Source organism: Rhyacophila brunnea, unplaced genomic scaffold (assembly GCF_057557595.1).
Source record: "Rhyacophila brunnea isolate RB1 unplaced genomic scaffold, BYU_Rbru_1.0 scaffold_2, whole genome shotgun sequence".
Taxonomy (NCBI): Eukaryota; Metazoa; Arthropoda; class Insecta; order Trichoptera; family Rhyacophilidae; genus Rhyacophila; species Rhyacophila brunnea.
The window spans coordinates 57,284,128-57,346,461 of NW_028232859.1; the positions used below are offsets into that span (position 1 = coordinate 57,284,128).

Sequence of the window (62,334 nt, forward strand, 5' to 3'; positions counted from 1 at the left end):
TAATAATATGCTCAAAATAATATTATAATATTTACTGATGCATAAAATAATTACTATATATTTATAATAATGCACATGTATTTATATTATTATTGTGTGATAATTTATTAATAAATTCTAGTCGATTAGCTGATTTACATTATTATAAATGGGAATCTAATTCCGAGACAAAATTTTGAACCCGGAATTTCGAGATTACAATTTGACGATCCCGGGATTGGCGTTTTTTTTCGATAGTAAATATTATTTTTTTTATTTATACAAATATTGATAAAATATACAAGCTTTGATAAAATCAGTCAAAAATCTCTACTATAATTTATACTATTTAAGACATTTAATGTTAATATTGTGTACGTTCAATCTTGGAAATACATGGGTTTAATGGAGTAAATAAAATTGTAATGTAGATAATAATGTGAAAGTAAAACAGTTTTTTATTATTTATTTAAGAAAAGATAACATTCATAAAATTCAGCATAGAAACAAGTGCCTGCCTGCACGTCCGTGGCACTGGCGGTTAGACGCCGTTCGCGTGCCATAACATCTAGCTGGTTAAATGAACGAATGTATTATTTTTCTGATGTTCTTACGATTGCGTGTGACAACAAAAAATAGTTACTTATTATCCGTGTGCATCCGGCGATTCCCCTTGTGACATGTGCAGGTACATACACTCCACTAACATAATTTTGTACACATACTAATAATTGATTGTAATTGATAAAAAAATCCCGAAGGTTTCGGGATTATGTTTACTAATCCCGGGATTCATATGTATCGTAAATTATCTGGGATTTGATTCCCTAATTATAACTATCTGCTTTACATTTTAATTTGATTAATAGTTTTTCGCAGCAATAATCGATACTTCAGAGTTTTACACGTTGTCAGGAACTGTCTTTGTTTCGATAATTTCTTTATAATACTGGGCTGATTTTTTCGGTGTTCGCGTCCTATTGGGTGAAGTATAATCAACATAATATAGTCCAAAGCGTTCTCTGAAAAAAAAAAACATAGACGTCTTATAATTATTACTTCATTACATAGGTACTGTGATGACTTAATCCCTTACCAATATCTCACATCAAAATTGTCGTAAAAAATATATTTTTAAATTACATTTTAGAAATTCCTTCGAAACCCTTCTTATTAGCTTGGTACTAATACCAATGTTCCATTCAGAAGTCTAGCAATTTCAATTTCAATTTATTTATTTTTAGCATATTGTGGACATTACAAATTTATAATCACGTGTAGTTATAGTATTACATGAAATGGGCAAAATTTTGACTAATTCATCAAATAGTCAAGCCCGTTGCCTTATTCATGAATTAGGTAAATTATCTGCCGAGTGCGTGAATTCGCCAGGGTATGGAATTCTTAAACTGTCAACGTGACAGTAGAAAAAGTAAATTTAATACGGATGATTTTATTGGTTATAATTGGATATAATATAATATTATTATTATTATTAGGTTAGGTTAGGTTTTGTAATTCTGAATTCAACTGAATGTCTATTTTGAGGTTAGCTAACAAGTGTCAACAAACTATCAAATCATACTATCAGAAACATACAATCGACCATTGCACGATTGATACCCAAGCACGAATCAAATCGCGAAAATACATTTTAATAAAATTCTTCTGTTATCATATTATAAATCTAGATTTTTTTTGGGCATAGTAAATGGATATGAACGTCATTGTAGTTATTGATTGGTATATTTTTATTTAATCAATGACATTTTTGACACATTTGGTTAGTTTGATTAGTTGAAAAAAAACACCACCGGAGCGCGACCATGTATTTTGACCAATGCATGAACATTTGACACATTTGGTTTAGTTGCAAAAAACACCAACGTAGCGCTACTATCTAATTTACCCAATGCATGAACTAGGCATAAAAATACTGCCGAATTCACGCACTCGGCAGAAATTTTGTCTAATTCATTAATAAGGCAACGGGCTTGCATTTTTCATGATTTAGGCAAAAATTTTCCCTTTTCATGTAATAGTCAATTTCGCACATTCAGCGTAACATACACATTGAGTAAAGTTAATTTATTAAAAAATACGTTTTTGGTAAGAAATAACTGGCAATAGATATAGGACGTCCAAAACTAGCGTTCTGATAAAATTACCCTTTCGCCGATAATATAGAACGGATGAGGAAAAAAAACGATTCATCTCGATTATTAAATAAAAAATAGCAAATAAATATTTTATCTTTTTCATAAAAGCTCACGGGAATTTGGTGTCTTACGTTAAGGCGAATCCTCTACCTACAAGAGGCACCGAGTGGAAAAATACGAAGCTTGCAATTTGAGATATTTTTTTGATAATTTACAATTTAAACTTAAACTGTATTAGTACTTTTTATTCAAAAATAAAAAGAATTTTAAGTTATACCTACACATTTATAATTTTATAAAAATCGATGTTTTTTTTAAATAAATATAAAAAATATCAAAACTATGAATTATGTAGCCAAAAATCTCTTCATGAAACCATAAAATAATAATATGTACTTGACAGTAAGATGGGATCCTTTAAGAAATGCACATTTTATAAAATAAAATTAAAATTGTAAGTTTATCTTTGACTTAAAAAAAAATATTTGTCTTTTTCATGTTTTCAGATAAATATTTATTAATTAATACAGTTTAAATTGTAAATTATCAAAAAAATGTCACAAATTGCAAGCATTATCGTATTTTTTCCGCTAGGTGCCTCTGATAGGTAGAGAATTCGCCTTGATCCAATTAAGTAGATAATTATTCACTACGGTCTAATTAAATATAAAGCTTTCAAATATAAATAGTAACTATTGCATAATAGTTAAATAAAGGTTCTTACACATAGCCTTGTCTCCATTCAAAATTATCCATCAGGCTCCATGCGGTGTATCCAGTGACATTACACCCATCGTCAATGGCATCGAGTAGATTATTTAAATAACTCCTCATATAGTCAATACGTTTCTGGTCATCATGATTACTCTCGTCTGACATCCCATTCTCGAAGACGATAATCTCAGGATTTTCGTAGCTGTCCTTAATCCAGTTGAGAATCTTCCTGAAGCCCCACGGGACTATCTATAAACAGTCATGTTTGTAATTATTATTTCCAATACGACTTGATAAATTTACTAATATTGAAACATCCAAGAACATGTTGTCTTCTGTAAGTATATATATTTTCTTTCTGTCATAACATTTAAAACATGAAAGATATGAATTCTAACGAATTTAAGTTTTGTACTATTCCATTAGTCGTTTTTTGCATCCCAGGTTTTGCCTTTTGGCATCGTCAGGCACTATGTGCACTCAGCAAAAGGCAAATACACACTGACAACGAATACAGTTAACTCTAACTTATATAACAAATTAATACAATAAAGTAGGTAAAAATTTTATCACCTACTTATTAAGTCAAGGATCACAATAAAAAAATATAACAAAAAAATTTATGAATAGTTGAAGTGTTGAAGTGTTTGCAAAAAACCCCCAACTTATCACCAATAATACTCTCGATAAGCGTATAAATCGTAAAAACCTAATAATAGATCGTTAGTAATTTATAAATAATAAAAATACTACTCTCAAGAGGTGTAAAATCGTCCATTCTGGGAACAACGAGAAACAATAAACGACTCAAATGGAATAGTATAAAATTAAATCCATTAGAATTTAATTTTAAAATCCATCAAGTACCTTCGGTCGATAGTGTTATATGAAAGATATGAGTTGCATTGTGTGGGAGGTTACTGTGACAGATACATTCATTGCATATCACATGAAGAAATCGTCGACTCATCAATTATGTCGCATAAAATGAACAAAACCAAATAATTTGACTGCCTGTCACCAAATTACATTTTCTCTCCTTTAGTTTCGAGACATTTATGAACAGTAATGTTCCTAGGTAAAATACCGCCCTTAAACTTACTATAGACTAGGTAATCCAATCCCGAGCCAAAATTCTGATCCCGGGATTTCGGGATTACAATTTGACAATCCCAGGATCCCGAGACTGGTCCCGGGATTGGCATTTTTTCCATTGTTAATATACAAAATTATATTTACAAATAACATTGATAAAATCGGTCAAAAATAAATCTAGTATAATTTATACTATTTAAGACATTTATACTTATAGTTTATACATAAGTTTAATGGAATAAATAATATTGTAATATAAATAATAATGGGAATTTAATATGAGATTGCTGTTTCTGATAGTAAAGTCCTAATGAATGCGTTAGCGAGATTTAAAACAGTAAAGCAAATCATGGTGTACTTATGGTCTTTCCGCTTCATAAATCTAATAAGTCAGCCAAATATGAAACTGCCGTAAAATGTATGAGATCATGGTGGAATTACTTTGTTAATAATGCAAAGCATTGTTTTTTTTCAATCTTTTTCATTTTTATTAATATATGTGAAAAAATAAAATTAATCGGCAACTTACACATGGATCAAACTTCATTCAAAGTCAGTTTATTTCGAATGTAGTTATTTGTTATTAAAAGTATTTTTTTCGGTTATATTTTCGTTTTTATTTTATTTTCCATGAAAATTGAAAGAAAGTTTCTGGATTATGTTTATCAATCCCGGGATTCATAAGTATCGCTATCGGGATCCCGGGATTGGAATCCCTACTATAGACTAAAAATGCCGTACCCATTCATATGTGTAACCAATTTTCTTCAAATTAGTTATGTAGCTACTTACCTATTTTATTATTTATTTTCGGCTAAGTATCTTACAGACAAAAAAATCTTTAAATTGACATACACACTATCCACTGAGAATTAAAGCATTTATTTTATACAAAGCCTACTCAGAAACAGTGGTGGTTTTAGGTAAGTTTGGAGGCACCCTTGTGATTTTTTTTTATCTACGCGATAATAAACCGCCATTACACTATGTAATACAATGGATGTTACAATACAACACTAGTTATGCTGTCTAGTTTTATGCTGAAATTATAACTAATATGCTACTGCTCTCTAAGATTGTAATATTAGTGTGCGATTCTTCATTCACCGCCCCTATGCAACGCATGACCTGCCTTCTCCCACCCGACGTTACTGCATCCCTATAGAAATAGACAATCTGTTTTATAGAAGTATAAGTTTTATAGGTAGGAAAGGTTGGCCAACAGAACAGGTGAGTTTCGTTCAGATGAATACTTGATATAGCGAAAAAGCATATTATGAATTCAAAGAGGTAAAGTATTTTTAGTGTATAAAGGGAGTGGAAGAGGAATTCTACATTCCGAGAGAAGTTATTTATTAAAAATATACCTACACCATTCTACTCATTCAAGCAGTGCTCTAAATGGACCGGAGCGCACTGGAGCGCCGTTCCGGTTCATGAAATCCCTAAAAATTATCGCTCCGCCTCGTGGAAAAAATAATTTTACCATCTGAGCTAGATGTGCCTAACAAAAAATCACACTTGTTTTTATAAAATATACATAAAATTGGAAAACTACGAGTATCTTAATATTTTCTGAAAACTATTTGGCGCTCCGGTTCGTAAAATTTTCTAATTCGAGCGCTGCATTCCAGACAAAATATTTTATAACATACTACCAACTGTAACCCATGTCACCGTGCGATTATTACAACCATGTTAGTTCTCTAAATCGCCACGATTCTTTATGAACGTTTCACACTATAACATTTATTTATGCTCTGTAAAAAAGTCACTACTCTACGGAAGAGCATATTATGCACCGCTTATTAAAATGGTAGCTACATAATGTATATTTATGCCAAATAGTTGGTGTCCTGATAAAATTAGTAGCGAAGGGTGGAGGTAGGCTGTTAAGATCCGCCATAAATAGTGCACATTAAACTTTATTGGTCATACGTATTTGTTTTTATTGAACTAAAACTCTGATTTACAGATGGTATTATCAATTAAGCCCAGCGAAAACCATGCCATAATATTTTTGGTATATTTTGGGCGATACAATAAAATTTTGCACACTTTTTCATTGGATTAAGAATACCTATTACAAATATTGTTAGTTAATTTTTTTTAAATTCATTAAACAATGCCTAAACCAAACTATAATAAAAATAATAAATAGGCCCTGCCTATACCAAAGTAGAAATGTAAAAAATAATATTCTGTCTATAAAATATTCAAAGTTATGTATGATTCAATTGCATAATTTTAGATAGTTTATACGAGTATTTTTAACAACCTATTATCTATTATGGTTTGGTTTTCGCAGGATTTAATTGAATTTTAAAAACTAACCTTAACTATCTGTAAATTGTAGTCTTATTTCAATGAAAACAAATACTTACGTATGACTGACAAAGTTTATTGTGCACTATTTAAGGCGGATCTTAATAGCCTACCTCCACCCTTTGCCACTGGATAAATTGCATACGTTACATGTTATTTAAAACAAATATAAAGTGGATTGGCACTGAATTAAAATATAGGACCATTGCCGACTCAAGTAGAAAGCCAATGCATTCACAACGACTGGTCCTAATTTTTCCACCCTTCCCGTTTTTGTCTATGGATGGCCTGTCATTGCCCGTCATTGTTCTATAGAGTGTTCATACTGGCGCGTCTGTCGTGTTCACACAGGGAATGGTTTGATTTGGATAGATGAGTTACATGATAAATAATATACTAGCATTAACACACCTTCTACAAATGTAATGCATGGATCAATGCTATATATTTTTTGGAAATCGATATTACCACCGGTTTTTGTGTGAAGGACTAGTCTGACTTCAAAGTCAGAAGTACTAGTCAGCTGTCAACAGCTGATGAATAACAGGAATGTATATTATTTATAAATAACACTGATAGTTAATATTTAACGGCCCACGTGCTCGTCTTAGGTCAAAATTGAGTTTTTATTTTATTTTCAAACCATGATCCTGGACACTCCTTAAACGTTGAAGATAATCTATTTATATAATTTTGAAGCCTTATTATCCTTTATAGTTATTTTAAACATTTGATGACTGCATAAAGTATTTTTGTTACATAAAATAGTATTCTTTTAAACCTCTCGCTCTAATGTTTTAGAATATAGTCATATTTCGGTACATAACTGTGCAGTGGTGTTAAGATTTTTTACATTTATTAATTTTTAAACGCATTTACAAAACCATTTGTATAATTTATTACGAGATAATTTTTGTAAAATATTCACGATAAAAAATTAAATTGATAATCTCTGTGATCCCAAATTTGACAAGAATTAGGCATTTTATTATTCAAAAAATCGGCAAGATTAACACATTTGAAGATGATTCTAAAGATATTTATTATAAGCTATGTCTTTGACCATTTAAGTGTGATAAACATCTTATGAATATTGATTGCTTTATAATAATTATTGACCTAAGAATAAGGTAGTGTTTTTTTGAAATACGCCATTTCTTTTGTCATTTCCCAGTGGTTAAGCTACAACATACGGCCGTAGCCATAAATTGACAAACTATAATTAAAATAGGGAGTAAAATGATATTGACGCGCGTGTTTGAACATGTAGTTTAAAAAAAAAATTAAAAAAATTCAGTTAGGTACATGTTCAAACACGCGCGTTAACATAATTTTGCTCCCTATTTTAATTATAGTTTGTCAATTTATGGCTACGGCCGTATGTTGTAGCTTAACCACTGGGGAATGACAAAAAAAAATAGCGTATTTCAAAAAAACACTACCTTATTCTTAGGTCAATAATTATTATAAAGCAATCATTATTCATAAGGTGTTTATCACACTTAAATTATCAAAGACATAGCTTATAATGAGTATCTTTAGAATTATCTTCAAATGTGTTAATCTTGCCGATTTTTTGAACAATAAAATGCCTAATTCTTGTCAAATTTGGGATCACAGAGATTATCAATTTAATTTTTTATCGTGAATATTTTACAAAAATTATTTCGTAATAAATTATACTAATAGTTTTATAAATGCGTTTAAAAATTAATAAATGTAAAAAATCTTAACACCACTGCACATTTATGTACTGAAATATGACTATATTCTAAAACATTAGAGCAAGAGGTTTAAAAGAATACTATTTTATGTAACAAAAATACTTTATGCAGTCATCAAATGTTTAAAATAACTATAAAGGATAATAAGGCTTCAAAATTATATAAATAGATTATCTACAACGTTTAAGGAGTGTCCAGGATCATGGTTTGAAAATACAATAAAAACTAAATTTTGACCTTCGACGAGCATGTCCCCCCTTAAGAATTTCTTATAATTCAATTTGAAACGAGAAAGGGCGAATCATTATGTCAAGCAATCTGGGATCTGATTTTGCAGCTGAACAGTGGACCACTCGTTACTTGTGCAAAAAGATATGCTTAGGCTTTATTAATCTAAAGATGGCGCTAATAGGACTCATCCCATAGGGAAAAAAAAGAAATGACTATGTATTCACCTTCAACCATTCGCTCTGTGCACCATCCCATGAAGGGTCGACATATCTTTCCACATCAATGTCATCGTCAAAGGAAGGCACAAGATGCGCAGGTTTCGGAGAAATCGCTCTGATCATTCTACTCGTGTAGTGATTAAGACCAAAGAAGTCGTAGGTCCCTCTGATGTATTCAACTTCTTCTTTGGTAAAAACTGGAAGACGAGATTTTTCATATCCTTGCTCTTCACTTCGTTTGGCGATCCCCTGTTTCATTGAATCAGGGTAGTCTCCGTATTTTGAGAAAATTGGGTTGGCATACCAACCCAGCTAAAAATAAAATAATATTAAAATATTATTAGTAACTCAGATATTAAAAAGTTAAAAAAAGCCGTAATCTCTGTTTTGATCATTGAATGATAGATAGATCATAAATTATTACAATCTCGTAATATGTTAAATCAAGATAAAGTAAATGTTCGCTCCATGGGCCTCAATACAATAGCGGTTATTTTAACAGTGTTTACGAGTAATGATTTCTAGCCATTCGCTCACTTCATTGATTCAAACCAGGGAACATAGGCAACCGATCTCGAGTGTGGAAGAATATGGGATAAGCTTAAGCGCGCGTCAAGAATAGGAATACGAATAGAACGTTCTGACAACTGTTCTCGGTTTATTCACTGATGCTCATTCAATATTTTTGTATATGAAGTTTGCAACACACACTATTGCATGTGTTCCATTTTAGTAGGACACTCACACATTCATACTCCTACTTCAAAATGTATTGTATTGTGATATAGCCTATTTGAATTATATTTAGTAATCTGTTCTGTGATACAAACACATATTGAAAAACAATATGTAGTGTTTTCCAGCCACGGGATCGGGCCCGCTGCTTCATAGACGACCGCTCTACCGACTCGGCTACCGTAGGTGCACAAGTTAGAAGCAGGTTAAATATAATCTTACAATGGATTATTGTAGTTAAATACGTCATCGTCATGAATGTCCACTAAATTATGCTATGGTAATTATATCAAATTCTAAATAGAATTGCAGTATTTGATGTACGTGGTACCTATGTGTAGAGTTGGGTATTTCCCGAGAAAATCTCAATCTCGAGATTCGGGATTTCCAGAAAAGAATTCTCGAGAATCCTCGAGATATTGGGAAATTTAAAAAAAACTGTAAAAATCCTAAAATCAGTGTAAAAACAGACAATTTCAAAAAAAAAAACACTATTATCTAAAATGGCTCAAAGTCAGTCGGTGTGTCGGGTCTCCACATCCCTAAATCCACCACTGCATATGATCAGTTACACATTAATCTATTTACTAATCTCTTGGAGATAACTTACCGTAAAATCCATCGCCTTAAATGCAGCGATCACGTTGTCAATGGAATTATTTTCAGGCTCATTCCAATCTGAACTAATGGTTAGTGATATTCTTCCTAAAATTTTAAATATAATATAAATATGACGTAACTATAATATATTCAGAAGTTACATATATTTAGTATTAGTTAATACATAAAGGGGGGACATGCTCGTCGAAGGTCAAAATTGAGTTTTTATTGTATTTTCAAACGATGATTCTGGACACTCCTTAAACGTTCTAGATAATCTATTTATATCATTTTGAAGCCTTATTATTTTTTATAGTTATTTTAAACATTTTATGAGTGCATAAAGTATTTTTGTTACATAAAATAGTATTCTTTTAAACCTCTCGCTCTAATGTTTTAGAATATAGTCATATTTCGGTACATAACTGTGCAGTGGTGTTAAATTTTTTTACGTTTATTAATTTTTAAACGCATTTATAAAACCATTAGTATAATTTATTACAAGATAATTTTTGTAAAATATTCACGATAAAAAATTATATTGATAATCTCTGTGATCCCAAATTTGACAAGAATTAGGCATTTTATTATTCAAAAAATCGGCAAGATTAACACATTTGAAGATGATTCTAAAGATATTTATTATAAGCTATGTCTTTGACCATTCAAGTGTGATAAACATCTTATGAATAATGATTGCTTTATAATAATTATTGACCTAAGAATAAGGTAGTGTTTTTTTGAAATACGCCATTTCTTTTGTCATTCCCCAGTGGTTAAGCTACAACATACGGCCGTAGCCATAAATTGACAAACTATAATTGAAGTAGGGAGTAAAATGATATTGACGCGCGTGTTTGAACATGAATACAAAATACTTTATGCAGTCATCAAATGTTTAAAATAACTATAAAGGATAATAAGGCTTCAAAATTATATAAATAGATTATCTACAACGTTTAAGGAGTGTCCAGGATCATGGTTTGAAAATACAATAAAAACTCAATTTTGACCTACGACGAGCACGTGGGCCGTTGCGAAAAGAAGCGACGAAGTATAATTGAAACTGAATCTTATTTGTCCCAAAATATATTGTACATTCCATTTTAAAATAAGAAAAATTTACATATTATCCGGAAAATATTAATATGAAAATATAAGATTAATAAAATTGTTTTAAATAATTTTAAAATACTTCTAAGAAATATATTAAGTACTAAATAAAATCTTTTTGAAAAACCTACGCCACCACCCGAATTATATTTCTCAGAAATGTTTTCAAATTATGTATGTTCAATAAAAAAGAACGTTACATTGTAAATCTTGTGAATTATTCGTTGAATAAAAAAATAAAAAGAATTTAAAGTTATACACATTTATATTTTAATAAAAAATCGATGTTTTTTTAAATTAATATAAAAAATATTAAAACTATAAATTAGTGAAAAATCTTTTAGAGTATAATTAGAAAACTTAATAAACTAAATTTTATAATAAATATAATCATAAAAAATATGTTATAATAAGATGGGGCCCGTAAACAAAATTCACATTTTATATTTTTTCTTAAATTGTATGTTTATCTTTTACTTAAAATAAAGAAAAATAAGTTTCATGTTTTAGATACATATTTATTAACTAATACAATTGAAATAATTGTAAATTATCAAAAAAATGTCTCAAATTGCAAGCTTTATATTTCTCCGCTAGATGCCTTTGGTAGAAAGGCTGAGAAAAGCATCACCAGTATAATATGCACACACGCATACATGAACACTAAAAGTAGACATTGGCCACTTTGAAGATACTATGCAGGCGCTCAAATGCACTCCATACCAGTTTGGTTTTACGAGCAATCTCATCATACACACCACCATCGTCAATCCTACGTTTAGATTATAAATGCTTACAGTGATTTCACTAATGAAATGTAACAAAGAAGATAACCTTTTTGCACGCGTTCGAATCATAATAAACAAAATATAATGATCTACTGTGAATCTATCATGTAACTTCGATTGAATAATGCTGCTCTAGGATCTAGGTATTTTCTTCCAATACTAGCAAACAAGACCAATAAAACTGGGAAGCATATACAAAGATTCACTTATACTTACTGCTAACCTTTTTGTTTCGGTCTGAACTCCGTATCATAAAGATGATAGACTTTTGCGTGAGATTTGATAACATTGTGAGCACACAGGTAATCAGCAATACCAGACAACCCGAGGGCCGGCGCATTCCAAACGTCTCCATAACCAGACAGACATATTTCAATCGGCTCATTAAAGGTCAACCAATTAGTAACTTCGCCACCAAACTCTTCAAAAACGAACCTTGCATAGTCTTCAAAATAGTCGATAATTTCAGGGTTTGGCCAACCTCCTAGATCCTGCAGTGATTGAGGTAAATCCCAGTGGTACAACGTTATAAAAGGGGTGATTCCATTTGCCAGTAATTCATCGATTAGGTTATGATAATATTTTACACCCTCTCGATTAATGGTATTGCTGAAACCAGTTGGTAAAACTCTGGTCCACGATATTGAAAAGCGGTAAAAGTCTACGCCTGTCTCTTTTAGCATCTCCACATCTCTTTTGTAAAGGTTGTAAGAGTCGCAGGCTACGTCTCCATTGCTTCCGTCAAATATCAGTTCTGGTCTGGTGTGAGTCAGGTGATCCCACATACTTTCACCTTTACCTATGAATTAAAACAGGATGGATGTGAAGGAGCACGGTAAATTTATCATAATTACAAATATAATACTTAAATATTTTTTTAATTATTAATAACCATGTCCTTGCTTTTCGTACAAGGTTTTTAACAATCCAGGCTTTGAGAAAAACACATAATTATTGTGTCCTCACCGGGTTCGAACCCAGAACTCTCGGGTGGAAGGCCAGCGCCTTACGCACTACACCACGAGAGCCGCTGTTAATGAAATAATATTGTGTCAACTGATTGACTAATTTTAGCTTTAATTATAATTTAACTAATAGATATTAATTATAGTTCTAAAAACAAATAAAGGTTGACTCTACCTTTAGTGAGATTAAAACAGAAAGAGAATAAAATTATTTTTAAAACTTGTGTAATTTGATTTTTAGGTAATTTCAATAAACCTTCTCAGGGCGTGTGTATTTTTTATTGAAATAATGTTAAATAAAAGCTAATACCCCGTTTACACGTGCATGGATTTACTGCTGACAATATTTAGTATCGCGGTAATAACAAAAAATGCACGATCGTGCAAATTGCAAGATTGCATGCTTGTATCAAAAAGGTTCAGAAGCTGAATTTTCACGCGACAATTAATTGGACTGTGCGATATCTGCACCTGCGAAGTGGAACGATAGTGGCGAACATGCCGGTAAATAAACGCACCACACCGCGCAGAGACTCATTTTGTGGTTAACCCGTTCACGACCTGTTAAACAGTAACATACAATGACAACATCGCGTCTCGCTTACTCTTGAAGAATTAGATTGGCGGAACAGTCAGCACTTTTACGTGTTAACAGTAAAGTTATTATCGTGATAATTTAAAATACACATTCTTGGTGCAAGTAAATCCATGCACGTGTACAGGCGCTATAATATTTTTTTATCCTCGTGCATTCAGTTTTCGGTATATGTACTTATATATTGTAATCAAAACCATAATACATACACATTGTGCATTATATTATGGTTTATAAGTAACGTTTTTAGAGTCTTAGTTGTTAACATTGGGCGGACGTGCTCAGCGTGGGTCAAAATGGAGCTTATTTCTAATTTCAAAGCATGATCCTGGACATATCTTAAACGTTGTAGATAATCTATTTATATAATTTTAAAGCCTCGTTATCCTTTATATTTATTTTAAACATTTGATGACTGCAAAAAGTATTATTACATAATTAAAATAGTGTTCTTTTAAACCTCTCGCTCTAATGTTTAAGAATATAGTCATATTTCAGTACATGAATGTGCAGTGGTGTTAAGATTTTTTACGTTTATTAATTTTTAATCGTATTTATAAAACCATTAGTATAATTTATGACGAGATAATTTTAGTAAAATATTTACGATAAAAAATTATATTGATAATCTCTGTGATCCCAAATTTGACAAGAATTAGGCATTTTATTATTCAAAAAATCGGCAAGATTAACACATTTGGAGATGATTCTAAAGATACTTTTTATAAGCTATGTCTTTGACCATTCAAGTGTGATAAACATCTTACGAATAATGATGGCTTTATAATAATTATTGACCAAAGAATAAGGTAGTGTTTTTTTTTATATACGCCATTTCTTTTGTCATTCCCCAGTGGTTAAGCTACAACATACGGCCGTAGCCATAAATTGACAAACTATAATTGAAGTAGAGATTAAAATTATATTGAAATCGATAGATAGAATTGTGTACGAACATGTGCCTAACCGAATTTTTTTTTATTTTTTTTAAACGGTACATGTTCAAACACGCGCGTTAACATTATTTTACTCCCTACTTCAATTTTAGTATGTCAATTTATGGATACGGCCCACTGGAGAATGACAAAAGAAATGGCGTATTTCAAAAAAACACTACCTTATACTTAGGTCAATAATTATTATAAAGCAATCATTATTCGTAGAATGTTTATTACACTTGAATGGTCAAAGACAAAGTTTAGAATTGGTATCTTTAGAATTATCTTCAAATGTGTTAATCTTGCCCATTTTTTGAATAATAATATGCCTAATTCTTGTCAAATTTGGGATCACAGAGATTATCAATATAATTTTTTATCGTAAATATTTTACAAAAATTATCTCGTCATAATTTATACTAATGGTTTTATAAATGCATTTAAAAATTAATAAATGTAATAAATCTTAACACCGCTGCACATTCATGTACTGAAATATGACTATATTCTAAAACATTAGAGCGAGAGGTTTAAAATAACACTATTTTATGTAATAAAAATACTTTTTGCAGTCATCAAATGTTTAAAATAAATATAAAGGACAACAAGACTTCAAAATTATATAAAAAGATTATCTACGACGTTTAAGGAATGTCCATGCTTTGAAAATGCAATAAAAGTTCCATTTTGACCTACGCTGAGCATGTCCCCCCTTAATGAAATAACATTATACAATATGTAATGTTATATTTGAATTGGTAATTATTATTATATCAATGCTAACCATCGGCATTCCATCCTCCTTCGACCTGATACGATGCGGTCGCAGCACCAAATTTAAAATCATCTTTAAACTTTCGACTGTAGTCTTTTTCCTGACAATCAGCTCTGAAAACATTGAATTCATAAGAAACACGTACATACCAAAGGAGTACGGAGAATTGACTTATATGTAAGTACGTATATTCGTATATTCCCACAGGAATCGAATTCGAAAGAAATATGGTAACCGGGTAACTGCGCGTTTTTTAAATACTTAACGAAAATTGGGTAATTTTACTCAGTTAACTGGCTAAAATCGTAATTGGTATTTAAATGAGGTAGATAATTAAATGTAATATAATAGATTGACAACAAATAAATCACATAGGTACCTATTGAAAATAATCTCCATGATCAGAAATTTAATCATATCCTTCATCGAAATGAAGATACCTAATTATTACAAAAGTGGTTAGGTTTTAAATGATCATTTCTTGAAAGTATAATGAAATAATAATAAATATAAATAAAAAGGATTTCAAGTTATATACATTTATATTTTTATAAAAATCGATGTTTTTTAAAATAAATATAAAAAATAATAATACGATGATTTAATCAAAAATTTAAACGACAAAAAATTGAAAACTTAATACACTACATTTTAATAATAAATATGACCATAAAATATAATGTAACAATGAGATGTGACCCTGCAACGAATTCAAATTTTATTACATTTTTTTACAATTGTAAGTTTATTTTTAAATTTAAAAAAAAATTAAAAATCTTTTTAATGTTTTCAGATACATATTAATTAATTAATACAGTTGAAATTCTAAATTATCAAAAAAATCTCAAATTGCAAGCTTCGATTTTTTCCGCTAGTTTCTCTGCTGGCGTGCCTCTCCCCCTTAAGCAACGAAATCTATTTTGGTAGTTTTATTGATACCATTCTTGATCGCTTTCTCTCTTGAACAAATTGGCATTTAAATCTTAAAAATGAAAAAAACTCGATCAGCCTGTTTTGCCGTGTACCTTTCATATTATCTATTAACAAATATATAAATAGATAATATTATACCTATGTAAAAAAAATATTTTTGGGATGTATTACAATATAATTGTCATCCTAGAGCCGGCGTACATACTTAAGAAGTGACAGCTCTACTAGGTACCTAATGATTTTGCTTCAAAAAATCACAAATACAACAATATTGACTAAGAAATAATTCAAGCATGTCGTACAACTTTGTAATAATGTCGATTAATGGATTTTATAATACACACTATAATTTAAATAAACATAATTATTCAGTTAATTAACATAATTTAAACGATAACGTATTCATTATTATTAAAAATATATATGAACCTCACACCTTAAAATAAATAGTATTAAAATCACTGCAACACACTTCAAACATGTCATTTTGCTTCACAGCAGACAGCTGAACTGACAAAATGAACATTGTTATATTCAGTCTGACTGGTTTTTTGTTATATTCAGATAAAAAAAAATATATATAATCTAGTCTGTTATTCCATGAGATAAGATATGTAAAAGATCAATAATAATGCAATTGTATATTTTTTTAAATCGTCTGTTTATTAATTAATATCTAATATTAAGGTAATAAGGATATAACTAAAGGCGCTTAATTTTTAATACCTTGCTAATATCTTTAAACAAAGGAATTATTATCTGATCACAGATCATAGCGGTTTTATAGGAATTCTACATACGTTATTTCACATTTTTTTAGGTTATATGGCTACTATCCGTGCCTTTATCTAACTGGCTTTGTCTTAGATATGCTTGCATACAGTAGTTTAAATGCTAGAAGATATCAATATTTGGCCACGTATTTTTTTCGACTTTTACGTGGCGTAAATGAGAACTCTGCCATTCTTCGTGGTATTAACTTGTATGTTCCTGATAACTATCTTAGAAATTGACAGCATCAGTTGTTTGTTATCCCAAGGTGCAGAACTAACCAACCATTGGAGATGCCAATTGGGAGGGCAATAACTCTATTCAACCAAATCGCTTCGGATGTTGATATATTCCACCTAGGTGAGGATGAGTATTTATAGTTGGGCGTTGTTTTATATATTCTTAAAATAGGGGCCACTTAAATCATTCATTGTGCTTCCGTGCTTTATAATTATTATAGTTTTTTTACTTTTCATACTGTTTTTTGTGATACCTACTGCATATAATTCTTTCTTCTTTACATTGTTTTAATACTATTTCTTTGTTTTTAAATGTCATATTGTGAACGTCTTAAATTTATATAATGTTCACCATAGGTATGTAAAAATAAATAAATTTGAATTAGCGCCCTCGATGACAGTGTCCGCTTATGAAGTTCAAATCCTGGGTCGGGCAAAATCATAAAAGGCGAAATCCGGATCGCAAAAAATTAGATAGTTGAAAACCTCAATCAATTAGAATTCACAAATTCCATTAATTTTCTTTCTCGTACATTAGCTAAGCGCGGCTTGCGGATGTTGTCTGTGGAGGTCCGACATAGATAGCGCACACTAAACTTTGTCAGTTATACTTATCTGTTTCCATTGAACTGAGAATACAAATTGCAGATGGTACATATTGGTTAGTTTTTAAAATACAATTAAACCCCGCCTAAATAAAACCACAATAGATATAAGATAAAAAATATTCTTTTATCTATAAAATATCTAAAATTAAGTCATTGAATCATGCATCATTTTAAATATTTTATAGATAGAATAATGTTTTTTATCTTATATCTAAGAGTATTATGTTTTATTTTAGACAAGGTTTAATTGAATTATTATAACCATTTACAATTTCTATTCTTACATCAATGAAAACAAATAAGTATGAATGACAAAGTTTAGTATGTAGTGTTTATGTCGGATCTACCTTCACCCTTCGCCACTGAGGTAAGGTATATAATATAATTTAATAAAACATCTTTTCCTATGTGAATATTTCATAATTTAAAATACATTCTTATAAATAAAAAATAAAACAAAGAGTCAGGGTTTTACTTATTCATAATATATTTTAAATAGTTATTATATAAATATAAAGTTAATATCACACAAAAATTCTTAGATACCTACAACCAGGGAACACAAAAATAGTGGAAAGTGGGGTGCTTTCTGGGTGAAGCTGTAAGAAGATTTAATTCTCGAGTGTGTTTCGTGTTAAAGAATAAATGGTATTTTCAGTAGTTATATCTGTATAATAGTAGGATATTAAAGTGATCGCGCATTCAATATTGGTAATATTTGAGAAACTTCAAGTGAGTTTTCTATTTCTTACAACTTAAACTGGCCTCTAAATCTTGGTCCATGGCGATTTTCTTTCGAATTCCTATCTTATTAAACTATTCTTCTACTCCGTGCCTATAATATTTTTCATAGTATTGTACTACTTAAGTCAGTGAAAGGAGTATGAATTACGTATATTTTATACATCTACAAAATAGAGCTTGTAATTCTCGAGAATCGATAATTCTCCAATTAAATAACATTTGATTCTCGAGAATTCGAGATTGGTTAATTCTCTGTTTAATGTATTAAGCAGTTTTTTTCCGTTTGGGCGGTTTTCTCACTTTCATTTTATCTTTCTCAAAGTGTTTTTTATTCACCCAAAATATCAAAAAAATTCATCATCCAGTCGGGATCTTTTTTTTAATTCTCCTTCAAAAAACATATGTCCGTTCAAATTCGATTACAAAATCCAATTTTTTTTTCGAGAATTTTTTTTGCTTTCTCCAGAAAAAATAATCTCGAATATTGTGGAATAAAAATAATCCCAAGAAACGAGAATCCCGAAACGAAAGAAACGAGTTATAGAATCACACAACAAGAAGGGGAAAAATTATTTGAAATTCGTCGTCAGCGAAAATATTTCCCATGGTGATTCAGATAGTAAAGCGGCCATTGCAGAAGCCGTTGGCAAAATATAATATATTGGTTGAATTACTAACAAGTATTCCTCGTAAAGTTTATTAAACCTCCACTCTGCTCAGTCATTTGACACAGAAGAGGGAGGTCTGCTACTCGATACCAAGTGAACACTGTGGGCCTCTCAATACACATAACTATGAGAATGGCAGACATCACAGGAGAGATATACATATTTCGCTGAAAAGAAGTCACGATCTAGAACAAATAGAGACACATCAGCGAAGAATCCACTTTTATTTTCATAGTCACACTTGTCAATGATTTTAAATTCTCACGTGAAACATCAGAACGAAGCATTGTTACATACTATTTTTCAGTAAGTTAGCAAAACTCATAACATGTATTTATAATAAATTCCTCCGGTATGACAATGGGTTGAGCAAATTGTTGACGAATATTTAAAGTAAAAAACTGTGAATCTACACAGTATCGACGAATCGCACGTAAATACGAAACAGTGAAAACCAAATGACCCAGATCTCGAAGTAGCTCCAGATGACAGTAATAAAATTGACATCTAATGAAATTACCTCATATTAATCTCTCGCAATTTCTTTCGTTTTAACGATCGATGCGTAGTAGAAAGCTGATTCTTTTGGAGTCCTTTTCCTATCAGGGTCGTTGAAGTCGACGGAATACAATCCAAAACGTTCACTGAAAAAAGAAAATGATTTATTAGTAAATTATTATGCTGTTTGATATATTCTGGTGTGGCCTCTCGAAACCAACCTACCCCGTAACGCACCTGTTTTTAAGCAGGCAGATCATGAGACCCTACGTTTAGTGTGAAGCATTTTAATGCCTATGAATGTCTCGTTAGCCAAGACTGAGTTCGCAATGGATTCAAGTATATTTTTACTAAATTTACATGACTTTAAGTAGTTATCAGTACCCATGGAAGAGAGTATCACAAAGAACTAACAGACAAAAATGAATAATACAATATCAATCAAACGCGAATATAAAAATAACCAATGACTTGACTGGGTGAAGAGATCTTCGCGTTTGGAGTATGACGCCGCAAACAGCAATAAAATTTGTCTTTGTGGCGACTAGGTCGGACTATCTGGTTGGACTGGCATGAACAGCTCTTCTCTTTCTATACATATTTAAGAGCATTCCCAGAGAAAGGTGTTTGCATCCTGTACTCACTATCACATTGATATGTTGGTCGGATAACAAGTGCAAACTCATAGAGCTTGCCAACGAAACCAGCAAGTCCAGTTAAAAATTGACTGGTATAGAGTTCGGGAGTCAGTGCGGTCATCTTCAATCGTCATTAGGGAAGCATTAGGGAAAAACGCATGCGTATGCCTAACGTTGGTGGAGGCACCCCACTTTCTCTGCTATGTATTCGACACCACATTGAGAGTTATTAAATAAATAAAAAAAAAACCACCCGTTCTTCATCCGGTCGTGATCGAGTGTATTACAAAACAAGACACCAGTAGCGAAAGGTGGAGTTAGGCTATTAAGATCCGCCATAAATAGTGCACATTAATCTTTATTAGTCAGAGGTTTTTGTTTTTATTCAACAAAGACTACGATTTACAGATGGTATTGGTTAGTTTCATTTAAATTCAATTAAACCCTGCCGAAACTAAAGCATAATTATTTTTGGTATATTTTGGGCGATACGACAAAATTGTGCACACTTTTTCATTCATATTTATTTGTTTACGTTGGATTATGAACACATATGATTACACATATTGTTGGTTCATTCTTTTTAATTCATTACGCCATGCCTAAATCAAACTACTAGTATAATAGATAAAAAATATTATTCTATCTATAAAATATTCAAAGATTATGTATAATTTAATTGCATAATTTTAGATTTGTTATATATATATACGAGTATTTCTATGGTTTAGTGCAAAAACATTGTAGGTATGTCCAGTTAAGTATAGTTGTTGTTATAGATAGACGAGCACCACGAGAATGCGCACCGCACCATAGATAGAAATTGGTGCATACAAGTTTGATACGGTCGACAGTTTCATATACCTTGGATCTCTTGTAACTCGACATAATGATATTACAGAAGAAATCAACAAGAGAATCATGTCTGCGAATAAATGCTACTTTGGCCTGTTAAGACATTTTAAGTCCCGCATACTATCTCTCCAAACTAAAAGCACTCTTTACAAAACATTTGTAAAGCCAGTTCTCACCTACGCATCGGAAACCTGGACATTAACTATGCGAAATGAACGAGCCTTGAACATCTTTGAAAGAAAAATTCTCCGCCGTATATATGGACCGATCAGGGACGGCACCAATTGAAGGAGAAGATAATATAATGCTGAGCTCTACCGGCTGTACGAAGATTGCAGCGCAGTTCAATCAATTAAGATTGGGAGACTGCGATGGCTAGGTCATGTGCACCGTATGAATGACAATGAACCGGCAAAGAGAGTGATGTCCAGCAATCCAATAGGACGTAGAAGAAGAGGGAGGCCAAAGATTCGCTGGTTGGATGGAGCTGCCAGTGACTGCCGTATTCTGGGGGTACCGAATTGGAAAGCGGCCACACTGGATAGGGACAGGTGGAGGTAGCTGTTGGAGGAGGCCAGGACCCACACCGGGTTGTCGCGCCCCTGATGATGATGATAGATAGACGAGTATTTGTTGACTATGGCTTGGTGTTGTCAGTGTGTAATAGAATTTTAAAAACTAACCAACACCATCTATAAATTCTTGTAGTATTATTTCACCGAAAAGACGTATGACTGATAAGGTTTAATGTGGATTATTTATCGCAGGTCTTAACAGCCTACCTCCACCCTTCGCCACTGCAAGACACAATATGGATGAGACACGTCGGCAGTGTTTTAAGCCTGAGAATGTATTGGAAGAAATTAACAGAGTTCAATAATTGCTATACCTACATTTAAATGTGCAATCAAATAACATAAAATAATAACAATTACAAGATAAAAAGAACTTTTTATATACAACGTTTCTAAATTTTCTGTTGAATTATTATGCTCAAACTTGTACTTGATATGAAATGTCATTTTGACATTTCATTTTGATTTCGATAGTAACGCTCGTAGTTACTACTTTTCTACTAGTCTTCTACTTTTTACAGATTTTTCTGAAATAAATTTAAAATACAAAACAGAATTAACTGAAAATGAATTCAATGCTTCTTAAAGATGACTAGAAGTATTAAAATAATGCATTGGCATCGTATTCTGATATATTCAAAAAGTTTCAAATGTCTAGCTAGTCGAGAAGTTAGTTAAAAATCGATTACAAGATTTGTACTGGACAAACAACCACCGGAAAAATAAGAATACGAGCTAATAAAAACGTAAAAATAGGACAAGCTGACTAACTGGAAACCATATTATCAATGATAGCGACTTCACGATTTTATAAATAATTATTATTGCCGTCGTGTTAATAACTCACGTGTATCCCTGTAGCCATTCCAAGTTGTCCATGAGAGTCCAAGCGATGTATCCGCTGATGTTACAACCATCGTCGACGGCATCCAACAGCGCATTGAGGTAGTCGCGGTAGTATTTGACACGGACTTGGTCATTTAGACTTCCATCTCTCGATGAGTATCCGTTTTCGAAAATAATCACTTCAGGGTTATTATAGTTGACCTTGATCCAATTCAAAAGCTTTGTGAATCCCCACGGTACCACCTAGAAAGAAAGAAAAATCTGTAATATGGAGTATTCTCATATTTTTCTCTAACTGTATCGATAATGAAGATCTCCAGATAAACAATAATAGAGAGGAGGCAGGAGGGAGCTAAAAATGTATATATGAAATCCACTAGTGCTGTGTTGCGGTCATTGTGGTTAGGGAATCCAATCCCGAGCCAAATGTTCGATCCCGGGATTTCGGGATTACAATTTGACGATCCTGGGATTGGCATTTTTTCGAAAGTTAATTTTGAATTTTTATATACAAAAAACATTTATAAAATCAGTAAAAAATAATCTAGTATAATTAAATTTATACAGCATATTAGCATATTTAAGGCATTTATTGTGAATATTGTGTACCTACGTTCAATCTTGAAAATACATAGGTTTAATGGAGTAAATAATATTGTAATATAAATAAGAATGTGAGAGTAAAACAGTTTTATTTATTTATTAAAAGAAAACAAATACAAGATCAATCAAAATAAAAAAGAATATATTTAAGTAATGAAAACATTATTCTGAATAATGTGCCCGAAGTAATACCAAAGCATGTAGTGTTAGTTTTTTTAGTGTTTTCTGATATCGTTACGATTGCGTAAGGCAGCAAAAAATGGTTATTTACTATCCGGTGATTCCCCCTGTGACCAGTGGGTCTTCAGAATAGCATTTTCTGATAGAAACGTTTAACTAAATTATTCTTGATTTATTTATTCTATTTCTCAAATTCATATCACGGGTGTTACCAGAATCGTGGATTATGTGGAATTTTTAATTTATGTAAAACTATTTAAAAATCTAAATGATTTTCATTTATAAAATTTCATAGAATCAATATTGTGTTCAGTATGAGATTGCTGTTTCTGATAGTAAAGACTTAGTGAATGGGTTAGCGAGATTAAAGATAGTAAAGTAAATCGTGGTTTATGGCCCTTCCGCTTCATAAATCTAATTAGACAGTCAACAAATATAATAAATATAAAATGCGAAGCATTGCTTTTTTCCAATCTTTCTCATTTTTATATGTATGTTAAAAATGAATTAACAACACATGGGTAATAAATCAAACTTCATTCAAACTCAGTTTATTTCTAATGTAGTTAATGTTATTAAAAGTATTTTTTTGTTATATTTTCGTTTTTGAAAGTTTCGGGATTATGTTTACCAATCCCGGGATTCATAGGTATCGAAAATATTTCAGGATCCCGGGATCTCGGGATTTGGGATCTCAGGATTGGAATCCCCAATTGTGAGTTGTTAAAAATTTTTCACGTTAATCTAAATAAACTCGAAACCATTGTCGCATATTACTGTATATGACTGTCCAAATGTGCGCTATTGTTTCCATTTATCTACTATTTAATTTTCTTCAATGGGCTGTATTTTTTAAATAATATTTTTTCCACGATTGTGAATTTGACAGCTGGCATACAAAATATGATATTGCATTTTCCATTTCGTTTTGGAACAGGTATACTAATTATTATAACGAGTTTTTAATACGTAAAAATATAACCTTTTGCATATCCTCAAATTCAAACCACACTTTACAAGACACTTGTAAAGTGTGCTAAGCTAAGTGTGTAAAGCTCACACACGCCTCAAAAATGCCAGCGTGTGTGCCGCCATAAACACACTCACAAATTAGCTCTAATAATAAAAACAGGCCGCTTGCAATGCAATTTAGTGTGATATTATGATTGGTAACATTACATTATAATTCACATAAGTATATAATTTTATTTTTAAATATTATTCTTAACTAGCTGAAGTACCCGGCTTCGCACAGGGTCGCTTCGTGGTTATATTTATCTTAGATATTTAAAAAATAATAAGAGGTAATTTTTTTAAATATTAAAAATATCTGTGTTATACAATATGGCAATATGAAAATAATTCTAATAGGAGTATAGGTCAAACAAAAGACCACTAAATTAAAATCAAATCCAAAGTATGCAAACCATGGAAAAAACAAACAATAAACGTTGTATTTTATATAATACTAATTTAGAAACCTTCGCAGGTGTACGCACAACAACTCACAAAAGTTTCATCGCAATCGGTTGAATGTTATAGGAACGCATACGAATAGAAGAAGTAGATGATTTTCTAATCCAGAAATCTTCGTGGGCATGCGCACAACAACTCACCAAAGTTTCATTGCGAATAGAAGAAGAAAGAGATGGTTATTCTAATTCAGAAACCTTTGCAGGTTTTGGCACAATTATTGACGAATGTTTTATTGCAATCGGATGAATGGAAGAATATAAAATAAAAGAAGAAGATGGCTGTATTAATTCAGAAACCTTTGCGGGTGTTACCACAACAACTGACGAAGGTTTCATCGCAATCGGATGAATGGTATAGGAACCATACGAATAATGTATAAAGTATAAAGAATAATGTATAAAGTATAGGAACCATAAGATATAATGAAGAAGAAGAAGAATATGGTTGTACTTATTCAGAAACCTTTGCAAATGTTACCACAACAACTGACGAAGGTTTCATCGCAATCGGATGAATGGTATAGGAACCATAAGATATAATGAAGAAGAAAAAGAAGATGGTTGTACTAATTCAGAAACCTTTGCAGGTGTTGGCACAACCACTAACGAAAGTTTCATCGCAATCGGATGAATGGTATAGGGACCATACAAATAAAAGAAGATAGAATGATGAAGAAGAAGAAGAAGATAGTTGTAGGTACTTATTGAGAAACCTTTGCGGGCGTTACCACAACAACTGACGAAGGTTTCATCGCAATCGGATGAATGGTACAGGAATCATACGAATAAAAGAAGATATAATGAAGAAGAAGTAAAAGAAGATGGTTTTTCTAATTTAGAAACCTTTGTGTGTGTGTGTACAATAACTGACGAAAGTTTCGTTGCAATCGGATGAATGGTATAGGAACCATACGAATAAAAGAAAATAGAATGATGAAGAAGAAGAAGATGATAATTTTTCTAATTCAGAAACCTTTGCGGGTGTACATACAACCACTTACCGAAATTTCATCGTAATCCGATGAATGGTATAGGAATGCATACGGGACAGACAGAAAGACAGACAGACAAACAGGCATACAGACAGACAGACATTCATTTTTATATATAAGATATAGCCTATACTCTTCACGAAAGTGCAAGCAATAAGTTAACAAAGTTTTATCGCAATCGGATGAACGGTATGGCAGTGCATTCAATACGAACAAACAAACAAACAAACACACAAACAAATATTATTTTTTATATATTAGATGTGTTTCCTGACTTATAAAAATGGCTATTTATCCAATATGGCGAAGGGTTGCATGTTACTTAGTAACCACGAAGAAGTGTCGCGAACAGTGCTTCATAATAGGATGAGTGCCGCCAACTCAATAATATTCAGGTAGATTTATTTTAAAATACAAAAAACTTAATTATTTTACCTCGCGAAAACCTTGGGTTCCGCGAAATACCTTCTTGACGGTTTATACTTTACAGGAAGCCAAAAAAAAATAGAAAATAGCCGATATACTGAATTATTTTTATGTAAGGTTAGGTTAGGTTAGGTTTGGTTTTTTTGAATATAGCCGATTTTATACTGGATTATTTGTTAGGTTTGGTTAGATTTTCATTCTTGAATTCATGAATTTTGCCAAAATCAGCTATGAAAATTGAATTGATGTTCATATTTAATCTAATAAAATTGAAGACCGTATAGTATACGGTCATCTCTTTCCGATAAGAAAGCTCACGACGAACTGTGCCTCGGTGAAATGTTTAACGTACAATTTACATGTAACCTTATTATTAACCCTGTCGAAATCGCGAGCTGTTACCATCTGCAGTTCCATTTTGGCCGCAACTGAATATTACTGAATGATCATAATATGAATTATTTTATTCTAACGCTATTAATTTTATGAAATCCTTTGAGATCCATTAAATGCTGCGTAATTATTACGACCTTTCTGTTATAGTTAGATGGTGTATCTAATTGGGGCGTTTAATTCCAAAAAGCGATAAGTCCACATTAAATTTGGTCAAAATCGGTCAAAATCGAGAATATTTTTACACAATATGTATTGATCTATAAATTCCAAAACGCGACATCACTCTACGAAAAAAAATATTTTACGTCTCGATTTATTACAAAAAGCGCCAAGTCCGTTTATCATAATATTTAAAGCTTGGTTGATTTCGCGCGTGTTTAAGTCAACCAATAAGGGAACGTTCAATATTAAAAAGGGCGTCTCCCATGCCGTAGCATCTGGTAAACTCATGACAGTGCCACGGAAATATGTGCCTTAAGCGGAATAAATTAAAAAGTGAGATACAAGTAGCGCTACGTCCAATTTTATTTTGCCTATAGTTATTACATTTAAGAGTTTATCGGCTGAAAAAAATTGCCATTTGGTTCTAATTTCGACATAGAATACAGCCGAAAAAATAATCTCACGTTAAAACAAATAATTGAATCTTGAAACATAAAAACATTATTTCCCGAAAATATTGAATTGTGGACTTGTCGCTTTTTTGTAATTAGACGCCTCAATTCTAATATTATTTCCAATATCTATAACATAATGAATATTATAATATATATTATAATATAATAAATGTGATCTTACCTTTAACCACCATGAAGCTGCAGTATCCCACTCGTCTTTAGGAAACTGCTCCACTCTATGATCATCAGCAAATGATGGAATTGGATTATTCGGAACAGATTTCGGTTCCCTGGCCATCCAAGTGGTGTAGTGGTTCAAACCGAAGAAATCATATGTTCCCCGAATGTACTCTACTTCTTCTTGTGTGAACGCTGGCAGACGCGAAGAACTGTAGCCTTGCTCTTTGCTCCTCAGTGCGACTGTCTCCTTCATCACTGCGGGGTAGTCTCCTTCGTTTGAAAATATTGGATGGCAGTACCATCCTACCTATTAAATACAATAAATGTATGATGAGGCGTTCTTATTCTTTCCTTATCATACTTTTTTGGAGGTTAGCCACCATCAAGACGATCTTTGCTTAATGGCGCGTATATAGTAATAATGTGGATTTAATTGCAGCATCATTTAATCTATACATGCAATCTTGCAATTTGCACGATAATACGTGTTTACACGTACTTTTTTTGTTATGGCCGCGATAATACGTACTATCAGCAGTAAATCCATGCACGTGTAAACGGGGTATTATCTTATTTTACCACAACAGTTTGATGGAGCAGCACTAATAGGTACAAATCATTGTCAAAATCATTACTGTAATTCCACTTAACTGTTCCGGGCAGGAAACGAAAAATATCGCTCTGAGAGTGATTCACCTCCGATAGGGATGACTCAAAAATATTAATGATTTAGGCATGTATTGGAAGGAAGAATGGTATTCTAGCAGCCCCGTTTACTGGTAAGTATAATTCAGAACCTGATGAAATGTATGTATAGATACGTATGGTACCTAGAATAAGTATAGTAATGTAATAACGAAAATAGCATAATTATCATGTATTATACTATTAATACATTTCGTGGCGTATCTATATATTTATAATTATTTGAATGTAAGATCGGCAACCAGTTTAAATGTTCATTTTTAGGGCCAAAATACCATTTTAATTTTACCTCTCTGTGCCACTCTGTCACATGGATACTATTAACTTACTGTCCAACAAGAACTTCTTGGCTACGTCTTAAAACTGTGAACTAACAAGCTCCTCCCATTTTTAACCGCACTTCCATTATATACTAACAAGCTCCTTCACGCAGAACAGATTAATAAAGAGTTCCCTGTTCCTCCCATTTAGTCGACGACAGCGCCTTTGGCTTGTGCCCGAAATGTTCTCATTGGACAGTAGTCATGTAAACATAACATTTAAAGCACACTTGGCATAGTGAGCTCAATCATTAACGTTGTCTGATGTTCCACACCCAAACGTAAGCCGACAAAAAATATCAATATTTTTTTACCGATATCTCGGTACTTTGTTATCTATACATAATTTCCTTTCCGATACTGATACAATACACCATAATGAAACATTAAGGGGGATTCTTATAACAGCAGAGGCACCTAGCGGAAAAATACGAAGCTTGCAATTTGAGACATTTTTTTGATAATTTACAATTTCAACTGTTAATCTATCTGAAAACATTAAAAAGATTTTTTTTGAGTCAAAGATAAACTTACATTGTAAAAAATATGTGTATTTGGTACACATTTATGTCAAAATAACGTTATTATTACATTAAATTTATGGTCATATTTATTATTAAAATTTAGTTTATAAAGTTTAAAATTTTTCACCGTATAGATTTTTGATTAATTCATCTATATTTTATATTTATTTTAAAAAAAACATCGATTTTTATAAAAATATAAATGTGTATAACTTGCAATGCTTTTTATTTATATCAAATTTTATTTTAGGTATGGTCCCAATATTGAAGCTTGATTTGATATAAATAAAAAGGAATTCAAATTATACACATTTATATTTTTATAAAAATCGATGTTTTTTGTAAAATGTTCATTGTAAAATATCTAACAATTTTTCGATGCTCACCAAAAAAATAGGGATTTATTAGTTATCGCGTTTTGAAGCGCTTATATTATATTGCGAACAAGCATTTAAGAAAGCAGAAATTTTCGTCTCGACTATATACTATAATAATACATAACATATTATGCAATACACTCCTTATCTTATATAATACTTGTGGTACTAATATTAAAACAAAATTTTTAATGTGGCCCATCAGTCTTCTCTAAGGTTCTCTTCCCCTGATTAAACTACTCACCTGGAACTGACGAATTCTTTCAGCGGCCGCAACATTTTCTGCTACATCATTTTCATGCTCCTCCCAATTGGCGCTAATAGTCAATGATATTCTACCTGCAAATAATAATAACATAATATACCTACCTGTAATAGGAACATTTGAAATATGTATAAAATACAATGCCCGACGGCATCGGTATAAATATAGTACCCACAACATAGCTTGTCACTTCGCGAACACAAATAATATCGATGCCGCTTTCCTTACACGGATTGTTCGACATAACATTGTATGGACGTAAAAATATGATATCTACAATTTTATTTGAAACTTTTTCTTCGACCGTGTCCGATCCTAATAGGATCATATGGGCCTCCACGGAGTGGAGGTTTGTATTAACAGATTTTGTTTTTACGAGAAATGGATGTCAGCCACTTGCTCAACCTATTAGGTTCATACTCCGACTCATCCACAAATTGAAAAACAATATGTCTAGGTACTTGTCAGACCTAGGATTCGATCCTGGGACCCACGACACTACAGGCTGACGCTTAAGCCGCGCGGCCAATGTAGGTGTAGTATTTTATTATTTATAGATGTTTTCATCATGAACGATAGATATAATATTTCTTTTCAGGAAATGATATTTACAGATATTATATAGGAAATATTTTTTTATACAGTGTTGATCATAGAAAAATAATTACAAGATAAAAAGAACTTTTTGTATACAACGTTTTTAAATTTTCTGTTGAATCATATAAACTTGACTAGCTTAAACGATCAAAAAAAATTGTACTTGATAGAAATACTGAATAAATATAGAATACTGAAATGTCATTCTGACATTTCATATTGATTTCCATAGTAACGCACGTATATATTAATAATTTTGTTGTTAGGACCCCAGACCCCTAGCAACCAACAATAGTGTTTTGATTTTTACGGATTTCTTCCAAAATAACTTTTCATACAAAACGGAATTTACTGAAAATAGATTCAATTCTATTTAAAGATGGCTAAAAGTATTAAAAGAATGCATTGGCATCGTGTTCTGATATATTCTAAAAGTTTCAAATGTCTGACTAGTCGGGTAGTTAGTTAAAAATCTATTGCAAGATTTGTACTGGATAAACAACCACCGGACAAACAATAATACGACCTAATAAAAACGTTGTAAAATACCGATTATCAAACTAAATGATTTTAAAAATTTCGTCTACACTCACATACTTAGTTTTAAAAATATCGAAGCGAACACTGTGTTAGTCGATGACTGTAAAACAATGAAATTTCCTGTTTGCATTGCGAACAAATTGCAAAATTGAGGCTCCTAAAATCGTGGCGTTCTACTAGTTCATTTATTCTTCTCGTATTCTGAGGGTCCATAGCTCAAAACAGCTGTCAATGTAAATATCTCAATATTTCAGAATTAAACAAAAGCTTTATTCTGAGCCCCACATGAAAAAATTGCAAGATTAAAGAAAATGTGGTGACTGCTAATTCACGTGCAAATATAAATAAATTTAAAAAAATGTTTATGGTGATTAAATTGATAATCCACGTATAAGTTTTATTTGATGTGTTTTATAAGTAAGTGCCTTTTTATATTAATGTCGCAGACTAATTGGCTACAACACTAAAAAAGTAAAAACAGAAGATAAAAATAATTAATTAAGTACATAATTTGTACCTTTCTGTTGTGGCCGGAATTCTTTATCATACATATGGTATACTTTGGCATGGGCTTTCAGCAAATTATGTGCGCACTGGTATTCAGCAATTCCTGGTAAGTTTAACGCCGGAGCTTTATCCACACCACCATAACCTGACAAACAAATTTCCTTGGGCTCGTTAAACGTCAGCCAATCGATAACTCTATCTCCAAAAGTCTCAAAAAGAACACGAGAGTAAGCAGCAAACCAATCAACTACCATAGGGTTTGTCCATCCTCCAAGAAATTGCAGTGACTGTGGTAAGTCCCAGTGGTAAATAGTCACGAACGGTGTGATGTTGTTGGCTAAAAGTTCGTTTATTAAATTATTGTAGTAGGTGACTCCCGCGATGCTAACTTTGTTGTCAAATCCACTGGGGAGAATCCTCGTCCAGGAAATTGAAAATCGGTACTGGTCCACTCCTAATTCTTTAAGCATTTCAATATCTCGCTTGTAAAGCCTGTATGAGTCACAAGTCACGTCTCCGGTGCTATTGTCTGAGATAAGATCTTGTCGGTTGTGGGATATCCAATCCCAAATGCTTTCACCTTTATCTGAAAATGAAATATTACATGTTAGTCGGCTCTCACATCAAAACTCGTCCGCCTTCAAAGTGTGGAATACGTCGATATGACGTCATCGTTATTCACAAAACACACGTTGCCAAATGGAGCTCCGCAGATTGGTATATTGCGACTATTTCGTTTGAAAAAAAACATCTGCTGTTGCAATCGACAAGTTGCATGCTTCTCGGGCTCCGAGTCAAAGATGCCAGGTCGCATACAAACACCTGCGAATTGGTCATTCCTGTACCGGCACGTCGATCACCGCATTCAAATATCTATAGGTTTTGAAGGCTACGCCTGACTGTCGCTAGGTAGATGTGCGCGGTCTTCACAAGCAACACTTGAGCGCCGTTCTTGTAAGGTTTGATTTATGGCTGTGCGGCACACGGGGCGAGTTTAGACGTGAGAGCCGACTTATATGTACAAAAATCTATAAAATATTAAAACCACTCATCCCCCAATGAAATAAAATTTCATAATTTTTAAAATTCATATCTCGGCAGTTTATCAATGATACAATATATAGAAGCAACATGCAAGTATACACTCCATGTTATTGTTTACATTGCCGAAACCGAAAGATTTAATTATCTTCGGTCCCATAATTTGGCGACTTTTATTATTAAATCACTGGTGACCGATTTGGTATCCGTTATTGAATCCAACACTATTACAGTATGATATACTTTTCTATAGTTAACCATTACGGTACATGCTGTGTCAAACCAGGATTTACCATAGAACTAAATGGGTCATAGCCCAGCCCAAGTGTCAATTTTATAACGAGTTGTGAGCTAAAGAATAACATTACATTCTATGTGTATGTGTTTCTCAACTATTTCTTGACAAAAATATGCAAAAAAACATAGTTTGAAGAAGAACTAATTGATTCACAACAGGAAAATTGTATGATCGCTTAATATCGTATTATTACTGTATTAATAATTGTTATTAATATGATAAAACTAACAGCAAGTCAGCATGTTGGTTCCAACCAAATCAAGCCGGCTATCAACGGTTGTTTATCATATTTATGTATTGAGGTCATGGCCCCTACAAAGGGGGGCTGACAGGGCTCTATCCTGGGCGCCCGGCATGGCGGGTCGACCAGTTAAGTGAAAAAAACACCATAATTTTTCTCTAATAGTAAAAACAATAATGACATTTTTAAATATGTGGCTGTGTGATGTGATATGATGATTTATATAATTAAATGATAATTTACATGTAGAATTTTATTTTATAATTACTTATTTTAAGTGTGTTTTCTGACTTACAAAATGGCTTTTTATCCAATATGGCGAAGGGTTGCATGTTACTTAGTTACCACAAAAGGAGGTTACCAGAAAATCACACTGCCTTTAACCTTAGCGATAGGTAGGGGGTCCGCCATAGATCCTGGCCTGGTGGCCTGCTTCAGGATGTGGAGGCCATGATTGAAGTATTACAATGTATTGTTACAATAAGTTAACCGTCTAAACCAGCGATACTCAACCTGCAGCCCGCTGGCCGCATGCGGCCCTTTAAGCTTTTATGTGCGGCCCGAAACACATTTATTATCAGGAATTTCGTATATCTTGAGATTCGTTTCGACTTTGACGCACAGACTGTGACACCCGAAGAGGATTGTCATGATGGTCCACATCAGATTTGGTATAATAGTGTTGCTAACACACGATTAATTAAAAAAACACGCATAATTTTTAAAATCTCAAAAATGTTTTGTAAAAAGGGCCCCATGATTTTTTCCGTCACACCAGTAGTGATTCGGCCCGCGTTACTTTACAAATATATGTATTTGGCCCGAAGAAAAAAAAGGTTGAGTATCATTGGTCTAAACACTCTAAACTGTCTATCTCTTTCTAAAAGTTACCACAACCAAGAGAGGGGCAGTTCAAACATAGTACTTTTTAACAGTTTAGAGACGGTTAACTTATTGTAACAATTAATCACCTCAATACATAAATATGACAAACTACCATCGATAGCCGCCGATAGCCGCCTTGTGTACCGAATAGCTTCACAAATGTGTTAATCTAACTCTTTTATATGAAATTTTAAGTTGCTTACGGTATCGTTTTATGTCAGATTTAATCCCATACTTCAACTACATATTTTGCAAGCTATTCAAAAATCTCATTAATATTGTTAACTATCAATAATTCTTGGTGAAAAGATATTCTATCAATTGATCAGATGACCAAAGCTAACGAAATCGGTCCTTATTATTATTGAACAATATGGAATGAATACTTTAATATAATATTTTTGTGTTTTGTTTTGTTTTAATTAATACTATTAAAAACGGTAGAAAGGAAAACGTTAGCTTATTAATAACAATAAGTATATATGGTTACTTTTAAAGTGGAAAGCATAAAATTGCCTAAATATAGTTGTAAGTATAAGTATGATCATTGTGGATGACAACAGTGCAGGAGTATATGAGACATATTGTATGAATTTAACGAAAAATAGACTAGGACAATGGTGATTTCTTTTATGCACAGCCATTTACAGTACTTACCTACATAACGTATAAAGTATAAAGAGGAATATTATAAATTAATGTACACTCTTGTAATACGTGGATATATTTACCATCAGCATCCCATGCCCCTTCGATTTGGTAAGAAGCAGTGGCCACTCCAAACTTGAAGTTTGGTGGAAACTTCCTTAATGTTTCATTTCCCTGTGCCTGCACACTGCAAAATATATAAAGCATTCGTTGGTAGTTGGTGGTTTTTTTTCTACAATGGTTCTTTAATGGAAATTTATTATATACAACGGAATATTGAACGCATAACTTTTGAATATTTTTTCAAATATTGGACCTGTTGCATGGCTAATGTAAAGCACATTGCCCGGAATCGATAAACGCAGATAAAAATCATGACTTCGAACCGTTATTTTTTTCGTTTCGGTTTTCATTCCGGTTCAAGTAAAAAAATATATAAGTATCGATTCGGTTCCTGTTTTCGTTCCGAAAAAATAACGGTTTTTTCGGTTTTTGGTTTTAGGTTCAGCTCCGAGTGACTGTACATATTAAAAATGTATTTTCTACCATTACAACATTTTGTGGTACTTATATGATATCCCGGGACCACGCTCTGAAACGAATGGTTATGCTGCATTGCACGACCGTAACAATACATTTTTAAAATAACATATTATAAATTATGAGAATTATATCAAGATGCGTCACGACAACTGAAGTAGGGAGTGAGATCATGTTAACGCGTGTTTTTCAACATATACCATGTATTAAAAAATCGTTTTTTCTATTCAGTTCCGGTTTTTATTAAGACAAAAATAACGGTTTTTTCGGTTTTCGTTTCAGTTCCGGATGGAAGCCCTGGTTGAAATAATGCTTAGTAAGTTATAATATATTTTTATTATATTTATGTTTCTAATAATAATCAAATTATGTATGTTCAATAACATGCTACATTCTTACATCTTGTTTATTATTCATGGAATAAAAAAAAAGTTTAATTTGAAAATACTTAATTAATATCTATTTTATACAGGAATTATAAAACGGCATCAAACATGATAATTAAATTATTATATTTGTGTTTTAATAAGAATTCTTTATGTTCACGCATAACTATTGTATAATAATTAATATAAGAAAAACTCGTATTATAAATGCATTCATGTGACGTATTCTTGATAAATGTATAACGGTTTAGCATTAATATGACATAGTATACATACTTATAACCCAATAATGTTAACGGTAAAATCTAATTATTTTAATAAAAAATAACAAAAACGTTTATTTAGTTAGACCCAGGGTCGACAATTAATCTCAGCTTGATACACACTTGCAATTTTGAATGAACGTAAATAATATATTTCCCAGTTAAGGAGAAAAAAATCCTTCGAAAATAAACTCATAGTTAGGTACTAAATATATTTTTATTCCTAACAAAATAATATTAACCAACCTAAGGCCAGTCGCACATAGAAACTCGTCACGTCGAATTTGTCGATGTAATTTTGTTGACGTTCACAAAACATAATAAATGTAACTTAAAATACTACCACACATAGCATCTTTAAGATATTTTTTGGTTTAAAAAACATCTACGTATTGCATGTAACAAAAATGTCAGTCGATATGGGCGCTGGTAGAATTGCAATATGTTGCATCGGCTCATGTACAGAAGCTGCTTTTTCATTCGTTTCGGCTAGCCAAACGAAGTCATTGTCTCGGCAAGAGAGTTGCAACAGGGCCGTTGGATTTGATTTATTACCATATCCCAGTCAAAACGATGTTCTATGTGCGACTAGTCATCACGTCATTACAACTAAGATTGCCTCTAGGTATTGTCTCCGCGTTATTAAGTGTGTACCGCATTTCGAGTTTCTAGGTATACCTTATATAAGCCAAAGGTACATTTCCCGGAGCGTAAATGACGAAATAGAAAAATAGGAAATATAATATAATATATTATGGCTTGGGTTGGGTTGTTGTTGATGATTTGGAAGCATGGTGTACTAAATTTAAGAGACAACCGGTGATTTATGTTTTGTTATTGTCAATTTCCATGATAGCCGAGCGATTTACGCCGATACCCGATATATTAATATAATCAAAAAATAATTACTTGGTTATCCTCGTTACTCATGAATAATTTATACAATGAGAAAAGCCAAAGTACAATGCAGTGTTTTTTAACCTTTCCGAATTACCGACTCAATTTTAAACTAGGTAATTATAATTTTACGACACACCAAAGTTGTTAAACAAAAAAGTTTTGCTTGAAATAGAAACATATTTTTACTGATTATAAGTTTCAGGTTCGAATCCTGGGTCTGCCAACACGACATATTGTTTTTCAATGTGTGTTTGGAATGATAGCATGGACCTAATAGGTTGAGCAAGTGGCTAACATACATTTCTTGTCAAAATTAAAAATCTATTAATACACACCTCTACACAGTGGAGGCACATAATATGATCTTACATGGGACCTGACATGGGATCGGACATGGTTTAAAAAATAGTTTTCAATTTGTTTTACAACACGCCACAGTATCGAGACAATCTACGGTTTTGTGGTACTCGTAGTATTTTTCCTATAAAATTAACATCTTAACTAACAGTAAATACATTTATTAGCCAAGAATATTTTTCTATTGTGTCAAGCTATTTTATTGTACAGTACCTAATATATTATATTTATCCCTTCAAATACTAATCATGAAATCATTTCGTCATTCAATCAATACGACTATTATTAAATTACGATTCAAGCCCATCTCATTAATACTGTTATACTGTAATATAATATTGCCTGTTATAATAATATGTCTGCCGATAAATCATTGTAATAAATAATACTTTTTTCATCTAGGTATAATCTGTGTGCAACTTTTTTCCATTTCTTTTTTATTTTAAATATTCACCTCGACACCACAAAAGGAACGCATCATTAAATCATTTTTTACTATTTTCAACATTACCTTATTCTCGATATAATAAATGGACAAGTCATTTTATTTTGGGTAATAATATTAATAAAATAATTTATACGATATGTATTTTATTTACTTACTTAAATGCTACCTAGTAATGCTTGAAACATATTACCATCACGTTACGTGAGCATGCGTGAGTTTACAGTTGGCTCCCGCCACGGGCAAAAAGTATGCAAAGTCGTTTTACTTAGTACTTACGTTTTTTTTCTGCAGGTTTACACATTTTTAAATCACGTTATCTCACATATATTTTATTTGGATTGCTTAGAATGGAGCTAGAAATAACAGGTAATTCTCACATTTTTTTTAGATTGTCATTTTTTATTATTGATAGCACACGAGCTCACGTGACATGATGGCGATGTATTTATAGCATTATCATATTTTACATCCATTGTCTACAATGACTATCATGTTATAATACCTACCTAATAGTATCTATCTACGAGTAAAAATGTTAAATGGTTAGCAGTACCATCATAGATAATATTAATTATTATATTATGATGTCATTCAAAATTAGTGTTTTTTTATTAGATAACATTTATTTTTTTATTTTTAATAGTCGCTTAAACGTATTTTGTGTGATTTAATAATCTTGTTGTATAATATACCTACGTCATGATTAATTATTATCATAGTATGTAGAGTGATTCCGGCAGCTTTAACATATTCATGGAGCTAGAATTTATATAATTTTATTGTTAATAAATATTTTTTGCGTATGTATTTTTTAATTTTAAAAAAATCCCTGTCGCACTAAACGGTCTTGCACATTGTATTTAGTTACGATTAATGCATAATATTAAGTATTATGATGATGTTTGAATTATGATTATCTAACTGTTGATGGTCGTGACTCCATTTAAATGTTCTAGCTATGTCTCACCAGCGATCTTCATACCTGAAGGTTTTTAGAGTTCCGTAGCGTTTTGCACCTGATTAGACCATCGCGTTTGTGACCTCACGGTTCCGCACCGAGCCACAATATTTTCACTGACAAACAGTCAAAGAATTGCAAAAGTCTCTGGATATATATTTTTTTTATCATACGCCTCATCGCATCTCAAAGGCAGCGGTGATTTTCTATTACGCAAATGACGCAATCGACTCGTCATAAGTTTTAAAAAGGTGCTTCCAAATAGTACAAACTACATAAAATTAATTATATAAAAATCTAAATAAGATGCGTTTTTCTCACAAATTTGTAGTTTTTTTTTAATAAATAATATCGATTTAGACTTCACAGAACAAACGTTCGATTGTCAACAATCTCAAAATCAGTGATGCTCCTTGTAGGTGCATTGCTTAGGAACATCAAATAACGGCAAAAGTTGCGAATATTGTATATATAATATACATCGTTGATAGTGAATTTCGCTGACGTGATTTTTTTTGCCTGTTAACATCTTATCCTGCTTCATTAGTGGAAGTTTATACATAGGTATATGGCCCCTACTAGGGGGGCTGACAGGGCTCTAGCTTGGGAGCTCAGCGTGGCTAATCGACCAGATAAGTGAGATAAACACACTTCACAAATTTGCTCTGATAATAAAAAAAAGTCGCCTTATAAGTTTTTAAATTTTAAAACACATGGTTTTGTAATTCTATTTTTAATTATTGTGTGTCGATTCAAGTGGATTTATTAAAAATACATAAAATCATTAAACATACACTGAATACCCTTAATTTTACCTGGAACACCATTTGGAAAACGCTACTGTAAACCGTCTCACTATCTTTAATCCTAGCAATAGGTAAGGGGCCCGCCAAAGAAACTGGCCTGGAGGGCCGCTTCAGGATGTGAGGGTCATGTATGAGGTACCTATATAAGTATATTTAAGATTTTGATTAAAATTACATTTATTATTATAATTCACGTACTTACGTAATATTGATATTATTATTTTAATATAAATGCATGAAAACTATTAAGCTAAATATTACATTAATATTATGTACCTATACTGATGTGTGTGTATTGTGATTTGCGAAAAGGGGGCCTGTTTACGGGAATAAATTTAATTAAATACGATTAAACTTTGTTTGTATAATGTATACAAAATAAAAATAATAAATAGTTCAAATGAATGAATTTGTTTGGAATATTAAAATTCGATTGTTAAATTTTTATCGTAGAGGGCGTTGAAATCAGTCAATACGTCGGGTATCTACGTCACTAACCCTGCCACTGACCACTGTGCAAATGTCTCTTCTTTTTTCTTTTACGATCCAAGTCTCAACACCGTATAGCAATAAGACTAGTTAATGATCTTTAGCTCATTCGGTACTAGTTTTCCATATTTTATTTAAACCTGTCATTGCTCCATTTGCGATGTATTTTGCTAGATTAATCATATTTTTACAACATGTTTGTTTACGTAACACATCTTTTAGCTGTGTTGTTAAAACCTCGTCAATTAAAAATCTAATATGTCCTATCAATAAACTATGTGAGTGTATTTTAGCTGTGTCCGAAAATGTCGATATTGTATTGCATTTGTTTTCTAGACAATTTTGGAACTTCCTTCTCGGGAGCATTGACGACAAATTTAATAAGCTCGTACTGTTCCATGTTATGGATAAACATCTAGCATTTTTTTTATGAAAACCCCAAAGCTAGTTTCTATATTAAAAATTCTAGATTTAACCAGTGCTCGATAATTTTAACATATTTTCCTAATGTTTTGTTATATTAATATTTTATAAAAAATAAGTGTGTCAGTTTTTTTTTCATTTCATGCCTACCTAGCTTAGATGTAGAGATTGTATTACCGTATGAATATATCAATACCGATATTTCGGTATTTCTTATTGAATACAGGTATCAATACCTGTATTCGACAAAACATATTATAGAAACAAATAAATACATAATAATAATTAATATAACTATTAAAATCGATTTAAAACACAATTTTATAGCAACCTGAAGTAGGTGCCTACCTACATTTATTATGTTGGCGTTTGTAAATATGTATAAATCATAATATTTTAGAACTTCTAATTTTTACGAAAGTCCAGATATAGAAAAATCTTTCTAAAATTCAACGTTTATTGGATATACTATCAACGTTGTATTTATCGTTGTTATATATCAATATTTGTATGTATATTTGAGGAATTTAAATTTAATGTTATTTAATTTTTGTTGGTTTCAGTAAATATATTTGCGTTTTGGCAATATAAAACTTATACACTAAATTTAAAATACATTATATTATAGTACCTAGTAAGTATTGAAAAAATAACATTAAATAAATTTTTGAAAAACATACGTGTCGATGTAATATGCTTTCTTAATACCGAAAATACCTGTATTTTGGATGTTTGAAACCGGTATTTCGGTATCGATAAATAATTGAATACCGGTTTTGAAATACCAAATATTTTTTTCCACGAGACGCAACGATAATCTTGGATATTTTATGAACCATAGCTGTGTTCCGGTCCATTTCGAGGCCTGGATTTAACACCATATGCCAGATGCAATATTGATGAAAATGCTAGAGCTGACAATAAAAACACAGGTTACCAACGCCGGCCACTAAAAGAATCTTATTTTACAAAATAAATATTACCTATCTTGTAAATAAACACAAGACGTGCAAGTTTATGTTTATGTTGCAGTTTATAATAAAGTTAATGCACCGCCAGGTGTCATGGGTCAAGGTATTATCGCAATATAATATGATATATTCTCGTCCGAAGTTAAAATAATTACTCTATAAACATAAAATATTTAAAATATAAATTTATTATAATATCTGAGTTTTATAAATTAATAATATTACATTATCATAGTTTCTAGGTGCGAACGAAACCGTTTTGTATCGTCAAGCAATACCAATTCAATAAAATAAGATGTCAGTATTAAATATACTTAATAATATAATAATATAAATGTTTTTATACACATAATGTTATGACGATAGTTATCAATAATATTATTTTCAAGCATGAAAGAAGAGACGATAAAACACGTCGATATGTCGCGTTTATTTGAATTTGAGTTACGGGGCATCACCTAACATTAACTGATAACACTGACTCAATTTCTCCAAGAATATAATAATTACATTTTCGAAATCCCATACGTATTAACCGTAACACGTTTTTGAAAGATTTTGACATTTTATCTAAGTAAAGCTGTGTTGTTATTAAAAATATATACATCGTTTCAAAAACTAAATACCCAGCGTTTTCTTCAATATTAAAACACCTCTACTTGGTAACAGCAAATTATAGTGAAAAATAGTAATGAATATAATATTGTATTTTACTTTCATAAATAGATTTATTAAATTAAAGTATTTAATTGAACACATAGATACCTGACAATTAACACAAAGGCCAATACAGCAAACTTCAATACAGACATCGTTTAATTTAATCCACAACACTGCCTCTATGAAAGCGTAGTCAGTGACTTATATAGCCTTCGGAGTTATAATGATATCTATCTCATATAAAAATATGACAGTATTTTTCTTGATTACATTTACAGATTGAGCTTCATATCCGATATAGAATTTATTTGATATTTTATTATTTTTTTTTAATAAAATTATTATTTTACAGTGGCAAAAAACGTTTTATCATTTTAATACTTTCTTCCGCTGGGCCCATAGTCAACAACGAATGAAGCTCAAAAAAACCTATTAAATACATTCTAATGATTTTTTTCATTCATAATGTTTTATTTTTAAATATATTTTTTATTGTTTGTATTATTTAAAGATATTTTTAAACCGGCTCTACAATCATAATATCATAACATACATAACATCATAGATCAACATGGCTATTATAACATATCAACTCCAAAATCAATAAAAAAAAACTCCCGTTATTATCCCGGCTTGATATTTTTTAATACGATCACCCATGGCCGCGTTGCTGTCAAATGTCGTTGATTAACACAGTTAACACGTCTTACCTACTTGATTATAATGGGATGCATTTGGAATCAAGTAAGATGTGTTAACATTAACAATTATTGTAGATAACCGCCTTATCTATGGAATTCTTTTTGCGGTAGCGGGCGCACATTTTATTTCTAAAAATTCATCAAAACATTATCTTAAAATCGTTAGATTTTAAGATAATGTCATTTTGAATCTTATCTAAAGTTTCTTCTACAATTTTTGATGTGTCTTCTTGAAGAGTTTCCGCTATGGAATTAGCAATTTTAGTAATGTCTGTATTGGAATTATTGTAAGGATTTTAAAAAATATAGCCATCTGTTCGATAATGGAAAATTGCTAGAATCTATTTTCAAATTGCTCTAAAAGCATCTTAAAATGAGTAATAAATAATTTTACGTCAAAAATATTTTCACCAATCACTTTTTTTCATCCTTGGAAAATGTACTAGAGAATTTTTTCGAAAAAATATTTACTTATCCATAAAAGTATTTTAGCTTTGAAGGCATTTATAGAACTATCATTTCTGCTATATCTTTATTTTTTCCCTAAAGTTCAATATTTAAATTGTTCACAAATATCAGTAAAAAGCCAAGTCCATCTGCCAATGATGTTTATCTAATTGTTCAAATGTTTGACCTTTTGAAATGATTTTTTTTTAAATCTCAAATCTCAAAAATATGGTTATTTTGTTGCAATTTCAATAAGTATTTTTTTTCGTTATTTAATACTTTGCCGGGGGCGCACGAAAATGGCTCCGCAGGCACGCGGCTAAGAACCCCTAATTTAAAGCAATAAAAAACGTGTAATTTAGAAAAGCCCTGCTTGTACCATCTCACGAAGACGTGTCTTATAAGATACATAATCATAGATTAAAATAAATACGTTTAAAACGTTAATTTGAAAATAAATTTGTATTCCCATTACCCTTAACCTGCCTTAGTCTGAAAAACTATGGACTTTTTATGAAAGATATTAATATCTTTCTTTTCTCATCATAGGAAAAAATATTTAATGATCACGCAAAATATGTTTACGCCGTAAAAACGATTATTATAAACCACTTTGTTATAAAATTTTGCTATATATCCATATAGCACTGTTTTAAATAATTATTCTTTTGTCAACGCGAGCATTATACCCCGTTTACACGTGCATCAATTTACTGTGCACAGAAAGAAAATGTATGGGAAACATGCATTATCCTGCAGTTGGCAAGATTGCGTGCATAAATCAAACAAGATTGGAAGATTCCAAATTCTGATGATTTTTCCCGTGCAAGTAAGATCTGCGCCTGCGCAGTAGAACGATATTGGCGAACCTACCGGTAAAAAAACTAACTACCCATTTGATATTAACTGATTTTCAATACGTCCTGTCAAAATAGTAGTATAAAATGACAACATCGCGTCTCGCTTACTCTTGAAGAATGAGATTGGAGAGACAGTCAGCACTTTTACGTGTAAACAGTTATTGTCATGACAGTTTAAAATAAGCACAATTGCCAACAGTAATTCCATGCATGTGTACAGGCGCTATTATGCATTTAATGTAATATTTTCCAAACATTTTGGAAAACGGTTGTAATTGTGGTCAGAAAAAATCATATGTTATTTATTATTCAATGTGTGTACCTATTCATTTCTCGTAAAAAAAGTTATGAAACCTTTTCGTGATCCAGCTAAGTTCCATGTCGGATTATAGTACGATCGGTAAAACTTTATATTGGCGTTTTCGATATTTTTTGCCACAATATCGATATTTCACGATGAGTATTCCATTCAGAGCGTTGGAGCGGAGCTCGGAGCTGAAGCACGGAGCATAGAGCAATGGGGTTTTACCCGGAGCAGGAGCGGAGCCGGAGCACCACAAATGTCTAATGCTCCACTAGTTTTTTATTGTTATTAAATTTTCATCCTAAAATCCAATGAAAATATTGTATTTGACACTTTGCAACACTGGAAATATTTGAAATACGGCAACGCTCCTGAGAGATAAATAACCTCAACTTTTTGACACTGGAAACAATTTAATAATGCTAATGATAAATAATAAACATTATTTTAAAACTATATTTTTTTTTATTTATTAACATTTTTATAAGTAAATAATATAATAAATATTAAATACATATTTTACCCGGATCGGAGCAGATCCTGGAGCGGAGCTGGAATAAACATTAGGTCCCGGAGCCAAGTAGGAGCGGAGCAACTCAAAAAAAGGGTCCGCTCCAATCTCCAGTTCCATTTTTTACTATAGTGAAATAATTTTACGTTAAACATGCGCAGACTCGATTTTTTCCAGTACGCAGGAATTACATGGGGCGATTGTGATTATTTTTACTGTCGCTGTTCCTAGCTGCACCTACATCAAGCCTATTAGGTAGGTACATCACATTATATCGCTCGATGCCACTCCAATTATGTTTTAATGTCTGTCAAAACTGTCGAACTTCGCGCTAAGTAATGTGCTATATTTATTCTTAGTAAATACTAGAATAATAATTAGTAATAATGCTTAGGAACGACTGAGAAAAAAAAAGTTTGATTTAAGATACTAATTAATAAACTAAAGTATCGGAATCTGTAATAATAACATAAGGGTAATGGGGCAGGGAAAGATGTAAAAATAATTCCTCAAGTCCTATCTGTATCTTATATTTTACAATATAGTTTAACCTTATATTTCTTTGTATTCCTTGTACACCTTTCATATAACACATTATTGAGGACAATATTGTGCTATGATTCCAAAACATGTAGACTATCAATGTCTCCAAGAAAGTAAGCATGGTACCTATATTGCGAAAGGTCTTTGGCACAATCTGTGAGGATGGCATCTCGAAGAATTATTTTGATAAGCCTTACGTCATTAGGCTTATCAAAACAGCTGATAGACACTTGCAAGTGCCAGAAGTAATTGACTGGAAACAGAAGGGACCGGATGGAGTGGAGGAATATGTTCTAAATAACCAAGGTCGACATAATATTATTATGTCTATAGTGTGAGAAAAGAATAACATTACAGTAAAAATTACGACACTGGTTTGGTTTTAACTTAAAAAAAACTACTGCCCAGAGGCGCGTTTCTTTGACGCAAATGACGCAAACTTTCGCAGTAAAAGTTAAAAGGGGGCCACCAAAGGCTTAAAACCAGTCACAAAGTCATTTACATTTTATTTAAAAATATGCGCATTTTTACAATCTGAGTGTAAAATATTAAGAATAACAAAATTCCTGTATTTATTATTTGAAATTTTTATAAATTTATTTTATTTTTTTATTATATCGGGTTACTCAATCAGCCAGTGCGTCGGACCTCTACGTCATTAAACGTGGCACTGCTACTGATTCTAAATTAAATTATTTGTTGCTATTCTAATTCTTTTGAATAGCTCGTTACTAGTATACAGAAATGTTAAGTATTTGATTATTAGGTTTTTGACTTCTCGGAGAGTTCATTGTCAGAACCTGTTGTTTCTAAAATAAAATAAAATAACTTAAGAAATCACTTTTGCATAGGTAGATAAATATTTATTAATAAATTGTAAACACACAAATTAATTTGTACGAAACATGCCGTATGCATTGTTTTCAGTGTTATCTTTATTTATTAGTGTTGACAATAGATCCTCTGATTATAATTATTCATCATTTTTGTCATACACAGGACCGTCGCGAGGGATATGGCTGCATGTATGAAAATTAAAATATCGCACTTAATTAGTAATATATTGTTTTTACTCATCCATCTGCGACATATGCAAATTGAAAGCCGGTTTAATACGTTCAGATGGTATACTCTGGTACCTAAAATCGTGGTATTTTTGTTTCAATCACTAATTCAGTGATTCCCAACCGGTAACGTTAGGAATGTTGCGAGAAGTTTGCGAAGAAAATACAACTTAAACCCTCTTTGATTTGTAATATGGTAAAAATTGTTTCATAATAATAATATGATCTATATAAGTATTTATTAGGTTTTGCTTATTTACATTATATCGCGAATGAAGAAATAAAACTTGAAAAAAGCAGTTCTCAGTAGAGGTGAGTTGGAAATACTGTCACCAGTTTGTGTACTCAAGTATCGGATTAAACTACCCATACTCAGTACGTGTGGCCCAGTAAACTTGTTCCAAAAAAACTTGTGATGATATCATCGCGAGTTTCGCTGGCCAGTTGGTAGACATTCAATACTATTGACATTATATGCGCGCGAGCAGGATAGCACTTGAATATAATTATATTTTAATTTATCAGTCTATGCATGCGAATGACATCATATTATTATGTATGTATGGTCATAATTTTTCTGTAGCAGCATATTTTTCCCTCGGAAATGTGGTGAGGTGACTGAGGTGACGCAGTTTACAATAAAAAATCATTGTTATTCATTTATGTTAACAAGAATATTATAAAATAACATAAAAACAACTCATAAATTTAAATGTGTTTAAAATTTTATAATAAATGGGACATTTCAAAGAGCCCAGCTCAGTGCATTTTTAGCGATTCTATTTAAGCCGGTATTTCAAATACTAATATGGAGTTAAGTTTTTGTTCCAGTTTTGTAGGTATGAGACTGATATCGCATACGCACGCCAAACACTCTATATAGTATTCCAAATACTAGTAAGTATTTTGGAACAAGTTTTGATATTAAGTATTTTTTTATACTTGTAGTAAGTATACTTAGTCTTCAAAATTGGCCAGTTTTCCCACCTCTAGTTCTCAGTCATGTATTTCGCCTCTTACTACGCACTTACAGCACAATATTAATGCATTGCCATAATATTATTTTATAGAACGTCCCATTAATTTTGAAAGGTAAAGATATAATAAATATTGAGTTAAGTTAATTACTGGCGGTGACATCCCCGTTACATATAAATTTTACGCATGCAGTTCACCGTGAGCTATTGTATCGGAAACAGATGCCCGTGTGGCATTGAAATAAATAAATAACGGATAGTTCTAGGAGCATTTCACCGTGAAGTAAGTTTTACAACGTACGTATGTTACAAAACCATTTAGTTGCAGATAGTAAAATTCAAATTGTATTATATTAAATAAGAACGAATTCGATTTGGATTAATAGTTGATACTAATAGCACCTACTTACTTACCTATTTTTGAATCATTCAGAATTATATATTATAAATATACATATACGATATGATTGTATTTCTAATTTACTCACCTACCTATATTATTCTGTTTTTCCTTTGTAACCATGTGGTTTTTATTAGGTAGGTAGGTACGTATTTTATATTAACCCATTAAATTTATATGTAGGTAGGAACGTCATACCTACGCATCGGAAACCTGGACATTAACTCTGCGAAATGAACGAGCCCTGAACATCTTTGAAAGAAAAATTCTCCGCCGTATATTTGGACCGATCAGGGATGGCACCAATTGGAGGAGAAGATATAATGCTAAGCTCTACGGGCTGTACGAAGATTGCAGCGGTGTTCAATCAATTAAGATTGGGAGACTGCGATGGCTAGGTCATGTGCACCGTATGAATGACAATGAACCGGCAAAGAGAGTGATGTCCAGCAATCCAATAGAACGTAGAAGAAGGGGGAGGCGAAAGATTCGCTGGTTAGATGGAGCTGCCAGTGACTGCCGTATTCTGGGGGTACCAAATTGGAAAGCGGCCACACTGGATAGGGACAGGTGAAGGGAGCTGTTGGAGGAGGCCAGGACCCACACCGGGTTGTCGCGCCCCTGATGATGATGATGATGATGATGATGAGGAACGTCATATAGAAAGCAACGTTTCGATACATGTGGTTCTATTCTATAGACAAGGTCGATATCGGCGGCTATCTACGGTAGTTTATCATATTTATGTATTGACGTATTATAATTGTTACAACAAACTAACCGTCTAAACTGTCACAGTTTGACAGCCCCTCTCTTGGCTCTATTAACTTGTAGAGCAAAATAGACAGTTTGGACAGTTTGGACAGTTTGGACAGTTTAGACTGCTAACTTAATGTAACAATCATAATAGGTACCGCAATACATAAATATAATAAACTACCATCGATAACCACCGATAGCCGCATTGGTATCAGTATCGAAAGACAATTAATATTGATTCAGTGAAGCCCTTTTGCATTTACCCTACTTAAATCAAATAAGCCGAAATAACAATAAATGTGTTAAATGCGTGGTAGTCAAAGGGTAAACTGAATACACAGTAATTATTGTATTAAAAACAAAATAATAGTTTATCTTTGCATCCACCTCTATAATATTCACTTGTAAATATATTTTTTTTTAATTACGAACCAATCACCCATAAAGGCCGCCAAATCAAGGAGCTATCCTAACCCGTAATGGCCGGAATCCCGAAGGCTGAAATCCCAAAAATAAAAAAAAAATACAAACAGTAATAATTGCGCAATCTTACCACTTCGGGATTCCGGCCATTCGGGATTTCGGCCTTCGGGATTTCGGCCTTCGGGATTCCGGCCTTTGGGATTTCGACTCAAGCCACTTCAAGCGGTGGTTACTCCTTGATTACCGCCTGTGTACCTCGCAGTATACAATACACAATACACGTAAAATTAATTATTGAAAGAACAATATAAAATAATTTGTGACTGATGTTTTCAAACTCTTTTAAATTCTCTCCCTTTGATTATATCGCTGTTGTATTTGTTGCGTTCCTGATCCGAGAATAGTATAATAGAATAACATGACAAACTAATGAATTTAAATAAAAACAGTAAGTTATAGGTATATTGTACTGCAATAATGTATAAAATATTCCCTCTCTCAGGTCTTACCACAAATCTCATCATGTTAGCTTGATCTGTGCAAAAGTATTAGCAGATTTTGTGGTTTACCACGATATCCAAATACGCGCCTGTAAATAAAAAGAAACAAATCTCGAGAGATGCTATTCAGTATTTCAAGCTGAGTTACTAGCCATAAAAGGGGCATTAGAATGGATCGCAAAAAAATAAAATAAAACAATTAAATAAGTATAAATATATTCGCATATCAAGCCTCATGGGTCGTGCTCGTGACTCTACAAAACCATCAACCACACACATACACTGATGAAGTTTGCTCAACATAATTATTTTTAGTATGTCCCAAAATACGGAGAGGTAACAAAAATTGAATATCACCCAATGTTAAAATGTGAAAAGCACAATATTATCAACATAATATGTATTTGCAATAACGATAAATCTCGCCTTATTATGTGTAGTTATGTTATATATGCCTAAAACTCCAGGAAGTGTAGCAGAGACCTTGTACACAGAGATAGGTATGTACGATTAAAATTATTAAAGACAATATCATTTTTTGGACATCACTCTTTCTCGATTTTCTTTTGAAAGTAAAAAACCACACTACAAGATTATTACTTAGTTAGTGGCTGGCTCGTAAAAAGATCTATTCAGAAACCTGCAAGGGAGACGGCCAAGATTCAAATCGTATTGTAGAACGATTTAGATAGTGATAAGCAAAAATGACCCCACTAACGTTTTTTATGTATTTTGAAATATGAATGGGAACTTGTTCAAAAAATCCAAATTTCAATTTGCCAATGAGATCCAAATTAAATTCGGACTGGCTTCCATTTTATTTACATTATTTTCTTTTTGCTTAACGGACAAATGTTCTAAGTCTCAAATTTTCTGTTATGAAAAAAGAACCAACTGCTAAGTATCTGTCATAGTCAGTATCAAAGTGTCAGAAGAGGCAAAAGGTCAAGGTTTCTTTGATGGTATGGAGTACTCTATCTTTACCTTAAGTTATTTTGCTTAGGTTATTAAAGATATACAAATATTTATTAGCAATTTGATATTTTATGATAAATAAATAGTTTACAACTTTGCAAGTAATATGGAATTTTAAAAAAGAAAATCACCTGTTGGTTCCTTTATGTAAAATAGTTTCTAGTGATTGTTTGTATGGAAAATGTCATAAAATGAAAAGGAACCAACTGTATTATTGATTAATATCCTACGATAAATTACTGCATTTTATATTATTTTACTGGTAATAGAGATATATTAATAATAGTCACAGTATTTAATAGTTTTTATATTCACAACATTTACATATAGTATATAAAAACATGTATAGACTTTGAAGCTCAATATCTCCATTTAGAAATTTTTCAGTTGGTTCTTTTATGTTTATCTCAATCAAATTTAAGTTACTTACATAATAATGTTGAAATAATTTCTTGTGGGTCAATTTGTGGATCAACTTGTGGTCAATCAAATGGAAGTTCATGGAATTAACAATTTACAACTAATTGAAGCAAAATTACATATCGCGACACAAACAATATTTTTTTCAGACTTGTTTCACGTTATGGCTAAATGCACTGCTCGCCAATATCTCCCGATTAAGCACCTCAGATTTCTTTCTGTGCAGCTACCTACTTGAAAGGGCGAGTTTATGTTACTAAACCACCTCCATACAATGGAACAACTTTTCAACAATATCTGCCAATAAATCGAGATTGTAGGAACTACAATGTTGAAGGCAGTGGTGGAAAATCTTATAAAAAGGACTCAACTTTGGACAACGGCGAAAGGCAGCCTCTTGCCCGACATTATTTATCAAAATTAATGATAAATAATATTTACTTACTTCACCCTCTCACGCAGATCGCAGCGTACATCGCTTTTGTAGCATCGCTACAGGGTAGGGAGGGTCGGCCACGGCGACGGAACCCATGAGGTTATGCCACAAAGGCACGGAGCATCGCACTCTCTGGTGGCATCCGGAATACATGTACCAACCACGTGAAGCGTCTCTTCGTGATTACTTCAATTATCGAGGGCTGCCGTGTCCGCTCACGAACTCTAGTGTTTATAACGCAGTCCTACCAACGTACCCTTAAGATTCGGCAGAGATACGTCTCACAGCCATACAAGAACACAGGCAGAACGCACTCGTTGAACAAATGACATTTGGTCATCACAAAATACAGCTTTGACCTCAAACGACTCCAAGTTCACTGAATGTAGACACCGCCACAACCATACGGCCTCCATGTTCACTAGAAAGACTGCCATTGTCGGCAACTATAAATATATAAGAATTAAATAATAATTTATTTAATAAAAACCAGTGTGAATTAATTATTTTCAAAATTATAGATTTATCAAATCAGATTATGAGATTTTCACCACCCTATATATTTATGAATACAATATAATGTATTCTTATAAACTCTGCCTGACTTGCCCTGACCCAGTCCCATCTACCAGTAGGCCATGATCGATTGTTGCAGACGTTCACTCTCAAAGAATCGTTAAAATATGGCTTGGCATCTCCAGGGTTGGAAGTCGGATCGCAGGTAATTAATCCTGGTGCTGTAGTGATTCAGATCAAAGATGTTGAGAAGCCTTAGAAGTAAATATAGGATAGATCACAATGTTGACAACAATTTTGTACCCAGCTGTTGTCATTGACGACGACAGTGCTGAAAATAATTATGAAAATGTAGGTAGAGCAAAACAAAAAGTTTCACTTCTGTCACGCGTACTTACCACACACGTCGTATTTTAATATTCTTAAATTATTTAATCAATTTTCTAGCAATCAACAGAATTTTTAATTTTTCAAAGTACCTAATCATTATTGCCAACCGTAATACTATAATTTTGATCGTGTCCGGAAACTTGTACGTATGCAGTTCGCCGTATCACACTTCACCGTGAAATTTTGTGTCGGAAATATATTATGGCCGTATAGCAAAGACTGTCCAACCTCTGTGGGTCGTATAGTACTGACATAAAATTCATGTCTAAATAAAACACAGCTCTTGTCGGTTTACACTTTACAGGAAGCCAGCAGCAAACAAATTTTGAAAATAGCCGATATACTGGATTATTTTGGTTAGGTTAAGTTACGTCAGGTTTTCATTCGAACTCACGAATTTTGCCAAAATCAGCTATGAAAATTGAATTAATGTTCATATTAAATCTAATAAAATTGGAGACCGTATAGTATACGGTTACCTCTTTCCGATAAGAAAGCTCACGGCGAACAAACCGTTCCATGTTGAAATGTTTTACGTACAATTTACATGTAACAAATTTTGATACCGCAAAAAAAGTATAATACTATAATTGTACCTATATCAAATGTGCAAATATTATAATTTTGAAGGATTCAAGACGAAAAATGTTCCTGTACCTATTATAAATTTTACATCTTTGTACTAAATATAATAATGAGCATAAAGATGGCAACACTGGTAGTAATGCAATTTTATGTTTACAGTTATAGAACAGCTGTATAGTGGATTTTTTTTCTTTTTTCAAATATTTATTATTTAATACTAAATGATTATGTAATTACTATAATTATAGTGATACATTGTATATTAGTTGTTGTAAGACAGTGATGCACAACCCGCGACCCGCCGACTAAATAAAACATGAAAAAAAATGCTAGCATTCCTTAATAATTACATACACTACGTCTTCAGTCAATTGCATTCGTCCAACTTTATTATTTCAATTTCAATTTACTTTTTAACATATTGTGGACATTTCAAATTATAAGTATAAGACGTTCACAACATGACGTGAAACATTATTATAAAGAAGAAAGGTAATAAAAGCGATAAAAATGAAAATACAAAAAGAGAACATAATATATAGCAGTGATTATACAATTATACATCTATAGAAGTTCAAAGAAGGACACCGAGTTTGCTAAGGAGACCCTATTTTAAGAATGTATAAAATAGCGTCCACCTAAACTCACCCTCACGCAAGTGGATTATATCAACACCCGAAGCAATTTTGTTGAACATAGTTATCACCCTCCCGATTGGCAATACCAGTGGCAGGTTGGTTCTGCACCTTGGGAGAATAAACAACTGATGCTCTCTATTTCTAAGATAGTTTTCAGGGACACACAACTCAACACTGCCCAGAATGACAGAATTCACATTTATACCTCGTATAAGTCGAAAAAAATACGTAGCTAAATAAAGATTTCTTCTAAATTGCAGACTGCAGTCATCATTTCAAGTGCTGAATTATAGTAACTATCCTATAGCTCGGTGCGCGGTACACAAAACGATGAATGTGCATCAAATTTGGCAGTTTTAAAAGTTAACAATATTTTTTATTTCATTTTCGCTTCTCAGAAAATTCGAAATCCAATTTTCGTCATGGAAATAATATGTCATTAAAAATAATTATCTAAACGTCTTTAGACTCACAAGAGAATCTATATTTATACGCAACACGATTGTACCGTGTGCAATCCGCAAACGATTACGAATAGACAAATTATTTTCATTACCGATATAAAGGTTATGAATCACCGCTGTATGAAGTATGAATGCATATAGCCGACTATGACTTCGACCATGATAAATGCATCATTGATAATTGAGTATTTACATAATAAATAGCATTCCGTTATAAATTAATCACGAGATTAAAATTTAAGATTTATATAGACATGTTGCCACTCCCGGTGTATAGATGGCTTTAAACAGGGGTCGAGTATAAATAATTATTACATCAGTTTTGTCTTATAATAATAGTATGTTTATCTTTAGACCCATTGATCAACTTTCTTTTTCAGTTTAGTGGACCAAGATAGCCATCCCTTCATGTTATTTTGCAATGAGCAATATGTCAACTGCAGGGAACACAGAATTAAGGTTACATGTGATTTGTGCGTAAAACATTTCACCGTAGCACAATTCGCCGTGAGCTATCTATCGGAAAGAGATAACAGTATAGTATACGGTCTCCAATTTTATTAGATTTAATTTGAACATTAATTCAATTTTCATAGCCGATTTTGGCAAAAAATCATGAATAATTCAAGAATGAAAACCTAACCTAACCTAACAAATAATCCAGTATAATATAATATTATTTTCAAAATTTATCAAAATTCAAAATTCAAAATTTGCTTGCCGCCGGCTTCCTGTAAACCGATAAGAACCGTGTTTCATTTAGATATGAATTTTATCCCAGTACTATACGACACAAAAAGGTTGGAAGGTCTTTAATATACACCAATATTGTTATGTTCAAAATGAACATAACTAACTTTCATACCTCTGGCAACCCCGACGATTATCTATGGTCACGTCGATGGAGCGTACGCGATTAAAACAGATGTCGCTGATGGAATTTCCGGCCGCAACGGAGGTCGCAAGGTGCGAACGCAGCAACAGGGCTTTTTGATTCTGACTGTCGTCTTGTATAGTCGTGCTCCGCTTGAATTTTACCCAACATTTATGATGGACGTCACTTAACGGAGCACGATTGCAGCCGCAGTGCTTGAAGCCTCTGATCGTTCCAGTTTGGTATTTTAAAACTATTATTTGATTCACTACTCTTCCAATGTTTCTTTTCAAACTTAGCTGCTTGTGTTTATTATAGTATTTCCAAATTTCAATATCGAGCCGCTTAATAACCTTTTAATGTATTTCTCAACTCTTGGTTTGACGATAATATAGTTTCTGTAAAGTATATAAATTGCTCTTTTATTTATTGTTCCCACCTTATTCCACACTGTTAAATAATTATAATCTTTCACGGTCTCACGATTGTGTGGCGCTCAGGACTTTATCATGTACATCTTCAACCATAGATTGCACGAGCCTTCAGCCGTGTAATCCCTTCTTGTTTTCTAATTAAATTTTACAGTAAAGTTGTCAGTTGCGAGGTTACAGAAGTAATTATTGTTCAGCTTGAAAGGGATCAGGTAACTCATGGCCCTTGTTCCTTGCTTATGTCTCATGCTCTCTTTGCTTTAAACTTTACTTTATTCTATCCTATTGGTCGGCTTTCTCTTTTATTTTGTGATTGTGACGACAAAGTCACAATCACAAAATATTAATATATCAATATATTTCTGATACAATATTTCACGGTGGAGTGTGATACGGCGAACTACATACGTAAAAATTTCCGCAGAATTAATGGGAACTGAAATCCCTAACGGGTGTGGAGTAACAGGAAACCGATCTCGAGTGTGGAAGAATATGCTATAAATAAACACGTTGTCAAAAATACTTCATTCTAAGCGTGTCCTTCGTTCTGATAACCGCTCACGATTTATGCACTGACGCTCATTTAATATTGGTGTATTTTAAGGTTGAAACACACAATATTGCATGTCTATAATGTGTGGTTCATTTTCGTCACATTCAAAACCCTGCTTCAAAATGTGATAAGTATATGGGTATTGCCCATGTGATTTTTATTTATTAATCTGTTCTGTGGTCAACTGCGTATCTCAAATTATTGAATATTTTACCTTTTTTTACAAAGCCGTTTTGCCAATTAACTCTCAAACGATCTTCGTCCACCATATATATTGAAGAGATCTGGAGGGAGTATACATCCCTGGTGAACTCCTTTTTGCGCTTGGAATTATGGAATATACAATTAAAAAATACTCGTTGAACAGTCATTTTATTAATATCTATTATTTTATTCGGTAAATAATAAGCATTTCAAGTTATGTACTTTCTAAATTAAACCAAAAAATATTACCTATAAAAATTGATATTTTATTATTCATAAACATTTTTAATACATTCTATGGTACTTATTAAACTATATTTTAACGATTATTATACATTACTTATTTATTTAAGTAATCATTATTAATTTCACATTGTTTAATTGTAAAAAAAGTTTTTTTTTCTAAATACTATTATTTAACAATGGCATGATATCTTCTCCTGTTGACAGTCAATTATCTGAATAATTCGATAATTTAACGATCACTCTTCTTGATTTTTCAAATGATAATTATTGTTATTAATTTGCTTAAAATAATATGTGATAAAAACATATTATTATCTCAATTTCCGATTCGATTTTTTCAGTATCTTATAGGTATAGTTGCAATCTTTCACAGTTGTTTGTTCTTCCGAAGTGTGGAACTAACCTGCGATTGGAGATGACAATAGGGTAGGGAATAACTGTGTCCATTCAATATATAACACTTGCGTGAGAGCGAATTTAGGTAGGCGATGATAAATTAATTGTTAAAATACATAGATTTAGCTCACCTACACATCTATTATATACACAAGGCTGCTATTGGCGGCTACCAAGGGTAGTTTATCTTATTTTTGTATTGAGGCGGGTAATTTTTACAATAAGCTAACCGTCTGAACTGTCAAAAAGTGCTTAACAGCACCTCTCTTGGCTGTGTTAACTTTGACATTTTGGACGGCTAACTTATTGTAACAATTATAATCATGGCCGCCATATCTCGAAGCGGGCCCCACGAACTTTGACGGGCCTCCCTACCTATCGCTAAGGTTAAAGGCAGTGTGACGATCTACAGTTGCATATTCCAAATGGTGTTCGAGGTAAAATTAAGGGTATTTTTAGCGATTTTTTGTATTTTGAATAACGCCCACTTTTGTGTTGCTAGTTGCTAGTTGCTATGTAGAATATCGATAATAATTTTTATAATTTTTTATTTTTTAATATTTTTTTTTACTATTAGTGCAATTTTGTGCTGTGTGTTTATCTCACTTGGCTGGTCGATCTGCCACGCCGGGCCCCCCTTAAGGCCGGGCCCCCAGGCTAGAGCCCTATCACCCCCCCCCCCTTGATGCCATGATTATAATACCTCAATAGGTACATATATATTATGATCAACTATCCTCGATCGCCGCCGATAGCAGCCTTGTGTATAGAATAAATGCGCTGGTGTAGATAGAATGAATAAATAGAAATCGAAAACAATGAGATAGACAACAGTTGGATCTAGTCGCGTGCCCCTTTACCCATCCATTCCAATTTTATGAACATCGTATCAGTGCATTTAGATACTTACGTCAGTATAACACTCGACTGATAGATCGTGCGAGTCCTCACGATCGAAAATGACCGCATGTAGGCGCGCACTTCTCCACCCGCTCTCCATAATATTACTAATTCGTGATCAATTGTTTCAAGTGCATTATTTTCAATAACTTCGGAAGATTTTGATTTATCAAATTGGAACGTAGTTTTGGGTCATAACTCATAACTGAACTAAAAAATACAGACCAAATTTTCAATAAATATATTTTGTGCCTAGACATCGTGGAAAATTTTTAAAACGATAATATTAATTAATCACAAATCGACACTTCAAATATATTATTAGGTAAGTATGTTTATTTTGTGTTAAATTGTAATACGTCGCCACTTCGATTGGCTATCTAGAGCAAGCTATTACTACCAATGACGTCCCTAGACAAAATGCCGACCCTAGACAGTGCCAAAATGCTACCCCATTTTATATACAGTATTTTTTATCATCCTTTCATGACTACAATATCTAAGAAATGTGTTGTATGGATACATTACTAACAAAATATATAAGAAATGTGTTGTATGGATACATTACTAACAAAATATATAAGAAATGTGTTGTATGGATACATTACTAACAAAATATATAAGAAATGTGTTGTATGGATACATTACTAACAAAATATATAAGAAATGTGTTGTATGGATACATTACTAACAAAATATATAAGTACCACGAAATCTAATTTAAATGCAATCTCTACTTCAATGGACAATATGAATTAATTAGGTAAGTATGTACCTACCTATAATTCAAATATAATTTGCAAATCTGCATGTGTCATTTGCTGGTCATCAAGAACATGACGTCTAAGGACAACGGACGGAAAGGCCACGGGACGTCACTGATTGCTACATATTAAAATAAGCATTACTATAACAAAATATAGTGTATTAGTATATTTTAGTCGCAAATCGCATTGGGCACATGCATTTTAAACAAAAATCTTAACACAACCAGTGACGTCCCTAGATAAAATGCCGCCCCTAGGCAGCGCCAAAATGCCGCCACATTTTTTAATCATCCTTTCATGACTCCAATATCTTACTTTTATCATAAATACAAATTTTAATAGTCTCAACACTCAACCATCGAAATAAAAAAAAACTTTCCTGGCCCTTTTTGTTGCAGAGTCAGTAACTATGTCATCCAAATCTATTTTAAATGCCATCTCTGCTTCAATAGACAATATTGCGAGTTCACAGTTTCAGATATATTTAAAAATACTGTGACTGACAAAAATATTTGGATAAATTTTAAATTAGGGAAGTATGTACCTATAATTCAAATTTAATTCACAAATCTAGACGTGTCATTTACGGTCATCAAGGACGTGATGTCCAAGGTAAACGGAAGTAAACTAGACATCGTGAACTCAACAAAAAATACAGTCCTGTTAATCCTTTTATGTTAATGTATACATTTTGTTTCCAATCAGTGAGCTGTTTTTTTAATGGGAAGATATTTCCGTTATTACTAAGTTTAAGTAGCCATTTCTATATATACCTAATGATTCTCCTCGATTTGCCGCCCTTCGACTAACTGCCGCCCCCAAGCGACGCTCAATCTGCCTACCCCCACGGGACGTCACTGAACACAACAATTATTATAATATTAAATACTTACTTCCCCATTAAATTAAACCAAAAATATAACAGACTTATAATAGGTTGCATAAATCGTCCTTAATCGGTCAATGCCAATTAAATTGGTGTTATATACAATGATTACTTTAGTAATCGATTTGATAAAATCTAATACGCTGTGTACATTAGTTATAAAGATAAAACTTTTCCATGTGAATCGGTTCTTGACCGAAAATCTTATCAGTGAAATACCTATGTACATATCATTTTATTGATTTTTTCAATGCATTATTCTAGAATACTAGATAGTATGTAGGTATATGTATTAAATTTTAAACAAGATAATATAAAATAATATGATTTCACGTGAACAACTCTATTTTAGACATGATAGGAAACTACCTACCCACACGTTTATCCTATCTAGTTATCTATAACTGAATAAGTTATTTGTCTAGTTTTTTGTTTGATTTATTAATCAGTTATTCTTATTCAACTTTTTTTTAGGTTGCATCTCAACACTTTCTAGTTATGGCATTTATAATTTAGTTTTATTGATTAGCTGAGGCTGAAATTTCTTCTATTCAATTTATAACCATGTTAACAAACCCCTGTCATTTGACTGAATGTTCTTTCTTGAACAAAACCTCTCTAAAATCATTACAATTAAACTAGATGTATATTATTTCAAATTTGCAATTTGTTTTCATTTTGTCAATGACATTTATAAATCATAAAAATAGTATAGGTTGTTATTTTTTAGGTGCATGGATTTACTTGCAGCAATAGTGTGTATTTTAAACTATCGCGATAATAACTCGTCAGCTGAATGCAAAACTATTCTAACTTACATATTTTTTTTACGAGAGAGTTCTTTGAAACATCTTTATTACGAATCAAATTACGAAATTATTTATTATTTTTATGGATAAATGTATGCATCATATTTTAATAGGATTATTGATGAAAAAATGGTGCATACACTTGTTTATATAAATAATAAATAACTAAAATACACTATTTCAAAAAACTCTTCTGCAAAATATTTTTAATATACACGTAAAAGTGCTGACTGTTTCGTCCATCTTCTTCTTCAAGAGTAAGCGAGACGCGATGTCGAGTACTATTTGACAAGTAGTGAAAATCGGTTGACCTCAAAATGAGTCTCTGTCTAGTTCGTTTTTTTACCGGCAGGTTCGCCACTATCATTCTACTGCGCAGGCGCAGATATCGAACAAATCCAACTGTCGTGTGAAAATTCAGAAGCTTCCGAATTTTTTTTGATCTATGTATGCAATCTTGAAACTTGCATTATAATACATGTTTACACGTGCATTTTCTTGCTATGGACGCGATAATACGTACTGTCAGCAGTAAATTCATGTACGTGTAAATGGGGTACCTATAAAGTTATAGTAGGCCGATCACTCCGCCAGTGAAAAGATTCTGAGACGAGCAAATAATTCAAATATGACTGAAAGTGTTATCAGTAATAATGCATACCTACTTCTGGCATATTTGCTAAATATGTCTGTTACAACAACTCAATACCTACGTAAAGTGAGACATTCAGATTTAGCGGTGTAATGGGACATTCGCTATGGTATACTACAACACTGGGCAGGAGATGACTCTGTGGAGGCCCATATTATGATCCTATTAAGATCGGACATGGTCGGAAAAAAACAAAATCCCTCAAATATACCTACTTATATAATTGTCGCGATGAATTAACATATTTCGAAAAAGAAAATATTCCTGGCAAATTTTTCCAATTAAGCTATAACTATTGATCCAACATTGATGGTACATCCAACAAACGTTGAAGTTGAGAGAGGTTCTCCTGTACCCAGACTTATATTATTTGTAAAAATTAGTAGTTCTAAAATATTATGATCTAAGTATACTTACATATTTATAAAAGTCAACATAATAAATGTAGGGTTAGGTTGATATAAAATAATGTTTTAACTAGATAATACTAGTTATATTAATTATTGATAGGCTTTTTTCTATAATATGTTTTGACGAATACCGGTATTCAATAAGAAATGCCGATATTGATATATTTATTCGGTATTGCAATCCCTAGCTAGGTATACAACCTGAAAAAAATGAAAGAAATGTTCAATTGACGAGACGACTGCCCCCAACCTTCAATAGAAGACAACACATAAAATTAAAATTTACACCTCTAATTAACTACTGCACGTATAAAAATTGTAGATACTGCTAGGTTAGTACGTACTACTGATGCTACAGTGTTCAGTAATTTAATAAGACTGCATAAAAATATTGCTTTCCTCTTTAATTGTTTCCACTTTCATCCATCGGGCAACACTTTCTCCGTGAACAACTTTTACTTGTAAAAATGGATCAACTCCTTGTTAGTAAGTTTTATTTTCATAACAGAGCGTGCGTGAACTCAATATTACTGACGCTAACAAGATAGTTATTATTTGATCAAATAATTTTTACATACATAATAAGAACGCATCTAATAGTTTCACTTGCTTGCCAAGTGACAGAATGACATAGATAGACATTTAAAGTGATTAAATTATTTTGGATTATATACTATTATGACATTCTTCCTACAGTTAATAAGACACATATGTAATTCTTAAATCTTCCACTCGCGTGAGTATTTAGTACTTATATACTACTTTTTCTAATAATGATCATACAGTTCCCTGTGATCATAGTATTCAAAGAATATTGGATTATGTAGGTAGGTACTCCATGCATGAGCATTGACCGATTCACTATACACTTACCACCCCATAGTGAATGTAGAAAATATACGTATTATTCTAATTTCTGAATACTCTTAGCGCATGAAAACGATCGCTCCAAAGACTATTTCGATGTACCGAGTTCCGATATGTAGGGTTTGTAGGTATAGTTTGTAAGGGCGGTGTTGAAAAGCGGTCACCAAATGCTGCATCGATCGATGTAGGCGCGAAAATCGCTTATATCTTGCTTTCTGATTTAGAGTTTGGCAAGACGCAACCATGACAAGAAATATAATTAAAAAGAACGAAACGACAAATAAAATGAAAATAGGGTTTGTTTTTCATTTAAAAATAAATACTTTATAGTCAGTATACATATAGCGGAGGCCCTGTGGGATAGATGTGCCTAAAAAGAAAGAAAACTTTTAAATTTATAATTTTTAGGAGAAAAAGTGCCTATAATAAGAGATACAATATTTTTTTTGTATTAGCAAAATGTATAGTAGGTACATTGTTAATAAATTATCAATGAAGGGCCTCACCTCACCTACATGCCCCCCCCCCCCCCCAATCGGTCGCAACATTTTACTAAAACAGTCTTTGACTAGGTACTAGTAATTGCAAGCCTACGCTTGACTACTGTTCTTATTTATACAATATTTTTTTTTAATATTATTAATATATTATATTTGTTATCATTAACATTGTTAATGATGGGGAAAGGTTTACATACATATCGTACCACGCCCCTAAGGGTAAAATTTGACAGCGACGAAAGGAAAATAATTTAAAACCAACTACAGAAAAAGTTACTATTTATTATCCTCCCAATGTGACGGCGTTGTATATCTGACTGACTAAGAAACAAAAATTAACGCCTGAATTCTATTATACTTAATAATATTATTTACCGATGGTCAAGTTTACGACTGGCGTGGAGTGGAACAGATTATGAGACAATTAGCGTATATTTTCCTCTTTCAAGGCATGCGTCAGAAACTCGCTAAATGCACCATTCTATAGGGAAGGAGAGCTTTTATAAAATGATTTTTTTTAGGTTTACATTTCAGTTGGATGACTAGACATTGACAGAACACAACAAAGCTTTTTATTTA

At 32.2% G+C, this 62,334-nt stretch overlaps 2 protein-coding genes across 2 annotated transcripts; both read right to left on the bottom strand.

The window, feature by feature from the left end:
- Positions 1 to 409: 409 nt before the first annotated feature.
- On the bottom strand, positions 410 to 16,399 carry LOC147072580 (myrosinase 1-like). Its single transcript, XM_085947572.1, has 7 exons — positions 16,324 to 16,399; positions 14,964 to 15,067; positions 11,905 to 12,480; positions 9,791 to 9,885; positions 8,452 to 8,757; positions 2,863 to 3,101; positions 410 to 1,001 (listed from the first exon to the last, which is right to left on the bottom strand). The coding sequence occupies exons 1-7, from the start codon at positions 16,371 to 16,373 to the stop codon at positions 881 to 883; spliced, it is 1,491 nt and encodes a 496-aa protein (XP_085803698.1). The 5' UTR covers positions 16,374 to 16,399; the 3' UTR covers positions 410 to 880.
- A 2,722-nt stretch (positions 16,400 to 19,121) lies between these two features.
- LOC147072581 (myrosinase 1-like) lies at positions 19,122 to 41,559 on the bottom strand. Its single transcript, XM_085947573.1, has 7 exons — positions 41,453 to 41,559; positions 34,230 to 34,333; positions 31,044 to 31,619; positions 29,369 to 29,463; positions 27,200 to 27,505; positions 22,331 to 22,572; positions 19,122 to 19,561 (listed from the first exon to the last, which is right to left on the bottom strand). Exons 1-7 carry the CDS (start codon positions 41,497 to 41,499, stop codon positions 19,444 to 19,446), a joined length of 1,488 nt encoding a protein of 495 aa, XP_085803699.1. The 5' UTR covers positions 41,500 to 41,559; the 3' UTR covers positions 19,122 to 19,443.
- Positions 41,560 to 62,334: the final 20,775 nt, after the last annotated feature.

Coding starts and splice junctions, on each gene's coding strand:
- LOC147072580 (XM_085947572.1), bottom strand. CDS start 16,373: ATGACATGTTTGAAGTGTGTTGCAGTGATTTTAATACTATTTATTTTA. Junction 12,481..14,963: donor AGGAGGATGGAATGCCGATG/GTTAGCATTGAT, acceptor TTTAATTCATAG/GTAAAGGTGAAAGTATGTGG. Junction 9,886..11,904: donor GTTCAGACCGAAACAAAAAG/GTTAGCAGTAAG, acceptor TTAAAATTTTAG/GAAGAATATCACTAACCATT.
- LOC147072581 (XM_085947573.1), bottom strand. CDS start 41,499: ATGTCTGTATTGAAGTTTGCTGTATTGGCCTTTGTGTTAATTGTCAG. Junction 31,620..34,229: donor AGGGGCATGGGATGCTGATG/GTAAATATATCC, acceptor TTTCATTTTCAG/ATAAAGGTGAAAGCATTTGG. Junction 19,562..22,330: donor GAATGGCTACAGGGATACAC/GTGAGTTATTAA, acceptor TTCTTTTTTCAG/TGAACGTTTTGGATTGTATT.